Source organism: Grammomys surdaster, unplaced genomic scaffold (genome assembly GCF_004785775.1).
Source record: "Grammomys surdaster isolate TR1022 unplaced genomic scaffold, NIH_TR_1.0 126066, whole genome shotgun sequence".
NCBI lineage: Eukaryota > Metazoa > Chordata > Mammalia > Rodentia > Muridae > Grammomys > Grammomys surdaster.
Genome location: NW_021620876.1, coordinates 4,558,208 through 4,630,296, shown reverse-complemented (window position 1 = coordinate 4,630,296; position 72,089 = coordinate 4,558,208). Strand labels below are relative to the sequence as shown.

The window sequence follows — 72,089 nt, the reverse complement described above, 5'->3', positions numbered from 1 at the left end:
AGCCTGTGTGTTCCAGGTGCTTGCAATTATCACAATCACTGGCAAAGCTTTGACCTACAGGGAGCAGTAGAAATGGTTAATTCAACATAGATGTCTACATAACAGACTGGCAGATAACAAGCCTGCTGTTTAAAACTGCAGCCAGAAGACAAGAACGGATGAGAGGGTGCTGAGAGTGACTGCCTAACGCAGCCACCATCGACTGCTCAGTCCTTAGACCATGACACGTTGTTTTCACATCTGTAACCCACTGGCTAAACAAAGAGATGAGGCCTAGAGAGAAAAACTACAGTGTCTCTAAAAGCATTCATTCCAATTTAGACAATTAACAGGTGGAGTGATCCCGTCACCATGTTCTGAGATGGTGGAGAGCTCTCACATTGGGGAGAGCAAAATAGAACCTCAGAAAGAGCTCTAAAATTCTAAACTAAAAATACTACATTGTCTCGTGGAGGGATGTGGCAAAAAAATTAATAAAAGGTGTATCTGCACTACATCGCTGGGGGATACAAGCGGTGCTTCCTACGGTGGTTCCTGTCATTTAATATGCTACCCCAGTCTCCTCACAAACAAGACTGCTCTGGAAAGTTATAAACTATCACAAATGTAGCCAAGAAGTATCACAGATTGTAGCTTCTGTGCTATGGGGATGGTATGGTTGATAGAATAAATTGATGTGGCTTCAGACACACAATAGGCAGCTGTGCATCTGGGGGATGCATCCTATCCAATCTAAACCAAGAAAGTCAAAAAGAAAGAAAAAAATCAGTTAAGAGCTTACATTCACGCGGATCGACAACAATCTTCACTTAAAATATTTCCTCTGCGTATTTTAAAGTATCCAAGCCATACAGACAGAGAGAGCACAAAGGATTCTAAACCCCAGGACATACTAGAGAATGTCTAGTTGATCTATCACATCCATGACATAATGCTGATGGAAAGGGAGCAAGAGGTTGTCACTAGACTGGATATGGTGCTAAGATGCATGCACATGGGAGGGAGAGAGACTGAACTATGAAACTGCATACTAGTCACATCGGTAGAGTGTTAAGGATCCAGTGATTAGAAACATGTTTATACAACCTCTTCTCCAACTAAGAGGTTAGTTTATTTATTTTTCATGTATATGTATGCATGTGTGCATATGGATACTAGCATGTGTGTATGTGCATGTGCGTGAATGTAGAGATCGGTGGTTAGTATGATGTGTTTGCCTCCATTGCTCTTTGCCTTGTTTACTGAAGCAGGGTCTCTCTCTCCCACTCACTCACTCTCTATGGGTACATGTGCGTGCATGTGCGTGCGTGCATGTGTGTGTGTGTGTGTGTGTGTGTGTGTGTCTGAACTTGGGGCACATGAGTCCTATTCAAGCAAGCCAGCTTGCCCCAAGGATGTCCTGCCTCTGGCTCCCATTGCTGGGATTACAGAGAAGCTACCAAGACCACCCGCCTCGCTTCTGTGTGCATACTAGGGATTAGAGCTCCTGTTCTCATGCTAGTAAGGAGCACAGTTTTCCACTGAGCCATCTCCCCAACCTCTGCAAAATATAAATTTCTGTATCTTACATCTCCTACACAAAGAAAGAAGATGTTTGGAAAACCTCTTTTGCTTCTGGATGTCTCCAGAATGTAGGTATATTAATTTGGTGGGCATTCCAGATGACATGTAAGGCTTCCAGCTCTAAATGAGGTCATTAACCCACCTGGCACCATAGAGTCTGTTCTCTCCAAACTTCCTTCTTTTTATTCTTCTCTTGGCATTTGTGTTGTACCAGGGTCTGACTGCTGTCCTAGTCTTTGCCAACTTCTTTCCCCATTTCCTATCTCAGGCATACAGCCTAATAAAATTCGTATGTGTCTAATCCCATTTTTGGCCTCTGCTTCTTGGAGGACCCAAGCTAGCATAAATAGTTTAGTGAAAAGTCACCACAGAAATAAAGAATTCACTGCTCATTTAAAAAAAAAAAGACTCAGCAGAGAAAAACAAACGGAGGACCAGGAGTCAGAGAAGGAAGAATGGATGTTTATTTGGAGGAAGAGAGATAATGACAAAATAATTCTAGCAACTCCAGCCATTAAATCCTTTCCAGCTTCAAGTGGGGAAAAACTAGACCCTTCGGTGTGAGAAAATTACCAGAGACCCAGTCAGCATGATATTAGTTTTGTCAACTACATAGCCAGAAAATATTATAAGAGATATTAAATCCAATCAACCACCATTAAAGTTTTACCAAGAATGTGGCTTATCACAATAGGAAACTGGTTAGAACCCAGAGAGCAGAGGGTTAGCAAGGAAGTTAGTAGCTACCAGAGTTGTACCTTATGTAGTGACCTTATGTGGTAGAGGCATAATTAACTTAATTTTATTCAAACAATCTGAGGGTCAAACCTATTTGAAATCACTGTAGTCAGAAAATGATGGACCCAATATCTCCTCTCTCGAGGTAACGTAAGAAAGATTCAGTACATTTCTTTCATTTTAGGGAGAAATTCCCTGGCCGAGCTCAGCAATGACAAGGCTTGATTTTAGTCAGCAGTAACTGGGCTATCAGGAAGTTCAGCTTGTCAGTTATTCTAGCTTACATTAGCCCTTCATTCTGCTCATTATTTATTGATCCCGTAACCTCAGCTCATTTGAGACAATTAAGAGATTCCCTTAATAGAGAAGATACACCAGGAGACTGGTGGACTTAATGCCTTAGGGAGGCTCATCCTTAGAAAAACGGCCTTTTCTAAAGCCCAGAAGCTGAATTTAGAATTCAAAATTTTGTATTTCCTCTTATGATTCCTACCCTGAGCTGTATGAGCTTTGGGCCTCACAAAGCCTGAATTTGTCCCGGGAGGCTTATATAACAAGCTAAGAAATTTGGCCGCTGTCCTGAATAGAGGGACCATGAAATGAGAGTAGCAAGTCCATATTTGCATTTGCAGGAAGATTACCTTGGGAACAATGTAGACAAAAGCCTAAAAGAGGATCAGATCTGGAGGGGGAAGAATGAGGAAATCGTCATTGTGTTTCAAGTAAGAATAAAGACCTTTATGCTTTTTATTTGACAAAAATCGCCGATGTTTCCTTTGAACCAGCCTACACCTCTGGGGGATTTCTAATGTGACTTGGGAATCACTCCTCCCTCAATCATATTTAGGAAGTGTTATACTTTCTCAAAGAACCTGAGCAGTGTAAAGACTCCGACAGTCAGCCTTTGCCTTCCAAACACAAAGTGTGAGGTTTTCCTACTCAACATTGCTACCTTAAAGGAAATAGTCAGTGTCTGTCTTAAAATGGACTGTCAGATTAAAATTTAAAATTAGGAAACAGGCAATTTTTCAGTGGCTATTCACTTCAAAGGAGAGACAGACAGTTTAAGTTATGCGTTCTGGGTGGTAAATTCAATTTCTTTAAACGTATATTTACAACATATGTGTTATCACTCAGAAATGTGGCTTCTTCAGAATGAATACATTATCAAGAAGACAGAGCCCCTGAAGAGGTGGATTTTCTACCAGACACTTAATCTTATTTTGAAGTCACAAAACATAATCAACATTCCACACACACCAAAAAAAAAAAAAAAAAGAAAAGAAAAAAAGAAAAGAAAAGAAAAAACAATTTTATAGACCTCAGCCAAGAAGTTCGCTGAAGTTAACTAGGAATTTGAACTCTGCAAAGGGACTAAATAAATGTAAACATTCCACATTAATTTCCAAAAAATGGATGAGCTGATAGATGCTTAGCTATTTTTCACCACTATGGCGTGAAGGAAAAGCCATCTGCCATTGCTCCATGGGTGAAAAAGCTCTCCCATCTTCCCGGGGGCTTAGATATCGACACAATCTACATACAACTAACTATAAACTCTTCTTGCCAAAGTATGTCTACCTGGGGTGACATAGAGAAGGGAAATCTGAGGCAGAGTTTATAAGTGTGTCCCTGAAGTTTACATTATAGTTCTTTTAAGTGTATGCTTGGCATACAGAGCATGAAAAAGTGAGTGAAAAGGACAAGTGTTGTTTTGAAGTTGCAAGAAGAGATGTTTATGCTTCTGATTTGGGGCTATTATGGAGAATTTTCTTTAGAATATGCTTAAACACACCTCCATTTGAATTCTCAGTGGCTAGATCAGAGATTCCTGTCGTTTCTAGGTTACAGAAATACCTGGCTGAATATGCTGCAGACTTTACTGAAGTTTACAGATACACACAAACAGAAGTCAGCTCATGGCCCTGCACACCTACGACAAGGGCTGGAGGGTATCACCTCCCACCTCACTGGGCACATAATGGTGGATCCAGGAACATGGCTCTGAAGTTTGATTCTGTGGATTCCCTCTAACTGTTCTTATTCTTTGCAAATAAGAAGGAATAGGTCTTCACAATAAAACATGACTATTGGGCACAGAGACCAGACAGATGAGTCTTTTTATGGTTCATCCCCAGTGCCTAACATGTTATCTGTATCCAAATGTTTGTTGTTGTAAAAGACAACAATGCTAAAAATGCACGCTCTGTCAATGTCAAAAAGCAACTGAGTGGCAGTATATGAATGAGTTTGGACTCTAACACCCACATCTTCCAAACAGGAGAACATTTTTCTATTTATAAACTGTTTAAGAATAGATTAAAGCTATATCCACTATTGAAAGAACAAAATTAAGAATTTAAATTCAACATTTTATTATAATGTGATAGTTTAAAAACAGACTCTAAAACCAAAGACAAGGTGTCAATAACTATTTGTAAAACGGGCAATCAGAAAGGCCTGCATACTGAGTGCTGAGGTTCAGGGTTGGACTCTGAAGGTGTGTAATTCCACGCAAGTCAGCATCTAGCAGACATTTTTATTAGGCTCTAGGGAGCCTCATTAAGAAAGGTTTCTACTATGGCATTTATTATTTACTCTTCAGTTTAAATTAAGTTTTCCCAGAGACAAACCACTGTCCCTGGCTATAAAGTAATTGGATCTTTTAAATCCGGCTCTTGAAAAATAAATGGGTTTCTATTTAACCTTCAATACTCTGACAAATCAGATCAATCCTTGTTAGAACCCAATATATATCAAATCAAAGTGTTACTATCATTTGTGGTGGATTAGAAGCTTCACTGGGGATTTAGGCTGAATATTTGAATATTTGGAGAGTTATTTGATGTGCTATTTCTGTCTGACCGTTTACATCTTATCATTTTTCTTTATACATATAAGAATATTTACTTTGATGGGTGTATATTCTTCCTCCCTCCCTCCTTCCCTCCCCCCCTCCCTCCCTATCTCCTCTCTCCCTCCTCCCTCCCTCTCTCCTTTCCTTCCTGATTTGAGCCAGATTCTCACTGTGTATCTCTGGCTGGCCTGGAATACAATATGTGGACCAAGCTGACCTTAAATTTTCAAGACATCCTCCTGCCTCTCCATTTTGAATAATAGGAATATGTTATCAACTATTGGGACTGGACAGTTGGCTCAGTAGTTAAGAATATGTTCTGTTCTTTCAGATGACTCAAGTTCAGTTCCCAGGACACATGGAATTGATTTTCATTATCCTGTATTCCCTCTCGTAAATCATTGCTATGCACTAAAACGCATAGTCATCTACCTTCCTGAGTGTGCAAATGAGTGGGTCTTTGATTCTTGTGCCTTTTCTTGGGCTCCTTTCCTTCTGTTTGTTTGTCAGATTCCAATGTTTTTGTTTAACTTATTATCCTTTAGAAAGCTGTTTGTTTTCTAATAGAGACAGAAAGAGAGTGGATCTGTGTGGGAGGAGAAGTGGGAGGAACTGGAAGGCGTTAGAAGGAGGGGATACTGAAATATGACTAAGGCATATATCATGTTTTAGTCAGTGTTATATTGCTGTGAAGAGAAAGCATGACCAGACTAGCTCTTATAAGGAAAAGTGTTTAATCGGTTCTGGATTACAGTTCAGAGTTTAGTCCATTGTCATCATGGCAGGAAGCATGGCAGTATGCAGGCAGATGTGGTTCTGGAGAGTAGCTGAGAATTCCACACCTTGATCTGCAGGCACCAAACAGGGCTGAGGAGAAGGGCTAGTTTGAACATTTGAAAGCCCAAAAGACAATCCTCAATGACACATTTGCTCCAACAAGGCCATATGTACTCTAAGAAGGGCACACCTCTTAATCTATGGCAAGCAGAGCCACTCCCTAGTAACCAAGCATTCAAATCTATGACCCTATGGTGGCCATTCTCATTCAAATCACCACACGTTATATAAGAAAAAATATATTTTCAATAGAAGGAAAAAATCTGAAAAAAGTCATCTACCTTAAGTTCCTTCTTTAACAGAAAGAGAGAGAGAGAGAGAGAGAGAGAGAGAGAGAGAGAGAGAGAGAGAAAGAGGGGGGGGGGGGGGGAGGGAGGGAGGGAGGGAGGGAGGGAGGGAGGGATTCCTATTTGAATTCCTTAAATAATTATTCCCATAACCTATACAGATATTACATACTCAGTGCTTCACGCGTATGGTTCATTTTCCCATAAGAAAGTTAAATCATTGAGCCCATCAAAGCGTTAAAGAACATAACACAACGGGGTGATATTTACCTACCTTGAGAGTTAAAATTAGTTGACACAGTTAAGTGTAATCTTAATGGGGTTAGAAGAATTCCATTAGTGGAAAACACCTGCCTACGGATTGAAGTAAGCCCAAGGGAACGGGTTATAAAATCATTTCCCTTCCTAAATCAGGGAAATAGAGCACGTTAGGGCTTGGTGCTTTGGGCAAGAATCTCTTCTACATTCAACCCAGGAATCTCAGCACACTGGATGGGAAACTCTAAGTTGAAGTTTAAGACAACAATTTGTTTTGAAGATTGACCATATTTCATTCATTGAAAGTTGTGACATTAAGTACAATAATGATAAAAAATCAAACACATAGTAGTAATGATTATGCTAAAAATTACTTGTGCATACTTATTAATATCAAAATATCTAATGGATAGGGTTAGGGAATATTGGGAAAACAAACTAACTTGTGGTTTAAGTTTATTGTATGTATTAACTTAATCCGGTCTTTACTACTGTTACATAATCCTGAGAGTAGATAATTAAAATAAATCTTTCAGTTCTATAGCCTGGGAAATCCAAGACTGGGGCACCCACATCTGGAAAGGTCACTCAGATGAATCAGCCTATAGTGGAAGATGGAAGAGTAAGTACATTATAGTTGAAAAGACAGAATAAACCCTCTTCTTTACTAGACATTAATTCATTTGTGAGACTGGACTCATCTAAACACCTCCCATGTGACTCTACCTCCCATGTGACTCATCTAAACACCTCCCATGTGACTCTACCACCCAATAATGCTGCACTAAGGACCAAGTCTGAAACATGATTTTGTGGGTACATATTCAAACCATAGTTATATTTCACTTTATTTAAAAATTAGCTTTACATCCATCTCTGTGTTTGAATATTTAATAGAACTTATCTCCTCTCTCTTCCTTTACATTCAGACTGAGAAGAGTCATCAGTATCTGAGTCAATTTGCCAAACACCGTTAAAACAAGTTCAGCAAATTTGTGAATGGTTTAAAATCTATATATAAATTGTAATTGCCCCTTATGTTTGGCGGTAACAAATCTACATTTGTAAACTGAATAAGATTTGAACAACATATTAAAAACTTCAGAATAACACTGTTCAAATTTGAACTTTAATACATTACTAAATCAAGTCTCTTTAATAGTAAGACTAATATGCCCCAGACATACCTTCAGTGCATAAAGGTCGTCCTTAAGCACTGAGAACTCACACAAATGTATAATGTTCAAATCATTACAAAATCAATGCTTGTGGCAAAACAAATTCTTGCATAACAAAAATGGCCTGTCTTTGAGAAGGTGAATTTTCTATTTCCAATATTCTGTGCATTTAAGGCATTCACGTAACCTTTGGTTATCAGCCCTTTAAAAGCCATTTGCGATGGCAAACCTTCTGCAATGTCAAAATGCATTTTGGACAGTGGCTCTCAACCAGAAGTGACCCTCCCCCCAATCTCTCTAAACACACACTATTGAAGGCCATTTGACAATACCTAAAGACATTTTTGGTCATCAAAATAAGTGTGGGAGTTACTACAGTCTAGTGGGTAGTATACAGATATATTTTCAAAAGTGTACAGAACAGAGCAGGTCCCACACAGATGCACAAAACAAGAAACTATCAGTCTAAAATGTTAATGGTATCAAGTCCAGGAAACACAAATCTAGTTGACTTACGGTCCCATAACATGGATTTGCAATGATCACTTTGTGTGCTTTAGAGACTAATCCATGGACATCTTTTTTTCTATATGGATTACAAACATTTTTCTTCTTTGGTTATCACCTATTCTTGTTTTCGTACCTTTGACACTAAATTATAATAAGCTTGCCTTTTCAATTTTTTTTTATTTTTATAAAATCCAACGTTAACAACTCTCCACCTCTCTTTAAATATAACAAATATACTTTATAATGGTGTCTTCAATACAAGGGAAATGTAAACAAAGGGATTTAGAAATAGAATATGATTGTCTGTATGTGGATGACCCATAGCTTCTTACTATTTTGTGACTAAGTTCATCTTTCCCCTCCTCGTCAGTCTACTGAATTTCCGTGGATAGCCTTGTCTATTTCTAGGTCATTCCTACTTACTCCTGTGATAAAAAGCTCCACTTTTATTAGGCAACTAATTTCTCCCTTGTATCTCTCTAAAGCATACTTTCATGTATAAAACACCGATTAGTATTCTTTGAGTAAACTAGAGTTCATAACCTTGGCAATGCCACTGAGTTTCCCATTCATAAACATTGTATTATGCACTTAGAGTTCAGTGAAGTTTAAGCATTTTTCCCCATAAAAATAATAGATTTATTTCCAGACTTACACATTTTTTGGAATTGACTTTTTTTGTTTGCTTTCTCTGCCTGCAGTGAATTTCTTTTAGTTTGTCTATGATAAGTGGGAAACTCTGAGCTCTCTCTGTAGCTTCTTTCTGAATTCTTTGGATTCCTTTACTCACGTTATCTGCCGGTCCAGTAGTAGAACACAGTGCAGTAGCTATATGCTTTCATCCTGCTTAGGGGAGTCATTCTAACATTCCCATTTGAATATGACCTTTTTCCTTTCCAGAATTTTCGAAGCACTTACCAGACTGAAGGAATTTCAAACTTTGTGCCCACATACTGATGTTGAATATTGATTGATTTTAGTGGGTGGCAGTTGCAAAATATCAGACACACATACTCTCTCTGACCTCGGTTACTACTTAAAAGCAAATCTAAAGTTTCCCGTGAGACAGATTCTTCCCTATACTAAGAGGAGAATCATGCTTTTATTACTGGACATTAGAAGCTGCTGCTGATATGAATGTGTATAGAAAAACATATTAAAACAGCATTTATCTTTCATCAGTTTTAAACACACATTTTCTTATTCTACAATTTATCGCCCTTAGAAGCTTGAATTAATTTTCCTTTCTCTTACCACTTCGCTACAAATGTATCATCACATTTATATTAATAAAAAATCAGAGAGTGTATATGCTTTTGATCTTAACTGCTGCTTTCTAAGCAGGATTCCATGTTCATAGAATGCTGTTAAATAAAATGTGTGTGCTTTTCTTCGTTAAGCTATCAGTGTGTAATTTAATTCTCCAGCCTAGGCCTAGCCAGATAACCTAAGAGGGACAAAAAATAAATAAATAAATAAATAAATAAATAAATAAATAAATAAATTTTTCAGCCTTATAGTTTCAATTGCAAAGACATTTCATTTAATTAGTGATTTTTCTGACATTTTAGCATTTCCTATGAGTGGTACTGAGCACTTGCTGGAGGAAAAAAGGTATTTTAGTTTAGTTGGTCACTGTTGCTATAACAGAGCATCTGAGATTCAGAAACTTAGAAAGATTGATTGTGGAGTATGGGACGTCCAAGAGGATGGTATACCTGTTTAAGCAGCTTCTTGTTATGGTCTCTGGTTTTGCCAACTCATGGCAGAAGGCAGAAGTCAAGCAAAGAATGTGCAAGCAGAGAGAATGGAACAAATTCCCACTATAGCTAATCTACACCTCTGTTAAAACCATCACTACAGTCAGGAGAGCTCTCTCTTCAGGACCCAAAACCCTCCCACTAGGCAGGCTTAACAAAAAAAGAGTTTGTTTTTTAAGCCTGCCCAATCTTGCAGGACTTATTCCCTGTATTGGGAGGCTCCCTCCATCTTTCAACGTCTCTCTTTTGCTATCAGCTTTGCTAAGCACCTTTCAGGGAAATCCATTTAGCTTAAACCAGCTTTGGCTAGGATTCTGTTGAGTTTTCCGAGATTAGCTTGCATACGGACATAGAAAGGCTTTTTCAAAGTCTTACAAACTACTTCCAATCATTTCGTAGATGGTGTGTAAGAAATGAAATGATCTGAAGCCTGACCACAAACCGTGGTCAAGAGGACTGTGAGGATAAGTCTTTACAGGACGTATGTACTTACTGCCACACTTCCAATCTGTTTCAGCTCTATCTAACGCCTTAGTCAAAGGGTTAGTCTTGCAGAAAAAAAGCTATTAAAAATACAGTATGGAGTTTCCATGAGGCTGCAATAACTCAAAGAGGATATGAGTGGATATTCTCATGAAGGGAACTACTTCTATCAAGAAAAGGACTGTTGGTTGTTGGCAGCTCTTATAGATAAATAAGGACATGTGAAAACATCTGGGGTTATTAAAGTTGAATGATATTTCTGTGTTCTTTCCTATTTCCCCCCTGTGGACAACCATAATGTGGTGAAGAATTGAATTTTCTCTCTTTTTATTGTCTATGTTCCAGAATTAGTGGGAATAGTTTATACTTTAGTCCTTCCTTCCTCCCTCCATCCCTCCCTCCCTCCCTCCCTCCCTCCCTCCCTCCCTTCCTTCCTTCCTTCCTTCTATTCTTCCTTTAGTCCTTCCTTCCCTCCCTCCTTTTCTCTTTCCTATTCTCTTCTTTGTTTCTTTCTTTTTATTTTTATCTCTCTGCACATTTTCAATGGAAAACAAATTCTTTACTTGCTTGCAAACCAGGCCAAGTCAAGGAAGGAAATGGCTGTATTCTGGAAAAAGTATTAATTTTCCCCCAAGTCAAAATATATACATTATAGAAAGTCATCCAGAAAGCAGAATTTGACTATTTCCTACTATGCTGTGTAACCTTCCCAGAGTGTCAGAACACCTTAATGTAGGCAGCATGGTCAAAGTGAACACCCACCCCTACTATCCCAGAGCCTTTCAAGGATCATTTAAAAACCCAGGAAATGCTTGTTGTTTGTATGAATGTTTGTGGCTCTGATTCTATTTCTAAAAGGCTTCATCTTTATCTTGTAAAGCTCCAAACTTACATATGTATGTGGTCATTGGATATGGTCATGTCTGGAGTAATCACTGTTGTAGGATAGCAAAGAAAAATAAAAACTAATTTGAGGGGGGGGTAGAAGCAAACTCAGTTTCTCCATTTGTCTTTACTAATAGCCACTAGCTCATGACTTATAAGCCAATGTTATTTAAAAAGCAATTCCTAGGTTATGGATGCAACTCAGTGGGTAAACATCGTGCTATAGGTGTGTAGACGTAAGTTCAGTTCCCCAGAACCTATATAAAGATGAGGACTATAGTGTGGGTTTATAGTCCTACAGAAGTATAAAAGGCAGAGATGGGAGAGTCCCCTTAGATCAGTGTTTCTCACAATGCTACGAACCTTTAATACTTTTCCTCATGTTGTAGTGACCTCAACCATGTAATTGTTTTCATTGCTACTTCACATCTGTAATTCTGCTATTGGTATGAATCATAATGTAAGTATATATGCAAGGTATCTGATATGTGGCTCCCCACCCAAAAGGGGTCTCATGACCCACAGGGTTGAGAACTGCTGCTTTAGAAGTTTACAGAAAATCTGTCTGTCTCAAAGTAATAGTTGAGGGCTGACACAGAAGGTTGTCCTCTAACCTCCACGTGTGAACTATTGCATGTGCATACCCCCACTCACATATGAACATGCACACACATTCATGGCACACACATTTATTACACACACACTCACACACGGGGGGGGGGTGATTCAAAAGAAATGCAATTATCCAATTACCCTCGGACTTCTCCCCTTCAACTTATTTTCTACATAAATCAGTAGTTTTATGTGTGTCTTTTATTTGATGAATAGGACTGTTTTTCATTTGACTATCTTTATTAGAATTAGAAACAAGGCTGATTAGAAAGATACGCTCTTCATTTTATCACAAGTTTTACATGTGTTTCAGATTTTAGTTATGTAAAAATATGATTCTCCTACATTTTTAAGGGTGTGATACAAGATGTTGATGATCCCTTGACAGGCACAGAGTTAATCCAACAAATGTTAGACCCCTTGCTTCTGAGTTATCTTAAGCAGTAGCTGGGCAACTACTCTTCACTTCTTACTTTTGACTGATAAGAAGATTGCCTGATGCAGTACTTTTCTTGAACTGTAAGGATAAGCCACATCCCTGGTCAGTTATGTCTCCACGTGTTTTCTAAGTCAATATCTGCAGATGTAATAGCAGAAATGTTCTTATCTAATGTAAGTGCTGCAATGCAGAACTTCCTTTCCAGATATTATATTTTGTCGTATTTCATTAGTAACCAAGAATTTACATCTGCATAGGCTTGGAACAGATTGAGGCCGATATGTGTGTAGTCTAAATCCTTTCCCAAGCTGCCTTCATCCAAGCAACCAGTTTCCTAATATTGGAGTGAGATAGGATCCTTGTAAGACTTCAAGTATTATTTAGAATATAGTAGTAAGTCTAGCACTACCTAATAAGCAATTAAGTTAAGAAATAGACTATTAGTCTTGTGGGTGGAATTTCTGAGGTAACATGAACCTAAGGACAGCTAGTTTCACCACAATTAGGATAACTTCCCATTTTGAGAAAAAAAAAAAGAAGAAGAAGAAGAAGAAGAATCACTGGGCAAGCATAGCCTCCAACACTCTGTTCCGGCTTCGTTTCAGTCCTTTGAATTGCTACCTAGATGACCAGATGTCTGTTCATTCAGCAGCCTTGAGCAGAATACCAGATCCTGTGCTCCTCTTGGCTGTACCGAGCACGCAGGGCTCAATAGCTGGGGACCCTGCGCCTTTAAGGCGCGCGGGAGTCGCCAAAGGGGCGGGGGAAGAGACACCACTACCACAGGGCGGAGCTACCTCCTATGCCAGAGACCCGCAGGGCGTGGCGTCACGTCGGAATCCAGCTTTGGTTGGCGAGAATTTAGAGAGTTGAGAGCGAAGGAGGCGGGGTCTGGTTACCGTGGTGACCGGCTGCCCTGCGGTCGCCCGGTAACGGTGGCGAGTGTGTGGTCTGCCCGGTACCAACGGCGGAGGGAGGCTGCAGAGGTTCTGGCCGGAGCCCAGCCGGGCGCCGGGGGTCTGAGCAGCAATGACTGCCGCGGCTGCGGTGATCCCTCCGTCGGGCTTGGACGATGGGGTGTCTCGGGCTCGCGGGGAAGGCGCAGGGGAGGCTGTGGTGGAGCGCGGGCCGGGAGCGGCCTACCACATGTTCGTGGTGATGGAAGACTTAGTGGAGAAGCTGAAGCTGCTCCGCTACGAGGAGGAGCTACTCCGAAAGAGCAATCTGAAGCCCCCGTCCAGGTGCGTGCCTTGCCCCCAGTGCCGGGTGCTGGCTGGGCCCCAGGGGGACGCTCCCTCTAGGTGAGGCAAAGACCCCGCGCGCGGGGATCCGCACATCCATCCCTTCCTCTGTCTTCTTTGCTCAAGAAGGGAACTTCTGCACTGAGGAAGGTAGAATTTTCAGACTTGATCATTTTGTGAAGAAAGTAAACAAGTTTTGAAATGATAGGGAGAAGATAGCCTGTCCATCTTTAAAGCAGACACTCACCGTCTACCAAACCCAAATCTTGTTTTAAATGTAATAAAATACCCAACCTAGAAAGGGTAGAAAAACCGATCTCTAAAGACGAGTAACCTTATCGTTTAGATCTCTTTCTAGTTTCTGTTTTCCCTTGTTAGACTTTGTAACTAACAACTGTGAATCCTTAGGACCTTGCTAGGAGCACTTTTTATGTAGAAAATTAACTTGTTGGCTAATTACTATAGTTCAAACGACTTAATGCTTTTGCAGCAATAATCTTAGAAACTGGAAAGTGGAGTAGGCAAATGAAGTAAGCGTTGGAATGGCCCTCATTATAGGACCTAAAGTTTCGTGCTTGCCGTGGTGGGAAAAGTTTGGAATATCCCTTTAGTTGCCAAAAGTGATAGACGAAACTCCTTCTTGTAATCATGGTGGCTTAGTGATAACTGTTTTATTGCTTTTCCTTCAATTTAAAGCTTGTATTTATTCTGTAAGAAGAAATTAAAAAGAATTATCTATTGGACTTTTTTTTTTTTTTTTACCATCTATGGGTAGGTTCATATAATTTCTCTTGGCAGTTTTGAGCTCTTAACCCTCTTCTAGACAGGTCTGGAAGGATTCTTAGGCTTGTATAAAAACTATCCACAATGCCAAGTTAGTCTGTAAAATGAGAAAAATTAGAGAAGAAAGATCTTCTTGTTGATGAAAATGTCTTTCAAATGTATTTGTCAAACAAAGGGAAAATGACCTTATACTCCTATTAATACTTTGCTGTACTGAAACTTAAAGCTTGAGTAACATCCTTGTACCATGGATTTGTGTGGAGATATTCTAGCCAGTAGTTCAAGGTGTAACCATCAGACCAGCAAGTCAGCATCGCCTGGGAATATAGGAAGAAGTTTCTAAGACTCTTGTCCAGGTCTGCCTTTTCAGAAGTTCTGGTGGCAAACTGTCTCTTTTTTCAACCCCTGTGGGTGATTCTGATGTACTTTCATGCTTGACAGTCACCACCACAGGCCTACAGTATCTGTCAGAGTCCCTTCCTCTGTCCTTGAGGAGTGACAATTGATAAGGAATAAACAGTTATTGGTGGGTAATTCCTTGTAAGCCTATACCTGAACATATATACTTTCTGGATGGGAGAAGTTTAGAAAATAGAAGTATAGACCACTGATTCTTATGTCAGTTTTATATACATACATACATATATGTATATATATTTAAAAACATTTTATATTATATATATATATATATATATATATAATAGCCTCATAAAGAAAGCAAAGCAGATCTCTGAATTCAACTTTTTGAATAATACTAGAGACCTTTTATGTCCTCCATAGCTCTTTATAAATCATAACCCTTATGGGAATGTATTTAGCACAGTAATGGAACTAGAAAAATTCCTCAGTGGTGATGCAGGAGGACCTGACAGAGGTTCTTGGTCCTTTCTGCAACCCTGGACCATCTAAGTTGGGAACCTCTGAAATGTACCTGTATTGGGTTCCATTTCCAGAAGTTAAGGTTATGCAGGACTGAAGGAAGCTCCTGGCAGCACTTTAATGAGTTGATTTGAATATGAAGCTAAGATGAAAACACCTGCTTGACATAGCTTGATAGGCTACAAACAGTAAAAACATGATAAGTTCCTAGTCTCCTAAATTCCAAGATTCTCATGATCTACAATTGCCACTTGTAGGGGAACTTACTGGTAATCAGTTCATTGATTTTGACCAAAGCTTCATGTCATCATTCTCAAAAATTACTACCTTTCATTCCCTGGTTGTGGGTTTTTTTGATCAAATATTTTGTGTACTGTAGGAATTGCCCCTTGATGCTGGTTCAAAACTTTGTGAGTGCCATGAATCACTAGATAGTTCAAGAGTATTGATGAAGGCTGCTTGAGGGGAAAGTTAGCAACTTAGGACTTGTTTGTGTGACTTACTCACTGTTGACTTGCTGTATCTCACGCATCCAATCCTCCCTTGCTTTGAAACAGACACTACTTTGCTCTGCCTACCAACCCCGGTGAGCAGTTCTACATGTTTTGCACTCTTGCTGCGTGGCTGATCAACAAAACTGGCCGTGCCTTTGAGCAGCCTCAAGAATACGACGATCCCAATGCAACTATATCTAATATACTTTCTGAGCTTCGCTCTTTTGTAAGTGAGATACTCTCTTCTCCAAGTTCTCAAACTGCGGATTTCAATAGTAACAATTCAGTAACAGGTGCTAGCCTTTTAGATGACTGTTTTGGAAGAGTAGACAGACAGACAAATAACTGACGGGTATTAGTAATTTTTGGATTTAAAGTTAAGACCTCCCCAGAATGGTTGATATTGTATGTAACATGAATTCCACGTCTAAAAATGTTACTATAGACTCTCTTTAGGCCAGATTAATAATAATTTTCTTAAGTTTTGTAAGTCTCAAAAGTAAATTCCTAGGTAGTTAGTTAGCTCTTCCCCTCAAGGGATGATTCAGAGTATAAAGCAAACAACGTACTTTGAAAGGATTTTGGTTTTGTTAGGATTTCTCACTTGTACTTTTGTTTCTGACTTTTCCTGGGGAAAGGCAATAAGACATTTTTAACATAGGTTGCTAAGTTTTAATAAGTGAATCACTGTATCCTTTTTAAAAAATACATTTTACCATGCCAGTAGTTTTGCTCATTATTTTTCACTGATGATTTGTTTCCCTGCTATGATGAAACTGCCCTTATTTATTTATATTTTTGAAATTATAGAAAGTTAGGTCTTTGGTCCTGTATGTAGGCTATAGTACATTCTTTGAAGCAAGACAGTCAGTTAAGATATTAAAAAAATAACAAAGGAAAGATTTGCTGGTTTCTAGATTGAAGATGGTTACAGAGATCACCCTTCCAGTCTGCCTCTGGGTTTTCCTCAGGTATGATGGGGAACACAGAGCAGCAGTGTTGAGCTTACATGTCCCAGTCTCCACGGTCAGCAGCCTACTTAGTTGTGGGAATCCTAGTTCTTGACCAAGCTGGGCCTGAGGTGGTCACAAGGGTGGGCTGCGGGTTCGTGGACCTGAGAGGTCTGGGAAGCATGTGCATGGGGATGTAAGTGCCTTTTAATTTGGTACTGTGAACATAAAACATCTGTATTTTCCTTTGTGTAAATGTATCAGTGAACTGAAAAGACTTAAGAAATGAATGACTACAGGGATTACCTTTGTCTTGTCATTTAAAAGTGAGAAAAATTATACGCATGCTCAGTAGTTCTTTGCTGAAATAGTCTTGACCTCTAGAATGTAACCAACAAATAATGTCTTTATCTTTTTCAGGGGAGGACTGCAGATTTCCCCCCTTCAAAATTAAAATCTGGTTATGGAGAACATGTATGCTATGTTCTGGACTGTTTAGCTGAAGAAGCATTAAAATATATTGGTTTCACTTGGAAAAGGTAACTGTTACCTCACAGACAATATTGATATTATGGACTTAATGGGTTTTGTTGTTTGGTTGGTTTTGTTTGTTTCTGACGTGCAGAACTGTTTAATTAAACTGACAAGAGCTGACTGTTCTAAACTGACAGTGACACTAAAGAATAAGTAAAGACAAGATCAGAATATTTTCCAAATCTATTCGGAAATGATGTCATCCATTCCAGTGCCTCTTCTGTTTGTAATTATTGTAATCCTTGCCAGTTTGGAAAAAACTTTCTAAGTTCTCTCTATCCTTGTATTTATTTATACCTACAACCATTGTGTGTGCATGTCGAGGTAACTGAAGGCTTCATATTTAAGTGGAAAGAAATTAATATAGTACTGTGTGTGGGACTTTCTTTTCCCCTTGCTCAGTGGCAAGAAGACACTTGACATTCTCTTGGATGGTGTCCATAGCTTTTCTCTAATCTGAAAGCACATTTTTTTTTATCATATTAAAATAATTTATTTACAGGTATAGCTTCGTTGCTGCAAATCTTGCCAATCACTCATCATATGTATCCTTTGGTAGTTAGCATTGTATTTAGTTCATCATATACATTCAGTAAATATTGATGAATAAATAAAATCAAAAACTTGGTTTTATATGATAAAAATATATACATTTTATCTTTTGAAAGATGATAGGTGAGATTTTATTTATTATTAGATATTATTTATTTGTAGCTTAGAATGTAGAACATGATACAAATAAAATAAGACTTAGCATTGGTTTTTATATTTGAACAAACTTCTGGAGCTAGAAAGAGGTATATATTATTCCTTGTTAATATATTAATACATACATAATTACATTTATGTAAAAATATACTTCCTTTTAGGAACTACTTCTAAAACTTCTGAAAATGTGAGTGTGTGTGTGTGCAGGTGTGTATATACAAGAAACATACAGACTGAACAAGACACTTGTGTGTATTCAGAAATAGTTATACACATATGTATGTAACAACAATGAAAGAAAAGGAGGCACTGAATTTGAAAGAGAACAAATAGTGGGTATATGGGAGGATTTGGAGGGAAGAAAGAGAGCTGAGGAGTGGTATAATCTCAAAACATTATTAAAACTGACATGACTTAAGCATATTCAATAATTGATACCCATTTACTCTCAAGGTAAAACATGGCAGTTTCCTTTGTTTCAACCCAAACATTTCCATTCAGTTCATTGTAAAGAATGACTCTGCAGTCCCTAACAGTGCTGGTTAGATTTCAAGAGAAGCTCAATTACATGATGTGCTGCCCTAGTTTGTTACTAAATCCATAGCCAGTGTATCATTGTTGCATTGCAAGCCATTACTGTTTCAACCACTATTGAATTTGTACTTCCTTTGTTTCTAGTAAAATCTTTGTCTTGGCCTATGTGTTTTGACTTGGGTAATTTGTGGGAACCATATATACATGAAGAAGAAAGGAAAACATTTGAAAAGTAATAAATGTTGGACACTCTATCACCTGTGTGTGTGTGTGTATACATATACATATATATATTACACAGAACTTTCTTATTTATAGAAGGTTATTTTTATTCCTAATTATGTCAAATGATTTTTAGAAGAACTTTGTTTTTGAGATAATTATCTAATTCTAACTCATGAAAATTGAGGAATTTATCAAGATTGATTTGGTTCATAATAGTTTTTCCTTCCTATTACATGTTAATCTGTATATTTTGTTAAGCTGTTTGAGATATATGTTTTTAGAATTAGTTGTCACAATAAATGCAATTATGTCTAGATATTTTTAATGTGGAAATAAGTAGATCTTAAGGGGGAAATGGTCCAACATTTTAGTGTTAGAACCACTAATTGGACTTTATAAATAAAAATCAAGCTTGCTATCTCTATAAAAATACACTGCATATTTGAGCGATGTGAATTGAAAATTAAAACTGTAGACATACTAAAAGGTCCAAGAGATGTAGGAAGGTGTGGCTCAAGGGGATGCTTTAAATATGTAATACTAAGTCAAAGGTCTTGACTGGAAAATGTTGCCAAAATCTATCCAGTAAGAATTATAACCGTCTTCACTATTTATGATTCTAAGTAGTGAAACTAGGGAACATGTTGGATTAGGTAAACATTAATTTTCTTAATTTATAAAAGTTAGAGTGTTAATGAGTGTTTCACTAAAAAAGTTATCAATTAAAATATATAAAGTTGCTCAATCACTTTTATGCTTAAGAAATTCAAAGAAACACAATGCTATTTTTCACTTGTTTTACTAGCACACATTATTTTATGCATATTGGTAAGAATATTGAAACAGAGATGCCATTCCTTAATATTTTTGGGAGTATAAATTAGAATAGCATTTTGGAAGCCAATTTTGGTAAAACAATACATCACATGTACAAAGTTGTCAATGTAGCCATTTCACATGGACAAATTTATTTTGAAAGGTCCACCTGATAATAAAGTTACAAATATGATCTTTACAGTATTATATAGCAAACAATAGAAATGCCCCTAGTGTTTTAGTCATAGGCTGCGAGTTTAATTGTAGATCTGCTGTTCAGTGGAATGTAATGCATGTGATATTATGTGTTTTGTGTATGTGTGAGTGAACATGTCAGATAACTGTATATTCAGTATCAACTTGTTTTTTAGTAAACGTGCTTTTTACATTTAGTGGTAGATGTCAATGCTTTTTTCACATTGCAGCTTGGGGGAAGAAACAATAGATTCACTGGAGGTTAACAAAGGGAACAGCCCACATGAAAGCATCTTTTCTATTGCTCACAAGACACTTTTTGTCTTAGTAAAAATTTCTAAGCAGTCAATAAATCTTGTTATTTCAGGCCATCATACCCAGTGGAAGAGCTAGAAGAAGAAACTGTTCCGGAAGATGATGCAGAGTTAACATTAAGTAAAGTGGATGAAGAGTTTGTGGTAAGTGTGTACCGAGCTGTCCCTACAGCCTTGCCTTTGGCTTGCTGTCCCTTGGCTAACTCTCCTACATTATTTTCCTGGAATGTGTTTTCTTTCTAAGTTCAGTGCCATCATCAGTCCTCAGGCCTTTGTTCACATTGATATTTATGGTCTTGAGTCAACTCTGGAAGAGGTTCTAAGTGTGTGTGTGTGTGTGTGTGTGTGTGTGTGTGTGTGTATCACCAGTTATATGAATAACGTTTACTAACTAACATGCTTAATCTTAAAAAGCTATAACTTGCAAAAAACTTAGAACAGAAAAATAACACTCAGTTCATGTTTGACTGAATGTGATGGTGCATACCTGTGATCTGAGATTTGGGAGTCAGAGTTGAGCTGAGTACTTTAGAAAGTGTCCACATAATCTGAACTGGACATGTGATGGGACAAAGAACTTATGTAGTATATTTTTGTCACAAACCAACTGAAAATTTCATGTTTTTTAAAATAAATCAGTAGGTAATCCACTCTTATTTCAGAATAAATAAGCTAGTATAAGCTATAAATTTGCTAGTTGCTGAATTATCTTAATATTACAAGTTAATAAGTAGCGATTAAATAAATTGGAATAATAATAATAATAATTGGAATCTTATATAGCTGATACAACTTATTTACAGACATGAGAATGACAATTTCTGCTTTGTTTTACAAAATTAACTGTCATCATGACGTCACTATGTAAAGTAAGTAATAGTATGAGTGAGTATATTAATACTTGTTATCGATAGAATAATTATGCTAGGCTCTGTTTAATATTTCTTAGTTTTTTAAAGCATTTTAATGTATATTTTATTAGAAGTATAAAGGATACCTTTAAGCATATTAAAATACATGATTCTGCAAGACTTTGCTAATTTTTTTAGCCCCAAGGCTGATTCTCACTATAGCCAGGCTAGCCTAGGACACTCACTATATAGCTGTTGTCAAGTCTGGCCTCTGGTTCTCAACCTAGACCGTAATAAAACCAGTCAGTTTAAGACAAATACTTTTTAATATGATAAAATTTGAAAGTCAAGGCAAAAAATAAAATGCAGTCATCAGTTCTTAATGCAGCTATTGAAACCCTGTTGTGTAGGAGGCAGTAGATAGCTCACGTTCTGAAACCTGGAAGCAAGAAGGTGCTGTGTTTAACACAGGAACTTTGAGAAAATCAGAGCATCTGGGATGGAGTGAGGTGTAGCTTCAGATAAACTGGAAAGATAATTTGGGTATTTAAAGAGGTTTAGACTTTATTCAATAGACTTTCCACTCAGGACCAGAAAAAAAGTATCCTCATATATTCTCGTCTACTTATTCATTTCCCCATTTACTTAGTTATCTCCATTGTCTTTTTGATAACTCATAGTGTATCAGTCTATACTTAGTCCTGGTATATCAACATTGAACTTCAAAATTATCACTCAAAAGTACTAATCAAAGGAAAGGAAAAAGACTATTCATCAGAAGGGGGAGAGCTAAGAGGTTGCTGACTCGCCTTGCTTTGTCATGGCTCCAGCTTACTGGGCTTCTTTTGCTATGTGTCAAGTTTTCAGTATTTGACAGAATCTCTTAGGGATATTGCATAACTTATCTATTTTTTTCCTTTGAGTCTTTTAAAGTTCAAAGCAGAATTGTTGCATTTATAAAATTAAGGAAACAAACTAGACAGTAGCCTCTTTATACTGTTCTTACAAATCAGGAAGTAAAGACCAAACCACAGGCCTCCCTCAGATCAGGTGCCTCTGGAGCCTGTTTGCTTTTGTTAAGCTGCTTGGCATGTCCCCTTTTTTCCTCCACCTCCTCATCCCAGGCTGAGATCCCCTCTCTTCCTTCCCCTGGCATTGTTGCTAAGGAACGCTGGGTTGGTGCCTACAAAGCCTGCAAGGAACCCACCGATCCTGTTTCAGCTGCTTGTGTGGGTCAAGGATGGGAAACAGCAAAAGATCAAAGAACAAACTTCTGCTTTTATAGAAACTAGGGACCTTCAGCTAGAAAGTGCCAAATCAAAACAAGTCACATTGGCAATTAGCTTTTAAAATTGACAATGATGCAGAGTATTCATGCTTATATGATCATATATTTAGTAACAAGCAGGAAGGGAATTAGTGCCAATTAAGCAGGGAGATGGTAGGAAATTGTGCTTTCTGAATTACGGAGATAAATCATTGAGAATCCTAACTTGTTTTAAGGCATTTTCTTCTAAGCTTATGCTTGAATTCCCTTTGAGTGTTCTAGTCATATTACTTAGTAAGCAAAGTTCTTTTTCTACCTGTTAGATTCTCTAAGAAGAAGGACCAGTAGGAGACACACACACACACACACACACACACACACACACACACACACACACACATACCTTTAGAAAGAAAGTTTCTGGTTTTGGTTTTGTTTCTTCCCTGGAGTGCTGGGGATTGGATTGAAACCCAGGCCTGACACCTACCTACCATGTGAGTATTCTATCCTCCCCTGAGCTGAGCTACAGTGCCTTTGTGACATGGGCTCTTTCCAAGTTATCCAGAGTTAAGCTGACCTTGAATACATGTAGCCTAGGCAGGCCTTAAACTTTTGATATTCCGCCTCAGCTTCCTGGTCTAACTAGAGTCACAAGTCTGTACAACAAGCTTGACTGTGAGAAAGTTTTTACATGGAACTGAGTCATGTGACTATGGGGGCTGAGAAGTCCCAAGGTCTGCTCCTAACAAGCTAGACCCCAGGATAACTGGTGGTATAGTTCCTGTATGAATTGGAAGACCTCACGGAGAGCAAGCTTCAAGTTTCTGTCTGAATTTTATACCACAGGCAAGACAAGACTGATGTTCTGGTTTCAAGGAAGGTACAAGCAGTAATCTGTTGGTGTGCCATCCTGTTCAGGCCTTTCAGGTGGAATGAGACATAACCACCTTGGAAAATATACTTTACTTAACTCTATTAATTCAAATATTTATTTCATTTAGAAATACTCGCACAGACACATGAATAATATTTAATATATTATTTTAGCATCCCATACTCAATCAAATTGATACATAGAATTAGCCATCATACCTCCATCCCTTGTCAGCTTGGCATCCTTTAAATCACGTTTAATCTCCAAATAAAGGCAATAACAAGATCATAATTCTGAGTAATTATATGACAAAGTATCTTATATTTATGAAAAATGTGATAAAAAAGAAAACAATACATTTGCAAACAAATATAGAAGATATATGTATAACAATATAATTCTTATTGCTACAAGAAGTTATGTAGTTAGAAACTGTTGTGGTAATTATTTAAAATCGGCCTCTTGTCATGCCGACTATCTAAGCTGCAGCGGCTCTGCCTAGCCCAGCCACCATGTTTCTCGGCCTGAGGCCACAGCCTACCAGAAACACCAGCCCTGCCACCCACTAGATGCCAGCGTGAGAGATGGCTCTGCCAATCTTCCATGCTGTCTCCGCAAGGCAGGGCATTGCCCAGACCATTCCGCCATCCATGCAGGCCCAGTAAGAGAATGAGACTCTTAATTCTTATAGATTAATCAAAGACTTTATATGTTTGATAATGATTAATAACAAGATGCCTATACAAAGACAGTTGTATCCCAATTAGCTAACCTAATTATAAGTTTATAAGTTGTTCCTCATGAGTGCTCTCCATACCTGTGTGGTTCTCCATCCTTCTACATCTCTGCCCTCTCTAGCTCCTCGTCTTCCTTTTTTCTCTTCCTCTCCCAACTCCTCCTCTTCCTCTCCTTACTCCTCCCACCTTAGCTCCTCCTACAAGAAACTACTATTTATAACTACCTTCATTCACCACACATGAATTTCCTTTGCCTTCAGTACCTCAGCTGACAGTGGTTTATTACCTGGTGAGTTAGCCACCCTTCATTCCTAAAGGGTCTTGGTCATCAGAAGTCTCATCTGCATTAGGTAATTGTGGTTTTCCATTGAGTGTAATCACAGAGTGTGGCAGTACTAAAGGATACACTGAAGGGTTGCCTGTTTTCCAGACCTCAGTCATGCTTCTGTTGTAGTGGTAGTGTAATTTCCCCTTGAGTCGGGACCAGTCATTCCAGCCAGCACAGTGACTCTTCTCTTGCCTATTGATTCAGAAGTGTGTAGAGCCCAAAGTATCCCAATAGTGTACGAACATGTAGCTCAGTAGAGCCATCATTATGTCTCCTAGTGGAAGTGTTCTTCCATTTGGAATGATGGCCTGCAGGCTAACAGAATAATAAAGTCACAGGAACCAGAAGCAAAGATTTTGCTTATGGGTAATTAGAAGTAGTGGTGCCACTAACGTCTGCAGCCCTTAATTCCTGAACCGGCGAATTCAAGCTATGAAAGAAACATTACTGTATACTGATGATGGCTCATGCTAGGGTCTACTATTAAAGTTCCGTCCTGTTAGTGTTCAATAAAGTACAAGTATTGGCTGATCGCCTGTGTAAACAGTACTGGTGAGGTCATGGTAAGTTTACTGTAACCTTGTTTCTTCAAACAGCAATGAGTCATTGGCGTTTTAATGAATTACTCTGGTTGTTACATAGTACAAGCACAGAATACATTCAAGCCACTTTTCAGAAGTTTATTGACTTAGTATATAAACAAGTCAGTGGTGTCTATTCCTCTGTGCCCCCATTATTCCCACCTTAAGAAAGACAAATGTTACCCAAGTGTATAGAGTGTATCTATACTGTCTTGTGTATTGGTGAATTCTTTCCATTTCTTCAAGGCTTAGGAGCATATTCTCAAGTCTTACCTTAGTGTAATAGATCTCAGATAGTACCTTAGAGTTTTCATTCCAACAAGTTCCTAGGTGATACTAATGTAACTGGTCTCAGCATCACATTTCGAGACCACTGGCCTACATTTCTCAAATCTGAAGGTAAGGGTTATCTGTGCAATCTCCCACTGCAACTTTGAACAGTCCACTCGTAGAACTGTTTGCTATCTGATATTCACTTTTTGCCTGGTTTGTTTGGGTTTCTGTTTACAAGATCATAGGACTCGAGGACCAAGTTTTGTTGACATTATTATGATGTCCAGTGTCCATACAATTGAGATATTCTTGTTAGATTACATTTACCTACTATGTCACCACAATGGCATTTGCTTTATATGATAAACAGACTCCCCTGCTTATTTTCTGTGTATAGAGCAGATTGAATCTCAAAGGATCACTTCATACCCATACCCCTGCAACCAACTGCACTCAGGTCAGAAGCAGTTTGGAAACCCTGTGGGCGGTTCTTCGAAATGGATGTGACGGCTGAACACTACACATTACTATCATTCATTGCCTTAACAAGCTTGAGCACCCAGTGTGCTTTGCACACACGGTGTGAAAAATGCATTTTCAGTGATAGATAAATGGCTCAGTGGCTAAAATCTTGCTGCTCTTCCCAAAGACCTGACACCCAACTTTCTGCCTCCCTGAGCCCTGGAACACATGTAGCATGCACAGGCACACAAACAGATACAAACACATAAGTAAACATTGTTTTAGGTGTATCTACATGCACTTGTCTCTGGAACAAATGAAGTGGCTTATGTCTTCAGCCTTCATTTTTTTTCATTTCAGTCTTGTTGCTCAGAATTTCATAAACTTGCACTATTTCACACAGGCCACTTGGGCCTATTTGTCTATTTTTATGTTCATCAATGAACTGTAGCAATTACTCCTTCCCCTCCCTCTTTTTCCCTCCTTTTTTCAGTGTCTGCAAAAACAGGTTTTTTAAATGGCTCCATCAAAACTTCAAAGAACATATGAGCTGTTAATAATTGTGTGCCCTACTTTATGCATATTTATTAGACTTTTAAATATGCTTTACTGAGTCAGTCATATTACGTTCAGCATAGCTTAGGATATTATGTATTTAGAAATCTATATTTAAATGATAGTTTTTTTAATTTGTAATATTTTTATTTTTCAAAGGAAGAGGAGACAGATAATGAAGAAAACTTTATTGATCTCAATGTTTTAAAGGCCCAGACCTATCGCTTGGTAAGTGTCATTGGCTAACCAATCAGTATATGTGTTCTGCTGGAAATCTGGCCATTTGCCAGACATTATTTTGTGTGCCTCCTGCAAATTAGTTATGAAAATTGTTTTCCTATATATAAAATGCTACAATTATAACAAACATAAAATCTAGAAGGGTGAGTGAGGCTGCCTCCTGCCTAGGGAACCCACACAGTGCCTCTAGGGCAAACTGAAAATGTATTTGCTGGATGCCATTTTTAATTATGGAAAGCTATAAATTGTTCTGTTTCAAGTTATTACCCATTAAAGTAGACCAGGAAAGGATGACTTTTGTTTGTAGGAAAATATTTAAGCTGTATTTCTATGAAATAAAATAAATTCTGTCCCCTTGCCAGGCATTGCTTTATGAAAGTTTCTCTCTGCTGTGATTACAGAATAAATCTAGTCTATAATAGTATGCGTACTGTCAATGAACTATTTTAAATGAACATTGTGGTGCTTTGCATTTTTATATGTATATCATATTTCAACAATGTATATGCCTATGCACTTTTGAAAAAGTATACCTGCAATATATTCTTATTGGTTCTCTCCTTTCATGTCTGAATCCTCACATCCTTACAAACACATCATTAAACAGTGGACTTAGTTTGGGTCTAGTTTTTGTTTCATTTGAAAATTTCCTTGAGCACCCCAAGATGATCTCTCTATATTATTTACTGCCTTTGTGTTGTTGATTTTCCAGTACTTATAGTCCCTGTGTGTGTGCTTGTGTGTGCATGTGGGTGTACATGCATGAGTATGCACATGTGTGTGTCCCAACTTAAGATGGAATGTAATATTGTGCCAAGTGTATGACTTAAGCTCTGTACTTTACTAAGATTCTAAACTTGGGCAAATTTCCTAGCTTGGGGGAAATTTAACCTGCTCATAAGAGTTCTATGATTAAAAGTTAGATGTAAAGCAGTATAAAATAGCATCTCTCATGTAGAAAATGTTTACTATAGGCTGGCTAAAAGCATCCATCATCCCCATGTTTCCTTTGGATTTCTGATTTGTAAGTTCCCCCATGACAGGGATAATTGCCTTTTTTTTTTACATTTCTCATAATATAAAACACAAAGTATTGAATAAATACTTCTTTAATAAATGAATATACTATAAATTTTATTTTTAATTTTTTTAAGTTAAAATATAATTATATTATTTACCTCCATTTACTTTTCTTCCTCCAACTCCTCCTGTGACCCTCCTCCGTAGCTCCCTCTAAAGTCTTTGGCCTCTTCTTTCTCTGTTATTGTTTTATACAGACACACACACACACACACACATACACACACTCTGGCGCTTAACTATAAATAGAACCAAGTCCATTAAGTGTTGCTTGTATATAAAATACTTTAAGAATAGCCATTTACTATTGCATAGCCAATAAGCAAGTTTCTCCTTGGAGAAAGACTTCTACTCTCAGCACCCTTAGTTCCCTGTAACTCTTTGTGTAGAAATGGAGGCGGATGAGATTTCTTCATCCACTTTAGCATATCTATGGGTGCTGTCCTTGTTTGGGTCTCAATTGTAGCCATACTGAAGTGTTATGGGTGATGCCTCCCTGTCATTTCTAGAAAACATTTCACAACAGCCTCCTGGTCCTCTGACTCTTCCAGTTTCTGTGCCTCCTGTTCTGCAGTGTTCCCTCTCCTTAGGTGCAGGAGTTAGGTTGCAGATGTATCCACAAGGCTGGTACTCTGACCAGTTGTTCTCTGCCCTTTGGTTGTGATTTTCTCCAATGGTCACTGTTATAAAGAAAAGCTTCTTTAGTGAGGGTTAGGAACTACAGTTTATCTGTGGGTATAAGGATAAGTACTTAAAATGCAGGTAGGATTTATGCTAGTTTAGTACTAAGTTCTCCTAAAATCAATGACTTCACTAGCCCCAGATAGTTTGCTAGCTTTCCAGTATTAGGCATGATTTCTTTCCTGTTGTTCAGACCTTAAATCCAACTAGAGAGCTGTTGGTTACTGCCAAGATAGGAGTGCCACTCTTACACTTTTAGGGACATCTTGCCATGTTGGTTATGGCTGTGGTTCACAGTCTTCACAGGTGGTTAGAACTATTGGTTTCTTTCCTCTCTTGGCAGTAAACAAACACTCATTGTCTCATATTCCGTCCTTACTTTCTCACCTTCGGTTTTGGCTTCCCTCCTCCTCCCTAATTAAAACCCCCAATTTCCCCATTTCCCTCTCAATAAGGGTATTTTTATTGATCAATTAAAATTCTATAAGATAATGTTATGTCCAAATAAATAAATTCCAGGTACTTGTTTATACCTTACATTTTAGATCATTTTTAGTATTCTAATTATTTAAGATACTTTCTACTCTTTTGAGGTATTTATGTAGTTATCTTATTTTCATAGATGTAGCCATTAACATTTATAACCTCAAGGTACTTAAATTTTAAAAGTTACAAATTCTACTGCCTAAGTTTAAAATGTGTCTTCAAAGTCCAGGTCTTTGCCCCTTCCATCTCATAATGGACTCAACAACGTTTAACCACAGTGTGAGACTTACGTGAGCAAGTACATTGTGGTATTGTGTTCAGTTGGTGTATATATTGGAGATGATGGGACACTTGATTATAAAAGAAAGAAAACAAAATAGAGATGAGTGCACGGTTATTCTTAGAAACTGATCTGCATTGTTTATATCTGTGGATGGGTAAATAGTCTGTGAAGGTGGACTTTCCCTTTGAACAGTTAGCTTGGATATTAAGAACAAAAGTATCTTAAATTTGCCTCTTCCACTAATTTAATTTGTCACTGAAATTAGTATGTATAAAGAAGGATTTTCCTTCTCCTATATGTGAGCTTATCAATTATTTAAATATTAGCTCACTTGGCAAAGATTGCGTAATATATATCCTTTGGAATTAAAACTAAGTGACATTTTCATGGGAAGAAGAAGAAGACTAAACACCAGGTGTTTGTGGATGGTCAACCATGAAGTACTAATGAGACAGAAAAACCCTTTCATATTTTGAGAAACCTGGCAGGCTTATCATATTGCCCACTAAAGCCATCTGCCTGGGACAGCTGTGACTGACTCCAGCCTCTAATGGCTCAGACTGTTCTTTCCCCAAGACAGAATTGCTGTGTAGGTGAGTAATACAGATTTAAGATCTTATGTTTAATGCAGCAGGTGGGCTCACAACACAGTAGAAATACCCTTTAAGTAAACTTGATGGTCTGCATAGCATCAAGAAAACCAGTCCACCAAAGGTGTATATGACTGCAAACCTAGGAAAGTGTGGGTGACAGCTAGCTGTCTTTACTTGTGACTTTAAAACAGTGGATGCTTCCCACATTATTCTGTATCTTCTCACACTGCCTTTTTCATAACAGACCCAGTGTCCTAGTTTAGTAATTACTGACCTGTTTATTGTCCATCTCATCTCCAGAATGCACAATCCTCTATAGCAGGAGCTCATTACTGCCTTTTTGAAAACCTGTGCCTGGTGTGTGGAAGCTACTCAACAATCAATAATACTATCAATGAACACGTGCTGAGTATATAATATATATGGAATTTTGTAGGCAAGGTGTAATTTGGTCTTCATAAAGATCTTTTCTATAGTAGTTGTTGCTTCTGTGTACTATGTATGAAACACAGGTGTGTGTGTGTGTGTGCGTGTGTGTGTGTGTGTTCCTTTCACTAAATAAAATGAAGCCTAGACCCTAAAGGTGCACTAAGTAGCACAGTTCAGGATTTGGAAGCCCGTCAGTGTTTTCCTGGCTTTTGGTAAGATGAAGCAAGTAGAAAGGCCAATGAGAAGGCATGTCAGGGGTCATGTTCTCAAGAAGTAGTCAATGTGGAAAGCAGGGAGATGCTCATTTGATTAGAACGATGGTGATGAAAGGAAGGGGCAGAGAACAGAATCTAGTTGTGATACATGATAGCCATCCTGAGGAGGAGCCTTGGAACAAGACTTCCACCTGGCTCAGTCACAGGAGGCAGGCTGCCCTGGAAGGGCTGGCTCCAGGGTGAGACAGCCTGGGATCCAGACAGCAGCAGGCCATCTGCTGCTTACATTCCCTGCAGCTTGGTAAACCCTTCCCTGAGAGTACCTGGTGACCCATCTTCTTTAATATCACAATATATGGAAGGCTGCACCTGCTAACTAGAAGAATATATATGGAATTACTATCCTCCCGTGGGCTTAACTTGTAAAGGACTGCCTAAGCAAATCACAGCACAGCAGGTATCTCTCAAGTACTGAAGGAAGCAAGGCTCTTCCTGTGGGTGGTTAATGCTGACAGTTGATTTGTCTGGGAGGAAGTGTGCTGTTCAGAGTACTCCTTTGCTCTGAGACTTAACACAGTGTCTTTAAGGCCGTTCTTACTGTCTTAGTTTGCCACATATCTCCCTTATCCTTGAGTATGAACTTGCCAAGCATACTTTTCAGGAAACAGCCACAATTAATGAGGCATATCTGGCTTTCCAAAATTTCATCTGTACATTAATTATCTGAATTTTGGGATACTTTTTCTTAGAAGGAGAACCTTATGAATGATATTTGACCTTAAGGCTGGACCACAGATTTTCATATTCTCTGATTTCAGAGTGTTTTTGAGACTGAGATTTAGCTAAACTCACCTAATGGTCCTCCAGTGTTCGATTGAAGTTTCGAGGACTAGGCAGGACCTGTAGAAGGTGGAAGGTGAAGGATCTGCAGAGACGAGAGCAGGCATATGTAAGGAGGACAGGTTCCTGTGACAAGGTATCAGTGAGGTTTGCTGGTCGTTCTGTTTCCACGTCACATTGTCATTGGGGAAAGCTGCCAGTGCATTCATGGTGGCCTTGCTGGCACTCCCCTTCATTGTGAAGCCTCAGAATCTCAGCCACAGTGTCCTGTGTGCATAACGCAGATGCGTGCTCTCCAACCCAGTGGAAAGGACGTAAGCGGGAGCTGCACGCTCTGCTCAATTCTATTTTTAACTGCCCATCACTTCATTTCAAAACATTTTTTTTCAAACATGCCATAGATACTATTCTTCCTTGAGTTGCTAAATTTGAGGTTTTAGAAACCCAATCCTGAGTTATGCAGCATAAAACCAAGTCTCTCAAAAGCCTTAAACACAATTGGTTTTTAATTACTTAGCAAAAAAAAAGAAAGAAAGAAAGAAAGAAAAAAAGAAAGAAAGAAAGAAAGACCCTCATTATACCAAGAATAGCAACTTTAAACCAAGAATAAGCAACTTTTTAGCTTACAAGGCAAAAGCTGAATGGAGGTGAAACTGAGGCCTTACAATTCAGACTTCACTTTGGGTTTGTAGACAGTCATCCAGGCATGTCTGCTGTGTGATAATCAAAGCAGGGATAGGGATGGTTTGGCTGCTAAACACCATAAGTAATTTGAATTTTCTTTATTTTACTTCACCTTATACCTTCCTTCTCAACAAAATGTCCTTTCTGAGTAGCATGGGTGGAGCCCTGCTTTACAGCACAGCTTGCCTCCTAGCCTGCCTTCGATTCTGATTCCAGCTTAAATGAACCATTTCTTCCCTTTCCCAAACCATTGGCTTGCATGGTAAGCCTGTCTGTGTTGTAAGTGAAGTCTGTGCTTGGTATTTTGCCAGAGCAGGGATTAAAATGCCTCACATTTAACTGCAATGGGACATTATGACTAAGTAAATACTTTTATTTCTCTGGCAGGTAACCTGTACCACCCCGTCAGTTTTACATCCACGGGAGAATAGGGAATGTAGGCTAGAGAAGAAAGATGAGCCTCCCTCTCTCAGAGAAGGCTCAGAAGGCAGATCTTGCTGGGTGTGAAAGACTGTTTGCTTGATCTTTAGTTAGCTTTTGAATCCACACTCGAATAGACATCCTTATTTCCATCTTGGCTCTAGCAAACTAGCAAGGAGATGGAACAAGGACTTTCCAAGGTCTCTGCTCAGCTCCAAGCCCAGACCTTAAAGGTAGATGCAATTCCCGAAATAGCCTTTGATGAAAGTCCTGACTGTGTATGTCTAGCCACAGGACCCTAGCAAGTTAATTAACCTCTCCTTGACGATGCTTTCTTATCTCTAATGTGGGGACACAATCCTTCCCAGGCTTCTTTTAAGATTAATATAACCTAACTTGTGGACAGTCTGCACCTGGCATGGTGCTGGCATAGACCATGTGCTGGCTGTATTTCTTATTTTGTGGAAATGTTCACCTTTTTTAAAGGTGCATTTGTATTCTCCCCAGGAAAACTGAAATGGGTAGATACAAACAGCTCTTTAGGTTGCTGTCATCTTGATAAGAAGTGCATACAGTAAGCTTGCATTTCAGGGTAAACTAGGAAACCCCAGCTACACCATAGCTTTGCTTTCATAATCTGATCTTGTCTACAGAATTGACACACGAGAATTTAATGAAGAACAATGTGTTTGTTTTTCAGATATCATTTTCAAACTGTCCGTATATAAATGATCAGCTTAGGTTTCCTGAATCAACACTAGGAGTAAATATTTATTGTATGATTGAGTGTATTAAATGGGCACCCATAAAATGAGTGTGTTTGTAGTCTTCTGCCCACTGCCTCCAGCCCCACTTCATGACTCACTCCTAGAATACTTGTGGATTGAATATCTGACTGACTCATTTTCCCCCAAGACAGCTGTGTGGTCACTGTGACATGTGGATGTTACATTTCCCCCTTTCAGCTACATTGCAAGGGCATGTTCTCTATAACCTGTCTGAACCTTAAAGTTGACTTTAATGGTCTTCTGTACTTATCTTCAGCCCCACTCCTGCTCTTTTCCAAAATATTGCCACTTGGCCCCTATATTTGAATACCAATGCATGACTTTTATAGGATTATTCTAGTTTCAGTAACTATGCAGACTTTTTTCTGCCTATAAGTTTATGTAGATGGATTGTGAAGCACTCAGGTTTTGATGAGGCTTCAGTCTGCAGTCCAGTAACTGCAGGTCATGCACCTAACCTTGTGCTTTTTTCAAACTGTTGGGATTCAAGGACTTTCCAGTTTCTCTCTCTCTCTCTCTCTCTCTCTCTCTCTCTCTCTCTCTCTCTCTCTCTCTCTCCCTCCCTCCCTCCCTCCCTCCCTCCCTCCCTCCCTCCCTCTCTCTCTCTCTCTCCCTCTCTCTCTCTCTCTCTCTCTCTCTGTGTGTGTGTGTGTGTGTGTGTTTGCCCATGTCTTCAGAGGATAACCTAGGCTGTTATTCTTCACATGTTATCTTAGTTTTTACAGTAAGATCTGCTATTGTTGACTCACAGGCAAGCTAGGTGGGCTGTGTACTGACTGACTCCATCCACCTCTCCCTCCTTGATGCTGAGACCAAATCACATGCTACCATGCCTGACCTTTGTTACCCTGCATCTGGGGAGTTAAACATAGGTTCTGAGCTTGCAAGGGAAGCACTTTACAGACTAAACCACCATCCCTTTCCTTTATGGGACCCTTTTGATAGTCTTGTTTAAAGTCATTATCTCTACCTGATGAGGTTCAGCTCATCCCTCCTCGGTGACTCTTCTCATTGAGCTCCACCCTGTTCAACCCTGTGCCCACAAACCTACAACACATAGGTCTTTTCCAAGCAGAACTAGAGTCCTTGTGCAGGGAGGTTTCTGTTTGATCCATTGTTCCCAGGACTAGCACAGTATGTAGCAATAGTAAGCACGAAATAAATATTTATCTGCTAAGTGAATGAAGTCAGCAGACCTTATTTGTACTTCTGCCTCGTCCCTGGCCCAAAGGACAAAAGTCACATTTCATGACCTAGATTTTCAGTCAGCATCCTCCTCTCTGAGTCCCTGCTCACCTTCTCATTGTGATTTTTACAAGCTGTGTTCATTCCTATTTCAGTATTCTGGCTCTTGCTATTTTCGTCATTGTAAACACCTGACTTTGTCTCTGCTCTGCTGTTCTGCATCCCATACACCTTCATAAGGATACATTTAGATCTCACTGTTGCCAAAACACGTCCTCCTTTCTCGTTTAAACAGGAAAGCTGCCCCACCTAAATTTCATCTTATGTTTAAAAGTTAGCTTATATTTTACCCCTGCCCCAACACAGACAGGTATACTCTCTGGCACATGTGCGCAGGAACACACACACACAGAAAAAAGGGGGGGAGGGGGGGGAGGGGGAGGGAGGGAAGGAGGGAGGGGGAGGGAGGAGAGGAGGAGATATTTATGTAGTCACCTCATTTGAAAGCTGAGGAGGGAATTGCCATACCTTGAATTAAAAGGAGTGGGAGTAGGGGTAAGAACGAGGTTAGTTATGTACATGATCAGTTGCCAAAATTGCAAATTGAAACCTAATCAAAACTTTATTGTTGCCACAATCTATGTATATATAGACAGAAAAAAAAACCCTTTCTTTATTATTTTAAAAGTAAAGGTTTCCTGTAAATTAAAACACAAGAGTAGAGCAGGGGAAATGTGAAAATATCACATCTAGATAGTATCAGCATCTAGATATAGACATTACACTCGTTATTTTCCCAGTGCCCTTAGTTTATGTAAGAGCCTATTTCTGGATCTGGGTGAAGGATGTATAGAATTGTTTGTGTATGTAAGTTGGGATGAGTATGGCTAGCTTAGAAACAGAACAATAGACTAGTTTAGGATTCATGAAATTATGTAAATAGGTGGCAGTATTAACATATGACAGGATGCCGGTTAGTGATAACCGTTAGTTACTTTTCTGGTTAAATGCTAGTGATTAATGAGCTACTAATGTGGAGGAAAAAGATGGCGTCTTCCATCCTTTCTTATGGCTCTGTAAACCCCACATGGATCAACAGGGGGAAGGAAAAGAGCAAAAGTAACAAATAGGAACATGATTGACAAGTGTTAGCCCCGTAGGTAGAGTGATACATGATGATACATAATATGAAAAATATCAAAGCATAAAATAAAATACTAAGAAATTTAAAGCTAAATTACAACTTGATATTTAAGGAGCAATGGAAGAGAGGTCAGCAGAAAGTAAAAACTCGAGTAATAGGAGGTGGGATTTGAGCTCTGCCACTTTATTATGTACAATGTACTTTTATGACTCTCAAGATGGCTTTGTTCCCTCTATGGAGTCTCGGAACTATTTAATTTCTCTTTTTTTATTTTGGACAACGAATCATATAGGCCAGGCTGGTCTGGAACTTGCTCTGTAGCACAGGCTGGTCTCAGACTCATAATTCCATTTCATTAGCCAGCCTGAGTGTTGGAATTACAGACATGTGTACCACACTTGGCTAGGACTATTTAATCTTGGCAGTTAACTCTACTTGAAGTTTATCTTGGTATGTTTATGAATTGAACTCTTCAGATAAATTAAAGTTTATCCATAAGGTGGTTATGTATTTATATGTATGTGTTTATATTATATATACATTTATATTTGGAGAACACACACACATACACAAACACTACAGTTTCTCTTTAGATGTTTAACAGTCTTGTCTTTTTCATATTACCTGAGAGAAAGAGACTACTTACAGGCACAAAGCTCTGTGAAGGCTATTAACACTGCACGTTTGATCTTTGAACTGACTTTGATCTTGCCCCTCACTATTTGAGCCTGTGGTTACTTTGTGGGATGGGTTGGACTATTATCCTGAATTCTTCCTCTCACAGCGAGGATCACTTCTCACTTCATCCATCAGTCCTTTTACCTGAGACCAAATTTCACTCCCATTAACTGACCTCAGATGCTTCCTAAGACTCTGTAACCCCTTGCAGGCAGGAATTAAAGTCTTTTATCTTTCCAAACCATGTATATACAGTACCTGGATCCTTGCCTTGAATGTTCTAAGAATTTAACAAGTGAAGCATTGGTGAACTAATTAATTATAAGGAAAAATACTAGATAGGCTGTGTCTCCCAAGCTTTTAATCGCCTGTTCCACTGGAGTAACTAGAGAATGCAGTTTCCTGGGAGCCAGGATCTTAGATAATATTGCTTCAGAGAGGGATGCAACATTTTGATCATATCAAAACAACAACTTTGTCTTTTACTAATAGCCACACATAAAATTCCATTTGTTAAATGAAAGGAAATGGTTTTCTCCAAGTGTTGTAACTAAGGCACAGTACAGAACTTTTGCACGACTTATCTTTGATAGTGTGTCCAGTTGCCAAATGTTAGGAGATGTTGAGTGAGGAACTAGGTTATGAAACAAATGTACAGATGTTCAAGTAGAAGCTTAGTGGTACTCGCCCAAGCCTACAGTGCTCTGGCTGCCTTTCCTTAGCCTCCAGGCTGTTTCTGCAGGGATAAATATGGCCTGAATAAATGGAAATGATTGTACTTCGAATTAAATTTCCTCAGGACATTGAGAGTTAGCAATTTAGTCCAAAAGAGAACTAACTAAGCCAGTAATGGTAAACACACCTTTTAAAAAGGGCCAATGTTAAAGTGCATGTGTACTTGACTATCCAAAGCAGTGTTTGCTCTTCATCCTACATATGCAGAATCTGGGTCATAGTCATACAAGGCCAGTGCTTGAGGAAAAAAGAGAAATAGAAAGGATGGAAGGAAGGGAGTAAGGAAAGGAGGAAGAAAGGAAGGAAGGAAGGAAGGAAGGAAGGAAGGAAGGAAGGAAGGAAGGAAGGAAGTTGCTGAATATATTATTCACACTTGGAAATCCTGTATCCCAGCCTAAAGAAAGTGCAGCAGGAGGGATGTCCTTTCTTACCAGACTAGGTCATTCTAGAATTTATCCTTTTGTAAAACTGGCAAGGAGAAGAGGCAAAAATGAGGGGATGAGCTTGGACAGCACATGCTCTGGATTTAACCTACCATGTGTGGCTTCAGTTAAACTAAATGGTGGCTCCATAATTCAAGTATCTTTGCATCAGTGACCACAACATCTACATTCTATTGAGAACCATGCCAACATGCTACTGAGAAGACAGGCCCTCTTTTCTCTGTCTGACTTTGTAGAATTGTGATGTAGGACCCTTTACCTTGGCACGAGCAGCCTGTGTATCCCACAAAGTTTCACATTGTTGCCACATTTGTTCCACAGTGCAAGCAGCCACAGGTCAACCACCCCTGCTATTCCAATCTGCTTGGTGCAAGGGAACCAGTCAGAGTTTGGGCCTGTGAGAGCCAGTCCTAGTAGCCAGATATGTGAGTGAGTGTGCACATGCTTTGCTTCCAAGAGCATGTGTATCATGAGTGCCAGTACAAATCAAATGACAGAGAATCTTTTCCAGCCTTTCAGTGGGAAAACCACTCTCTTTCCCTGCCCTGCATCTCCCATAGACTTCACATGTATCTGCTTAGTGAGCACTGCAACCCCTTCTCCTAGCCAGCGTTGATGCTTGGTGCTTCTGTGCTGCCCTGTGTTTAGTTTATACACCATACAGCATTCTCTTACGTGCTCAAAACAAAGGTTCCAATATGTAAATGGGCACTGTGGTGTCTGAGATTCAGTCCTGGGCTATTTTCATTTAGATGTCCACATTTTGCTTTGATGAATACTTACAGTTTTTTAAAAGATACTTTGAGCCCTTCTAAATGGAATGCAACTGAATAAATGCTGAATGTATATAATAAAGTATATGTCCCCAGATAATGGAGAAAGAAGTATAAAAGCAATATCCACTCCGCTTAAGGTTCTGAGTCTATGTGGACATGCTAATAGGTGGGAGACACATAGTTCTGTCAGACATTCTGGTCTCATGAATGAGCTCAATAACTAGAGACTCGGGGCTTCCACGAAAATGCAAAACACTACAAGGCAATCCTCTTAGAAGTAGACATTTAAGGAATGCCTTTCAGTGCATAAAATTCACATTGAGAGTGTAATTTTGCTATGATGTTTACATAGGTTTTAAAGTTTTATGTTTCCATTGTGTTTATTGTTGAATTTTATATTACAGAGCATTTCAAATGTAACAAAATTAGATAACGCACCTTATGCACCCTTCCTGTTTTAAGTTATTAATACTTCTTCAGTCATGTTTTGGCTAAGGTTACTTTTTTTGTCCCAAAATATTCTAAGGTAGATTTCAGACATTATTTAACTCATCTGTGTAAACACTCAACATATATTTCTAGGTTATGAGGGTTTTTAATATTAATGCACTACTAAGTCATAACTCTAGAATTAATGACATCCTAATTAATATCCAGCAATTTCTGATGCCTTGACTGTCTCAACCCTATCACTTAATGGGGATGGCGCCATGGCTCAATCATTAAAGTACTTTCCATGTACACATGAAGAGCTGTTGAGATTCCCAGCCCCTAACATAAAGCCAGGTGCTCCGGTTCACATTTGTAACCCCAGGAGTGAGGAGTAGAGATGCACTGATCTCTGGAACTTGCCCACCAGCCACTCTAGCCCAGTTGGTAAGCTCCAGGAAGTGAGAGACTATCTCAAAGGTAGCATGCTGAATGACGCTAGAAGACATACACTGCACATGCACACATGCGTGAATTCTTGCAGGCACATAAGCACATGAACTCATGTATAGCACATAATACACACATATAACAACCACAAATAGCATTTTACAAGGGTATGGGAAGATGCCTCACAGGGTAAGGGCCTTGCTATTCAAAGATTAAGACCTAAGTTGAATCTTCAACATCCATGTAAAAATTAGGCATGGTGAGAAACAACTATAACTGTAGTATTGGAGGGTAGAAACAGAATTCCTAGAAGCTACCTGGCCAGTTAACGTAGCCAAAATGATGAGCTCCAGCTCATCAAAAGACATATGTCAACAAACAGACAATAAGTAGAAAGCAATAGAATAAGACCCTCATGAAAACCCCTGGCCTCTACACACACACACACACACACACACACACACACACACATGTGCACATGCGCACACACATACACGCATTGCATGTGCACATATATGATCATTTGAGTGCAATAAGCATATTTTTAAATTAAAATTTAAAAACATATTACAGATTATTTTTAATTAGAATTCATATACAGTTCATGTATTTAGCTGTTTATGCTTCTTGAATCTCTTTTATTGTATATAAATATTTATATTTTTCTTTAGAATCACTTATAATTGATCAGGGAAATTTAAAGAGAAAAATTGCTTCTAAAATTAGTGCTTTAAGCTTTATTTTTAAATCATTATGTTACATATTTTCTACATTTTTAGATTTGTGATATTTAATGCTAAAATATGAGAAAAGCAGAGATAGGGAAGATTTTCCTTCTGTAATAACCATGAATTAATTTTGTTCCTCAAAGGTCCTTATCCTTTGGAGATCAAGCATGCCTGTATTATATCAAATTTTAAAGTGCTCAATACTTTGGCCTAGCCAAAATATCATTTTAATTATGAATACATAGTTTGTCAATAAACACTTTATGTCTGCAGATGCATCTATTTTTTCTTTCACATTTTGGGTTTATGTTCCTGTATCATACATTCAAATGTAAGTGTTTGTTTTCTCCACTGATAATAATTAGAATTACTAAATGGTGTGTCTATTGTATACAGTCATTGAGTTCAATCTGATATTTTCAAAGAACTGTCCTTTGTAAACTGGTCGGACCATATACTTATCTCATTTCTAATACTTATTTTGTTATTCTACCAAATTCTCCTGCAACCTAGGTAGGAGAACAGACAAGAATTTCTACTGCACTATAATTTAACACTACTATCCTCAATTTAAATTGTGCAGTACTGCTTAAATGCCTCAAGATTTTTCCAGTTCTTTTTATAAACTCCAAATCTTGTGAAATCTTTCCTTTCTTAGGACACAAACGAGTCTGCCAAGCAAGAAGATATTTTGGAATCTACGACAGATGCTGCGGAATGGAGTCTAGAAGTCGAACGTGTACTACCGCAGCTGAAAGTCACGATTAGGACTGACAATAAGGTACCACAGAGAGAGCATGTTTGCTCAGAGAAACTGCTTTATAAAGTGCTTCAGGGTTGAGAATCCCCAAGATTTAAATAATGGGAGATGGATGGTAGAGTTCGGTGTCCAGCAAGCTGGCCTTTGGTTTTCCTGCCTCAGCAACTTCAATATTGAAATTATAGGTGTAAGCCACCTTGGCTGATCTTTGCTTTATTTTAACAAAATTTAACAAATTATTAAATGAATACTGTAATACAATCTGAAGAGAAAAAAAATCTTCAAAAGGATTTGGAACATACATATGCTGTTCACTTGGGTTGAGGGATTTTTCTCAATAACTTTCATGTAATTTATTGAAAGTCATACTCTCTTGGGATGAACTGGAATTCTGTGATGATACCCAGATAATTGGAGTTAAAAGATGTTTTAGGACTTGCTGTTTTGCGCTACACATGACTAGAAGTTAAAGGCAGGGGTAAGGGCTTCTCCCTGGATCCCCGGCACTCAGGTGGCTGAGGTAAGGGGATCAGGGACTCCAGACAAATATGAAGAAAACAAGGAAATATAGAGTAAGACAAGGAAGGGTTGGGTGACTGAGAAAGTGAGCTGCTTCTGAATCAAGGTACTGCTGTTTCGTCTTCTGTTTTTTTGCCTATGGTGTTGTAGATAATTACTTTAGGGTAACCAAAAGAGCATAGGAAACTGATGATTCAGTTTTTACTGACATTACTAACAATCCCTGCGTAAAGGGCTAAAGAAACATTGAGGTAATGGTACTAAAGGAAGACTTTATCCTCAAGGAACTAAACATAAACTCAGAAATATGGCACAAAGTTCTACAGAAGATCATTACTGCAAACCATGGTTTTATGTCCATCCTCAAAGTAGGAACTCTTCAAAGATTGCTGTTTTCTGAGATTCTTGAAAGAATATTCATCCTTTAGCTATGTCCCACAACCCTTAAGAAGTAGCCTAGACTGTGGCACCTGAGAACAGGATGGGGCTAAAGGAGAGACAAGTCTATCAAAGTCAGAGGGAGAATCCTGCAGCTGGTCCACTGCCTACTGAGTGCTGTATGATAGACCATGTTAGAGGTGAATGCCTTCTTTGTTTATCATGTTTAAGTCATCTATTAGTAAGAATTTCTTCACTGATTAGATCCCTGCTAGAAATCAAATTTTCAAAAAGAAGTAGTTTGCTTCTTCATTTATTTTGCAAAAAAAGCCACTTCCAGTTCTTTGATTTTTGCCAAAACAAATTATCTTTATAAAATAAAAATCACTATTGTGATTCTAGACATAATAGCATGTTAAAATGACTGCATAGTGGCAAACGGTTTAGTCCTAGAAGAAAGCAAATTTAAGTTGTTTACTTTCATGCTAAGTAAAGTCTCAGAAGTAGACATCTCCCTAAGAACCTAATGGGTTTTGTGTGTGTATCTTGGCTATTTCCACACACTAGAGTTAACCAAGAAGCAAAGTATAACCATGGGTGCTCACACAGGCTGCTTTGCTGAATGAACTGCAAGTTAGATTCTAGAGTGGACCAATTCAGAATTCTGGGCTGTGAAGAATCAGAACAATTAGAATTGTCCTTGTAACTGGGGAAATAAATGATTAACTAATTTAAAATTGGACACTCACTCCCAGCACATACTGCCAGCTTCGTCTCACGAGAACCCCTGTGCCAAATCATTTATACCATCCAGTATGTGCAGAACGTCCCCAAGAGCAGACGCTTTGATTTCTCAGTACTTCATTGGACATGGATATTGTTTTGAATTTTGATTCTTTTTTTTTTACATAAATTTCCCCAACTTTTTTTATTGGTTATTTTATTTATTTACATTTCAAATTTTATCCCTTTTCCTGGTTTCTCCTCCACAAACCCACATCCTTTCCGCCATCCCCCCTGCTTCTATGAGGGTGCTCCCCCACCCACCCACTCATTCCCTCCTCACCACCCCTAGCATTCTTCTACACTGGGGCATCAAGCCTCCACAGGACCAAGGGTCTCCTCTCCCATTGATGCCAGATAAGGCAATCCTCTGCTACATATGCAGTTGGAGTCCCTCCATGTGTATACTTTTGTTGGTGGTTTAGTCCCTGAGAGCTCTAGGGGGTCTGGTTGGTTGATATTATTGTTCTTCTTGATATTGTTACAAAACTTTTCAGCTCCTTCAGTCCTTCCCCTAACTATTCCATTGGGGTCCCTGTGCTCAGTCCAATGGTTGCCTATGAGCATCCTCATCTGTATTGGTCAGGCTCTGGCAGAGCCTCTCAGGGAACAGCTACACCAGGCTCCTGTCAGCAAGTGCTTCTTGGCATCAGCAATATCTTGGTTTGGTGACTGCATGTGGGATGGATCCCTAGGTGGGACAGTGTCTGGATGGCCTTTCCTTCAGTCTCTGCTCCACTCTTTGTCCCTGCATTTCCTTTAAACAGGAGAAATTTTGGATTAAGATTTTTGAGGTGGGTGGGTGGGTGGGTCAGCAGGAGGCCATGCCTAACCTCTGGATATGGTCTCTACAGGTTCTCTCTTCCCTTTGTTGGGTATTTCGGCTAATGTCATCCCCCTTGGGTCCTGGGAACCTCTTGCTTCCTTGGCATTTGGAACTTTCTAGTGGCCATCCCCAGTTCCCCATCCTCCACTGCTACACACCTCCATTCAATTTCTGACTCTCTGTACTTCTCTCCTTCTCCTTCCACACATGATCCTGCCCCTCCCTTTTCCCTCTTATGGTTAAAACATACTGATGGAAGCCATACATGATTGCTTTGTCAGAATTCTTCCCTGGGTCATCTGGTCTCTATGGTCAGTGTTTCACAGCATTGTTTTCCCCCTCTCAGCCTTTCAGATGTAGCAAAGTGGAAGAAACAGCATTAGAATCAATATCTACTTAGCTTAAGAAAAATAAAATTATACTGTGGTTTAAAAACATTAAGAATAAAAAATGGATTCTCATTTCTCAGAAATGAAAAAAGAAAAACAGTAAGCTAGCTGCAAGTGAGTTTTCTTCTCAGGTCCTATGTCATTGAGAGTTGCTGCAATTTCAGGGCACAGCCTCCTTTGCCTTGATTCTTGACCCTATCCAATTACAGCCTTTATTTGGCCAACACAGTGACCTATCACTCAATACACGTTACTTGGGGCACTTAGAGATCCTTCTTATTTCATTTCATGTTTGAGGGAGAAAAAAGAAATTAAATATTTGGAGAGTCAGCATGTTTTACTAGTTATCATATATTAATATTTGAGTACCTTAGAGATTCTGGGAGACACATAATAAAGGGTCTCATTGTTTAAACTCATTATAAGTTTATTTTCAATGACTTTTATTAGTAAATAAGTTTCATACTTGTCTACCACAGGTTAAGTTTGCTTTTTTTTTCTCATTTTTCCTTTCAAGTTAAGTTTATTACTTCTTTGATTTCTTGCAGATAATTTAAAAAAAACCAAGGGAATCCTTTAGTTTGGGAGTATGTTCTTTACATGTTCCATTTGTGTCCACCAGATTTCACAATATGCCAGTTTTCCTTTGCAATCCTTTCCATAATGGTGCACCAGGTTCTTTTTGCTAAAGTAACTTTTATCTATTATATTTCACTACTTGCTACTGTTGCCTCTTTCCAAAGAAAAGAAACTAATTTTAATATTAGCATAAACAAAATAGAATTAGGAAACAGAATAATGTGCCAAAAAATACAAATAATGTGCTTCTCAACTAAAGACAAATGTCTCATTAGTTGCTAACTGAATAAAATTAAAAAGCTCACACTGCAACGGAAATAAGCAATTGAAGAAACAACCTATAGAATTGGGGAAAAAATCTCTGTTAGTTATACATCTAACACAGAATTATTACTATCTAGCATCCATAAAGAACTCAAAAACCTGCCGAAGAAAACTCCATATCAACAAACGGACTAATGAGAGCAGACCGTTCCCCAGAGGTGAAGTACAAATGACCAGTGAGCATGAAAAAAGAATCAGTATTCAGCTATCAGAGAAATGAAAATTAAAACTACATTAACATTCTCTGTCATGGTAGTAAGACTAGCTATCATCAAGAAACAATAACACAAGCTAGCAAGGCTGGGGCCTGGTAGGGACCGTTACTTACTGCTGATAGAAATCTAAACAGATGCAACATTATGGAACTCTGCGTGAAGGTTCCGCTAAATAAATAAATTAATTAATTAATTAATAAAAATAAAAACCTATGATGAGTAGTATTATATGGCCCAGCTATGCAGCTCCTGGGCATAATGCTGGAGAATGCTAAGTCAACATACCACAGAGACACTTGTACATTTGTGTGCATTGTGGGGCTTTTCACTTACTCAGGTTATAGAAGCACCTTAGATGTTCCTCAACAAATGAGTATATATACTTGGTATATATGCATAATAGAGTTTTATTCAGTCATTAATAAAATATGTCATTGGCAGGAAAATGGATATACTGGAGATCATCAAATTATGGAAAATAGAAAATAACTCTGACAGATATTGCATGGTGTGACATAGATACTAAAATCGTATTGTGCTGGCTGGTTGTACGTCAACTTGACACAAGCCAGAGTCATCGGAGAGGAGAGAACCTAAACTGACAAATTGCTTCCGTAGCATCAGGCTGCAGGCAAGACTGGAGGGCATTTTCTTCATTAGTGATTGAGTAAGGCCACCCCTGCGCTCGTGGACCTGAGTTCTATAAGAAAGCAGGTTGAGCTTGCAGTGAGGAACAAGCCAGTATGCAGTATCCCTCTGTGGTCTCTGCATCATCTCCTGTCTCCAGTTCTCTGCCGTATGTGAGGTCATGTCCTGACTTCCTTTGATGATGAATAGTGATATGAAAGCATAAGCAAAATAAATCCTTTCCTCCCTATGTTTGGCATGATAAAATGACATGGTATTTTATCACAGCAATAGAAACCTAACTAAGACACACACACACACACACACACACACACACACACACACATACACGCTCGCTCGCGGGAGTTGCAGAGAGATTGTCTGAGAGAAATAAGGAAATTAGCAGAGAAGGGGGGGGTAAGACAGATGAGGATATGAAGGAGGAGTTGAGATGGTCAGAAGAGAACATGATGTACTCTGATAAAAATGTCTGTATGAAGAGCATCATTGTGTATAATGAATATACAACAGTAGTTTAAATTCAATTTTGTTTTTAATTATGAGAGAAATATGCAAGTAGTGTTTCAAAGAAGAACAAGCCAGAAGTGTTCTGTGAATTAGATCCAACGCCTATTCATTTTCTAGTTGATTTTTGCCCACCTGACACACCCTGGACATGTCTTGGAAGAGGGACTCTTAATTGGGAAAATGATTTCCTAAGATTGGCCTGGCTCATCTGTAGGGCGTTTTCTTAGTTAATGATTGATGTGGAGGTGGAGCTCGTTAGGAGCAGTTCTACTCCTAGACTGGTCGTTATGTAAGTTGGTCATGGTACCTTAACAGAGCAATAAAATGTAACTAAGAAGTTGTTACCAGGGAAGGGGCTACTGTGACAAGCCTGACCATGCTACTTTATAGAGAAATGGGGAGAACTTGGAGACTTTGGACTAGGGTAGCATTGGAGGCTGTATTCAGAGCTTGTGGGCATCCTAGTAGGAACTTGGAAGACAGTAGTGCTGAGAGTGATGTGGACTGCAGAGGCCCAGCTAGAGTTAGTAGAGGGGACGGGACGATAGTAGTATGTGGGCCAGGGACCATTCTTTTATAGTTTGCCAAAGAATGTGGCTGGGTTTTGCCCTTGTCTTGAGTGTCTGCCTGAAACTACACTGAGAAGTACTGGGCTAATTGCACTGGCAGAAGAAATTTTAAGACAGCTTCTATTGACTCCGTTATGTGGTTATTAGCAATCACTCTTATTCAGATCTACAATAAACAGGAGCAAGTCGGGCAAAAAGAAATTAAAAATTTACATTTTGAGAAGAACAAGAACTGTAAGAAATTTAATGTTGGACCCATGGCTTGTGCTGAAAGACATAGGGAGAGATGGAACAGAGTGGCACCATTGGAGTGAGACCCTGCCTGGCTAATTATGTAACTTGTCAAAAGAAAAGGTCCAGTGACTGTTCATAGTAGAGCAACCACAAATCAAAGTTTATGCAAATGTAATTCAAAAAGAGTCCAGATCCATCCCCAGCAGGCAGCCAAACTTGGCAGCATTGATACCGTGGTTCTACTTTTCGAGTCCTGAAAGATACAGGAGTAAAGGAGTTGTAGACTCCCTCTCCATGGTTAAAGGAAAGCTGCAGAGTCCAGGCTTGTGGCAGTGGAGGCCCAGTAAAGGCCATGTGCAACCCTGTTAAACTGAAGCCTGGACTGTGTTACAGACCCCAAGGCACGGGGTATCTGTCAAAGAGAGATCCGACAGGGAGTGAGGACAGACAGAGAGACAGACAGAAGAGAGAGAAGTATGTTGCAGTCAACAAAGTTTGAATGGCAGAGGCATCTAAGCCTTTTGATATTGGAAATGGAGCTACAGGATTTTGGGTTTGCCCTGCTGGACTTCGGTCTTGCTTTGGTCCAGTATGTTCTCACTGTGCCCCAATTCTTTCCTTTTAGAATAGTAATGTATATTCTGTGCTACTGTATGTTAGAAGTGTGTAATTTACTGTTTGATTTTACAGGGATTTCAATTAAGAAATTACCTTGAATCTCAGAGGGACATTGAACTTTTGACTTTTAAACTTTATTGAGACTGTAAAAGACAATGGAGGACTTTTGAAATTGGATTAAGTTCATTTTGCATTTCGATGTGGCCCCAAGCCTATGGAGACCAGAGAGTAAAATGTGGTAGTTTAGATGAGAATGGCCCCTGCTCACATAGTAGAAAGCTTGGTCCCCAGTTGGTGGAACTCTTTCAGAAGGATTAGGAGTTGTGGTCTTGTTCAAGCAGATGTGTCTCTGGCGGGTAGCTTTTGAGGTTTCAAAAGCCCGTACCATTCCCTATTAGCTCTCTCTTTCTCTCAGCCTTATGTTTGTGGATCAGATATAAGCTATCAGCTGGTACTCAGGCACCATGGCTACCTGCCTTCTTCCAATTATTCTTGCCATAATAGTCATGGACACCCTTTGAAACTGTGAGGCCCAAATTAAATGATTTCTTTTATAAGTTGTGTTGGACATGGTGTTTTGTCACAGAAATATTTTTAAAAGTAAAAAAAAAATACAGAATATGTAGTCAGTATATTATTATCATTACTACTATTACTACTACTGTTGTATTCTTTTACTGTGGGTGCCAAATCAGTATTTAGGAAGATTTACACAGTATATGCAGTGATGCTTCAGTCATTTAAGGAATATATAAAAGCATCCACATTATATTTTTGCATGAGTTTAACCATGTTTGTGTTGTTATCCTTTGCTAAATCTTTCCAATCACCCCCTAGTAACTGTACACATTATAAAGCATCGTGGTAATAATTGGATTTTCTATTTACAGTGTGCTAGGAACTGATCCTGGCACTGAGTGTGCATTATCTTACTTGACTCTTTCCCACCACTCAGAAAGCAAGTACCTTTTACCTCAAATGAGGAACTGTAAACTTTGAAAAGTAGTTTGCTTATGGAAGTGATGACAATAGTATCTGAATGACATGACAGGCATTTGGCTATTCAGCAAAAGACATTGTGACATGTGATTAAAAGCAGAAGTTTTAAACCTAGGTCACCCAACATCAAATCATAGTGGCAAGTACAACCACCCTGTACTTTAGTTTTCTCATCTGGAAAAATGGGATTTGTTATAATACTTCCCTTAAATTACTAAAAGACTAAGTGAACAAGCATATCTGAAGTACATAGGATGGCATCAGAGGAACCATTCCATGCTGACCATTATTCTGTACACTTTCATTTATACAACTGAAACTATACTGCTTTCCAAAAATATAACATTGCAGCCAAGCATGGTGGCGCAGACCTTTAATCCAGCACTTGGTAGGCAGAGGCTAGTTGATCTATGTGAGTTTGAAGCCACCCCGGCCTACAAAGAGAGTTCCAGGAAAGCCAGAGCTATTACACAAAGAAACCCTGTCTCAAAAAAAATTGTACACACACACACTGTCATTGCATTGTATTATATATATTCCCACACATTGTTTTAAAATAGGAATGAATGGTATCAATGGCCGTTGGCAGTCCTTGCACTTACCATCAATAGCCAACTGATTTCCAGGTGGAAGAGCTAGCGTGTCCAAGCTCAGTAGGTTGGGATCAGATGGGGAAAGTGAAAGTAGCATTGTGCAGGAGTTAGGGGGTTGGTTTTATGTGTGTCTTGGTATTGTCATTGTCCGTTTGTATATACGTTGACCTAAGGTAAATGACTTCTTAAAATCATCAATCTTATTAGCCTCTATTAGAGGAATTCTTTTTCATTTCAACTTAATGGTGTTTTGTTTGTTTTATAACAATAGGAACCAAGTAAATACTACTAATATTCTTATTCCTCAAAAATAAGGAAAAATAGGAAGTGTGAAATCAGTTTTCAACTAAATTCTACCATAGACTGTTTTCTTTAGTAATGCAGTGCTTATTTCTAAAAGATTGTACATGACAATGATTTAATATTAGGTATTTAATAGAATGAACAAGTGTTCTAATATGCTTCAATGCCCTATGGATATAGTAATTAAAATTTTGATTAATTTCTTAAATAGATTTTTTCCAAATTATAATTAAATGTTTCCTGCTTTGTTCTTCAAAGAGATAGTTGGGTAGGTACCTCCTTCATTTTGCCAAATGTCTCTGCTAATTACGTAAATCTTCAGATTTGTTATAAGGAATTTAGATAAAGTGATTATTTTAAAGGCTTTGGAAATATTACAACATATATCTCTAATTATCTCAAACCTTTGAGTCATTGTACTGCTTTCTACATCCCTCCCTGTTCTACAGTATCTCAGACTGCTACTGTAAAAAAGAACCTGAAACTTGAAACTTCAACTCAGAGCAATTGAATTTTGTGTTAAAGTAAATAAAGCACTCAGGTGTTGCCTTGGGTGATTTAGAGCGGGAGACCTTTTGGGAAGAGTCATTGTGCTTAGGATAAAATCACTGCAATAGTTTTGAGCCTTTGGGCTTCTCAGTCAACAGGAGAGCTAAAACCTAAGAGGGAAAAGAGGAGCCTTCATTAATCAGCAGGTAGAATTCCATTTAAATGAACCTGGGGGGACCACAGAATTACTATATTGGATCTCAGTCTCTTCAAATTGGAAGCCAAGTCCTGCAGAAAGTTACAGGGGTAGGCTTTCTCTTTTTATTATTGCAGACAAATTTGTACCTGGGAGCAATGGAAAGCACTTCACCCATTCCAAAGCAATAGAGGCTAGCTTGCTTTGCCCTGTCCCTGTCACTGCATTTGGATACAGCATGAGAAGATGTTAGCAAAAGTTAACATTTCTAAATATTTATGTATTATTATAGTTTGGAAATAAGATCATTTCTTAAGACATTCTCTAGTTTTGGGATAGGAAATAATAATATTCTTACATTCACAAGCCAAGAGATATAATGTATTCTGTGTGCTGGAATACAGGAATGAATTTTATGTACATGATCATTATTAAAATGGAATTCTGTCTGGTATTTGCATAATGGAGAAACTACGTTTATAATTCTTAGAGATTTTCTGGTAGACCTTCTATTAAAAATATTCATGTAATTTAAAGAAAAATAAGACACCCAATTCTAAAAGTCAGCTTTTACAATTATAGCAACAAATGTAAATACAGGTGGCAATAAGTTGATCTCCATGAGGCTCCATGCAGGAGTAATAGCTCCAATTACTGTCACAAATGTTTGTAATTGTATCTATTGCTGCAAGACAATAAATGCTTTTTAATATAACAGGGCCATAAATGTACATGCTGCTGTTGTTTAAACAAAATACAATTTTCAGTAAATTTATCCTTGAAACACCTGCTATAATCAAAAAGAGGTGAATGCTATCAAAATAAACTGCCTGAATTAAGTAGACACACATACATTTTTAGAACAGCCTGCATGATTACTCAACTGCCACATTATCTCAGAATGAGGGAAAATACTCGCTGATGGACTTTTATAGCTAGCATTCTTCAAAAGAGATTGCACAAAGCAGCTATTCTTTGAGACTGTTGTATTATTTCAAACAAGATGTTATTTTGTGGACTGGAAGTTGTATTTGCAAGGTCAGCTGTTTGCTTTTGGTTTTGTATTTGCTTTGTTGCATGTGGATCGTGAATAGATACCAGATGGTGGGAAAGGTTATTGTGCTTAAAATTATACTGAGTAACACAGCAAATGAGTGGAGACAAAGTCAGTCTCCCTAATCAACGACAAGATCGTCAGTTACTTCTGTCATCGTCCTGCAGAAGGCTCTGACTATTGTTTAAGCATAGCTGATGATGCCTTCCTCTCCGTTTACCCTGAGTGTGATAAATGTTTAAACTAGAACTAGTAAAGGGCCCATATATCACAAATTAAAATAGATGAAAGAATTTTTTGACTTAGTGATTACCATTAGCTGTAACTAAAGAGCATCAGCTGTGGTGGCTGATTACAAGGAAATAACCAGTGGAAACTGCATACTTTGTTAATACTGCAAAGGCAAGAAACCAATGCCTCACTGCCCGCAGACCTCAAACAGACACCTGTGATTGAGAGTGGTGAATTAATATATATTGATTATAATTAAAATGTCTAGACTGCCTAAATATTTCATTATTGTAAAGTATGATTTAATGTTTCCCTTGAATTGCTTAATATAAAATATGAATTGGAGCAGAAACCATTTGTCACATGGACCTTCGTGCAAAATGTAGTTTTTATTGGCTTGACTCATTTTTTCCAATCCAATGTTAGAGTCATTCTCACTATTCCTGTGTTTTATTTAAAATTTCTTAGAATTTCGACAAAATTTTATCCCCATGGCTTCCGTTCCATTATTCTTGACTGTTTTTTATACCAGAGAGAGGGGGGGGGTTCTTGGTTCTTTAAAAAGGTAAACGATAACCATTTTTTGTTTGTTTGCTGGAAGAATGTTGAATGTCAGTCTGAGATCTAAGCTTTGATCATCAGATTCTTAAACTTAGGTGCAACTGTTGTTGGAACCTTGACACAAAAACAAGAGTCACCTGGGAAGAGAGAGTCTCAATGGATTCCCCAAATGTGGCCATGTCTATGGAGAATTGTCTTGACTGTTGGTTGATGAGGGTGAGCCCAGGCCACTATGGCCAGTGGGACACTGGGGAAGGTGGTTATGGGTTGTGGGAGAAAGCTGTCTGAATTCAAGCCTTCCTCCGTGCTTTCTGCTTCAGTTCTTGCCTGAGTCCCTGCCCTGACTTCTGTCTGTGATGAACTGTGACCTAGAAGTGTAGGACGAAATGAACCCTCTCCTTCCCTTAAGGTGGCTTTGGTTATGACGTTTATCATAGCAGGCAAACATACCAGAACAAGTGTCAAGTGTGTTCATCAGTTCTCCACAGTAGTTTCTCAGTAGCACATGAAATAAATACTCATTTCTAACTTGACCTGCGAGTGCTTGCCTTGTGGGATCTCTTCTGTGGGTTTGTCTTTCTGAAGCCTATGAGCCTTCAACAGTGTCTGTGTAGTCATATAACAGGACCGTGTAGTGGGGCAGCCATAATAACAGGTCTTAGTTATCATGGGAAAGCTTCTTAGTAGCACATCATAGTTAGTAGTAATAACCTCTGTTCACAGTTAGAGTGGGATTGTTTAACAAGCTATCTTTAGACACTCTGGATCTCTAGTTTGAATTCAATTATAGGCAGGAGCGAGGTTGTGTACATGGTTGGATGTTTCTCTAAAATGAAAAGAATATCTACAAAAGAGGAATTTCTCAAAGAAACATAACTTCATTAATGATGATTATTCCCACACACCCCTGAAGCAAATTGACTACAATATGCATTCCACTTACGTATAACAATTGCCTCCTTGCCCACAGAGTATGTGTTCAAAGGTTGCTAGTAGACTCTTGTGCCTTGCCATGGGTCTGAAATCAGTGAAAACATCCAACCATGGATTAAAACCAGGAGTCAAAAGAAAGCTTTCTTTTTCTCTCTCTTTTTTAAATTTAATTTTATTTGTTTTTTACTTAATCACTTTATATCCTGCCTACCTCCCTGGGTAACCCCTCCTACAATCCTTCCCTCCCACCCCCCACCCCCCATCTCGTTCTCTTCTAAGTGGGGGGAGCCCCCTTGGGTATCCTCCCACCCTGGCACTTAGAAAACTTTCTGTTAAGTTGATTTTTCTTTAAGTCATTTGCCAAATTGATGAGAAGCTGACTAATGCAATAGCTTATTCCACTTAACATAATGTCCTCTGCTCCATCAATATTACTGCAGATGCTAAATCCCTGTTCTTGCTAGTGCTACAAAACAGACTGTGATGATTATGCACATTGTCTTTATGCGTTGCTCCCATTTCTGAATTCCCCCACCACATGCCCCTTTCAAGTTCATACTCTCTTTGTTTTTTATTAAGAATTCACTAAGTCCAACTAATACTGGATTATATGTACATGGTTTGGATGACATTCACTGAACCATAGTCAACCTGCCATGGAGCTCACCCCTAAAGAAAACTGACTCTTCTTCCCCTGGAAGCCATCAGCTGTCAATACTTACTGTGCTAGGGGTAGAGACTTCCTTGCCCTCCACATCCATGCCAGGATGCTATCAATGCCAGGATGCTGCCTGACTTGATTGTGTGCAGATATTGTTTAGGCAACCACTACTGCCGTGTGTGTCCACAGTACGCATCCCATAATGTGCACTGGGAGGTGAAAGGTCAACTTCAGTTGGTTTTCTCCATCCACCATTACACAGATCAACCACAGGTCATCAGGCTTCCTTGCACGGCAGGAACCTCTACCTACTGAGCCGTGGTGCTGGTTTGATAGATTTTATTTGATCATGGTGAGGTGTGTGTGTGTGTGTGTGTGTGTGTGTGTGTGTGTGTGTGGTGTGTGCGTGTGTATGCACACACACACATAAATGCATACATGCAAATATACCCACTTTGAGACCAAGACCTACTCTGAACCTGGAGCTCTGGAGCTCACTGTTTCCACTGGGCTGGCTGGCCAGTGTGCCTTTGATCTACCTGTCTCCACCAACACACCCCCAAGCCCCACACTGGAGTTACAGATCAGTGCCTATATGCTCAGCATTTGCAGAGGCTCCTAGCTTAGATCCTTATGCTTGATTAGCAAGCACTTTCCCACTGAGTCATCTCCCTGGCCTATTACACTTTGTATTTTACTGTGATCTGTTTATATTTGATAAACTTCTTGTTCACATTATTGTTCTTTTCCTTATTTTAGTGAACTGTCCAATTTTCTTTTATTTCATTAAGCCTTCTTTAAAGACATCATTTGGAATCGTTTTTTCAAACAAGTCATCTGGATGTTTTTACTGCTAAGACCTACGGCAAAGCACAAGCGTTTTTAGGGTTCATTGCTAGAAAGTTATTGTGTTCTATTGGAGGCATAATTTATTCTTCTTTATTATGTTGTATATGTGTTATTTGTGCATCAGATCTGTTGACCCAGTCAACTCATTTGAAGGCTGTTGTAGCAAAAGGCTTTTTCTCTCTCAGCAGCATGTTCCATGATATCAGTTGTGTGTGGTACATTGACTTATGTTTAACGTGGGCATGGTAGTACACTCACTGAATATGTTTTTCAGGTGTAACCTGTTTTGGCAACACCTGTATGTATCTAAGTGGCCTCTACTGCAGGAGTATGTGGTATTGCCTGTCCAGCTAAGATGCTTCTGCCTTGGATAGGTAGGTCACCAGTGGTACCTCAGAATAATAAGCAGAATTGAAGCCAGGATCTCCATCACTTTCTGAAGGCTGCACAGAGGAAGGGTGACACAGACAAGTTAAGGTAGGCATGATATACGAGGTTCAATACCGAGCATGAGTGGAAGATCAGGCCATTCTGGTGGTCCTTGGCAGGTAGAGTTCCTGACAGCAGGAACAAGATGTTTGTTGGTGTTTGGTGGCCCCTTGGTCTTGACCACACTAGTGGCTTAAGAGGAGGAAGACATACTGCTTATCAAAGGCTGCAGTTGTCTTGGTAGAGTTATACTTGCTTCCCAGTACCTCACTGACTCTAGCTCTCTAGTTGCTTTCTAGTGCCAAGGGTGCTGACGTCAGCATGGGTCTGTGAGGAAGGGGCTTGAGAAGACATAACATGGGCTGAACGCTTTCTCCAGGCTGTTGGAGGAGCTTGTGTCTCCCAGCACTCCCTAAACTGTACTCCGACTTCTAAGGGATGAGTGCAAGGTTCTCATATAGCAAATGTTTCAAGAATTCACAGTATTCATAGGAAATTATATTGACCTCCTGTTAACCCAGTTGCTGCCATATGAAGTCCCTCGGGATTCAGGATTTAAATCAAACTAGAGAAATAAGATGGCCGATGTGTACTTTGCTCCTTCCTCTCTAAAGCCATATCTCTGCCACATCCCTACTGGACCTCAATGATGTTCCTCAAACATTCTTGCAGAATAGCACTTTTTTTTTTTTTGGTCCTTTTGTGTTGAGAAAAGTATGCCAAGCTCCCCTCATTAGCTAACTTGCTGATGTCACATTTCTTTTAAGTATTAATTTTTTAGTGTGAAACCAACCTTCCATTTTGAAATAAATTCAAAGTAAACATAATTTATTGTATTTTCATCTTTTTCATCACTAAATTTGACTTGCTAATATTTTTAGTATAGTTTTAATTCTTTTTAAAAGTTATAAAAGATATTAATCTATGATTTGTTGTTTAGTTGATGTTGACTTTAGAAATCTTTGTCAAGTTTTTGTGTCATGCTGCATGGTCCTCATGCTGCCTCCCTTCCTCCGCCTCTCCTTACCCCCTTCCCTCTTTCCACCTCTCCCCTCTTTCTACTTGGCAGTAGACTTGTACAAGATTGTTCATTCCTATTTAATTAAATGTTTGAGAAAATTCACTGATCAAGCCATCTGAGTCTGGATGTTTCCTAATGAGAATGTTTTCAATTGTATTTACTGATCCTGTAAACATTTTAAATTCATTTTATGGCATTTAGTATATAGATAAGCGCTTGAAAATTTTCAAATATTAAGACCTATGCTAACTTTGTCTTATAATAATAGAAATATGATAGCCGGCTTAGATAGAGAAAGGCTTGTTTGGGTAATAGCCCAGGAGTTTTCCATTGGCCCTGTTGCTGTTAGGAGGCAGCATATTGTTTTATTTTTATTCTAGAAGTGTGGTAAACAGCTCGCCTCATGGCAGGAGCATGGGAAACAGAACAAGCTGGGATACAACTACCCTTCTCAAGAGCCTGCACACAGCAGTCCAAATATCTCTCACTAGGCCCCACTGAAAGTTTCTTTCCCTTCCTAATGCCTCCTAGAAATCAAGCCCTATGACTTGAAACTTTTAGACTCTAAAGTTTAGAAGTTATGAAAATCCAAATTTTACTACAATTCAGATTAAAATCATCCTTACTTCCTGTCCTCCTGTCCTTATTAGGAATTCTGTAATTTGATACTCCTGTGTAGGTTTGTGCTTGACAGTGGACCTGTGTGAGTCTAGGCTTCTACTTAAAACAACTAATTCTTAATTTCTGCATCTTAGTAGACTCTCTAAGCAAAATATATATAATGATATTCCAATAGCTGTTAGCATAATGGTTACATATAATAAATGTTATGCTTGTTAGCATTGTAGTTGTATTGATTACATTTAAAGAAACCATAGAATTCGTGTGACTATTGAGATCCTATTCTACCCTAAAGAAAAGAAGCAGAAAGGCTTCTGACTAGCCAATATGTATATATCTGTGTATACCTATGTATTATGTTTGTATATATGTGTCTTAGTTCTGGTTTTATTGCTATGAAGAGACATCATGCCCATAGCAATTCTTAGAAAAGAAAACATTTAATTTTGGCTGGCTTATACTTTAGGGGTTTAGTCCATTACTATGGCAGACAGCATGGCAGCATACAGGCAGACATGGTGCTGGAGAAGTAGCTGAGATTTCTGGATCCTCAGGTAGTAAGAAGTGACAGTAACACACTAGCCAGGCTTGAGCTTCTGTGACCTCCCCCTAGTGACACACCTCCTCCAAAAAGACCACACTTCCTAATAGTGCTACTCCTTAGGGATCTGTGGGGATGGACCATTTTCATTAAAACCACCACAGTAAGTATGTGTGTATGTATGTGTATATATGTGTGTATACATGTATTATGCATGTATCAGTATTTTATATTATATATGCATGTATCATGCACATATTTATATGAGTGTATTGTATATGTATATATAAAGTATATATGCATGTGTACACATGTTTTAGGTATATATATATGTATGTAACTGTGTATTATATGTATGTATGTATTTATGTATGCATATGTATAGACACACATATCTACTGAAGCTCATTTTTTATAGAAAAGTCCCATAAACCGTCTGGGTAAATTGTACTTTTGTTTTAGAGCTAGTCCTTGCAGGGTTGTTCATCTGGAGCAGATTAGAAGCAACAAGATTCCCCTATGTCTATAATTTAGCAAAACAACAGGAAAATCATTTCCTTCAGTGTGCATGTTCAAATAGGGAGTCCTAGGGATCTCTGTTTTTCTTATTGAAACTGGGAGACAGGGTAAGAAAATAAAAGCAACTGCTGGATGTGAAGGGAATCTGTCTGTGATAGAAAAGGACATTTGGTTTCCTTTTCAATTAACAATAAACTGTGAAAATCAAACAACCTCAGCTTGTTTCCCAGCCTGTGAGTTGGAGGACAGGATTTCTTCCCTTACACCCTACAGTAATCGTGAAAACGTCCAGAGAAATTCTGAATTGAAACCAAGCCTTAATAGGGAAAATGAGATTAACTGTCTAAAATAGGAGCTCTAAAACAGACTTTTATATTTATTAAAATGCAACTGCAAATCAGCATTGCATTGAGATTTCACTAGTAATTATCCATAGTGGAACTGGGACAGAGACTGAGAGGACAGAAGAGAAAGGAAGGCAGATGGCAGAACAGAAGAACCATTGTTGTCCTTGGGAAGTAGTGATTCTAGATACCGCAGCGCCTTGGGCCTTATTCCTGCTTTGAAGAAGCAAGTGCTTCAGTAGATCCTGTGAGCATGGTGGCTCTTCTGTGTGGTGCCATGGATTTCTCATATACCTAGAAGAATACATCCCAGTGCACACAAAGATCCTGCTTTGGCTTTTATGTAATAAGTTTTGTTTTGTTTTCTATTGGTTTGGTTTGGTTTGGATTTTGGTTTAGTTTTTGGTTTGGTGTTTGGTTTGGTGTTTGGTTTGGTTTGGTTTGGTTTGGTTGTTTGGTTTGGTTTGGTTTGGTTTTTAGCACTGTGTTTGTCTATAAGCAAGGAAGCCCAAACTGGATTTAAGATGGAAGGGAGAGTCTGACATTTTATAAGTTATATGTTAATGAAACTTACATATGGATATATAGCCAACCCTAACTCATAGTCTAATATTTACCTCCTTTCCCCGATAGTTTCAGAGAAAAGCTTTTAGTCATTGAGTTGGAAAACTCCCCCAACTCCCACAAAAAGAAAAAGAAATTAAACTAAATCTCCATATGCAGAAGAGGCCGGTCAGGTGGTGTTCTGAAGTGCAGCTTAGAGAATGTGGAGCCCTCACAATTGCCTGACAGCTACAGCCAGATCACATCCATTTTGATTGTGTACACCAGCATAGATACTTCTCACAACTCCCCACATTCTGAAAGGGACCGATGCAGAAGATGATTTTGTGCAAGAGAATTTAGAGTGAGGAAAGAGATCATGATTACAATACCTTTGTTATTTACCCCTCACAAATGATAGAATTATGAGATTTTGTATGAGAGGATTTCGAAAAATAACAAGCCTGAAGACCTGGGAATAAAAACAAATGCTCAAGTCCCCAGCATGCTAGAGGCCTATGGTTCAGTCATGAACAGAGTGAGCCTAAGGAAGTGGTATGCTGGATCATTGATGTCTCTATTCCATTGAGAGAGAGCGTTTGTAAAAATAGGTGAAACAAGATCTTCAACAGACTGGATAAATGCTTAAAGAACCCAAGAACATGCTTCAGAGCACTTGGTGATAGGTGATCAGTGGACTTCAGGGGCACATAGTCCTCAGTGAATATGTAACAGAAAGAGGCCTTAGTTCTAACTTTACACAATCTTGGCTGTCTGTTTTGTCACATAGAAAATCATTATATGATGTACGAAAATCTTTATGTGTGGAAGTACATTTACCAGACAGAATGAACACTGGAAAGTCCCTATAGTCTAACTAACATAGTTTTCTTCACTATAAAAAATATATGTGTTGCCAGGTGGTTGGCAACACATGCCTTTAGTCCCAGCACTCAGGAGGCAAAGGCTGGCAGATCTTTGAGTTTGAGGCCAGTCTGGTATACAGAGGGAGTTCCAGGACAGCCAGAGCTACACAGAAAAACCTTGTCTCAAAACAAAAACAAAAACAAACAATGTATATATGTACTGGTCTGCTCTGCAACAAAACCTCCAAACCACAGTGGCTTACACTAATAGTAGGGCATCATCCTCAGGCCAGGTAACTGATGTGTGGTCAGCTGCACCCTAATTCCTATGAGGCCCCATACTTCTCAGTCCCAAGCTTGGGCTGAGAAATTTCTGAGTCCTTACTTTGGCTGATAGGACATGGACACCATTTTAGATGGATACCTCTCCCAAGTTCTATGCAGTCCACCATTCCACTGAAAAGAACTACACAGCCTCGCCCAGCATCAGTGGACAAGGGAAGTACAGTTCTCCAGTTACCAGCCAGCAAATCTCCTAAAGCTCCGTAGCAGTGGTTCTCAACCTGTGGATCCTGACCCTTTGGCAGGATGGTAGTGGAGGGGTTGAATGACCCTTTCACAGAGGTTGTATATCACATATCTTACATATCAAATATTTGCATTACAATTTGTAGCAATTACAGTAGCAATGAAATTATTTTATGGTTGGGGGGGCACCGCAATATAAGGAACTATATTAAAGCCATCTCAGCATTAGGAAGGTTGAGAACCACCTCTATAGGGAAGGGAGAAATCAATCAGAAGGGATGTCAGTGTGTACTTATCTCTCCAAACCTTTGCATTTTAAATATGTAAAATTACATTAAAGTGGCTGTAACTTAATGCATTCTCCACCAATGTTCGAATTGTTAGCACCGTTGAATAGCTCCTTTTAATGTTACTTATTACTAGAACGCAGGTAGGCTTCAAGTCCTTACATATCATTAAAACCCATCACTTCTCCATTCTTACCACAAAAACCCTTGTAAAGCTTTCAACCATCTCAGCTCTCGGTTCTCAAATGTATGCCTCCCCCCTTTTATATACATGTTTTCAAAATGTTAGTTATAGTCAAAGTCACATTCCACTAGAACTATGTTAAAACCTGTTCAGGACCTTCTTGGGCAACTATGAGATTTTTGTTTCCTCCCTTTTTCTTCTGATAATTAATGTATAAAATTTTCTAGGAATCTTAACAAATTTTAAAGGATAAAAATAAAACTTAAATTTTTCTATATTCAAATTCATGCTTTAATATAAGGCACAACATGTATAATATTAACTTTAATAAATATCTAGTGTTTTGAGACTGTATTCTCTATTGTTTGTATGCTGTTAAGCAAACATTTTTGCTAATCATTAAGAGTACAAAAACTTAACATTTAATGTATGTTAATGTTTATAATGCAAAGTACAGAGTTTTAAATCTCAAAGATAAAGCCAGCCTCTTTCCTGACTTGGGTGTTGAGCATTCTGATGTTACCTATGTGTGCCACTGTATATCTTCCCTCCCCTGTGCTGGTGCATACCATCCTCCAGTCTGTGGACTGTCCTTAGCTGCTTCCTGTGTTCCTGGGTATTCTTACCTGTGTCTATCTCTGAACTCTGTATTACTGAGTTCTTGGTTTTGAAGCCTATAAAAATACCTTCATGATGTATGCATTATTTTTAATTGTAGAATGAATGATATAATATTAGCAATATATTTTCTGGTGTTTTACTTTAACAGAAAATGTGTGCATAAATCTATGTGTTTCCAGTTTAGGTGGGAATATTTTCCAGAACTAAACTGTTGGATTAAAAGATAAGAATATTTTAAATGCTTGTTTGCTTCTTTTAAAAATCAGTTTTCATCAGGAAATATATCCATGAAGATTTTAATAAGATACATATTTGGATTTTTCTAGCAAATAATTCTAAGTCATGACTAGCTTTGTGTTTTAATTGCCTATTAAAAACTTAGAGAAATTTAACAAGTCTAACACCAAATTCCTTGGTAATTTTGGCTTCCCCAAAGTCTTTCCTGTTGTTACCTGTTACATGACTTGATATTCCATTCCTTTGTCAATCTAGGGCCCTCAATGACTGTCCCTCCACTTTCTACATCCACCAACCACATGCACTCACAAGTCACCTGCTGAGAACATCCTACCTGGCATGTCTCTGCAATGTCATTTGGATGTATCCCTCTCTTTCATTCAAATCTATATGAGCTGGACCACTGCACGGCCTTCTGACTGATGTGCCACCAGTCTTCAGAATCTTGATCCTTCCTAGTGGGTCCAGTAACCCACCACTTTTTCAAAACACAGACTTGCCTTGAAAATTCAACCCAAAACCTATGATAGCATACTCTTGTCCACATGGTGGAAGCTATACTCCTCAGAGGTTAGAAACAACACCCTGATACAATTTAATCTACCTCTTTCTTTGGTTTTATTTCACCATGATCAATCCTGTCTACCTACCACTCCATAATTTTGTGCTTTATACTTGGCCAACCTACACTGATATGTTCCCTGTGTTTTTCTTGTTTGTATTACCCTTTCAACCTCAGATGCTCAAAATGCTGAGCTACCTAATTGTTAATGGTGAAGAGACAATCTCGAAGGTCCTCTCCAGCCTTTATATCTTTAGATGTTATGTTCAGGATGCAGAAAGACCCAGGGATGGGTAGTGCTTGTTAGTTCTATATTTTGCCGTTCTTCCTAGTGTCAGGTGGCTAGCTGTGCTCTTCTTACCCCTGAACTGGCAATAGGCATCAGGCAGGAACTTAGACTGCTATGTACATGTCTTCAGCTGTGCCCTCTTCTGTACCCAGGTCTCTGCTTAAGGATAAGTGTGAGATTAGATGCTCTTGAGGCTCTCTACAGCTTAAATATATTATAACTTGATATTTGTCATGTTTGAAGCACTCAGGACATTTTTACATCCTGTTGTTATGGCTGTGTTTCAAAGTAAAAACATCAGTAGAGTGAATTGTTCACATTTTTTTCTTCAGAAGTTTGTATACCCACAGCAAGCAAGCCTGTCAGTTTACGCAAACAGACAGACAGACTGAGCCTAAGTCCCACCACTGTCCTCACTCTACCTCTGAAGACGGACATTGCTGAAGTCATTTAACACTCTGACTTATAATGATATAAACTGAAATAATTTGAAGGTATCTTCAGGGAATTACACAGTTCACATCAATTTAAAATGATTCCAGTAGCAGTAGGCTCTAGTAGACTTCCTTGATTAAAGACAAAATTCAGAAGTCTTGCTGAAGACTTCTGAATGAAAGCCCATTTTCATTTCCAAGAGACAAACTAATCTTTGATACATGATATTTGAGTAGAGTTGAGAGTTGCTTCTGGCAAACACAATCGTTACTGCTTAAGCAAGTATTTCTTTGCTAGTAATTAGATTTTTTTTTCATTTTGATGGGTAGTCATAAATATTAACCACCAGCAGAGCAAGAATAATTTGTATTCAAATTACCAGATATCACCCTGTGAACACATAAAATAATTTACATTTACTTAGGACTTTTATCCTAAAGTGCCCTGTGCTCTCTTTACATTCTGATTGCAAGCTATATATAGGACTCTGCCACCTAAATAGGACAGCTACCAAGTAACCAAGGTGAAAGACACACCTTCACAACAGACAGGCAAACAGTGAAAAGGTGGTATTTTCTTTGTGCTTCATTCCTATATGTGCTTATGCCAATAGGATTGGAGGATCCATGTTGACCAAATGCACCAGCATAAGAGTGGAATCGAATCTGCTCTAAAGGAGACCAAGGTATGTGAATGACCAACAACATGCATTTGCTCATCTAGGCCTATTGTGACAGAGCATGAAAGAAGAACAGATGTAATCCTTATCTTTCAGAATATGATTAATTGAATATACCACAGTACATCTTCACAGTCCCAGTGCTTACACTAAGTAAAGCAAGCTAGTTATATAAAAACTACTTATAGCCAGATGTGGTAGTATATGCCTATAATCCATTTGTATTTTCAATATGCACATGACTATCACATATTACACATATGCATCTAATAGTTGTTTTAGATACATATCAATGTTTGATTACAGATGTTGTGTGAACCCCAGGCTGATAATGGCTAGGACTTGCAGCTCCCCCAGCCTTGTTGCCATGGTAGAAGTGGTATTATTAGAGAATGCCATAAAGAAGCAAGCTTGAGTGAAAAGCTGTGGGTCCCAGGCTACACCAGCATCAGGTAGTCATATTATTCCTTGGCTGCTTTGATTTTAAAGTTTATATACAACTTATTGCAGTGTCATAAACCTTAGGCATTCAGATGTGTATGAGAACAAGAGGTCACTCACACTACCACGCTCCTCTTTTCTGAAGACAGGTTCCATGTGTAACCCAGGGGTAGTTCTCTTGCTTCAGTCTACAGGGTCCTTGGATTACAGGACTGAACCATCACATCTGGCTTCTTTTTTTAAAGGTTACAGTGTGACTAAAGTGTTTCTTGTCATAAAGTTTGGTTTATGTTGAAATTTCAAACTGTCTTCTTTTGCACACATTTGTGGATTGGGTTGAAGAATATTTAACTTATTTTTACCAGTCTTGAAAAACTTACTTATTCTTTAAACTTCTAAAATCCCATGGATTTCTAGGGGTTTTTGGACAAGCTCCATAATGAAATTAGCAGGACTCTGGAAAAGATTGGCAGCCGAGAAAAGTACATTAACAATCAACTTGAGCACTTGGTTCAAGAATATCGTGGGGCCCAAGCCCAGCTAAGTGAGGTAATTTAAGAATGCTTTCCAGGGATTTATTCCAACTCATGATCCTAATCCCTAAAATGCCATAACACATTTTGTTTATGAATTATAAAATGGAGAGATGGGAGGGCTTGAGGTAGATATTATAATCTAAATTCATCCCTGTGTGAAATGATCAAAGAAGATATAATGTTTAAAAATGTTCATCAACAGAAGTATATGCATTCTCTGCCCACTTGAAACCAAGAGAGGACAAGAGAACCTCCATTTCATATGAGATAGAAATGATTATCCCCCAGCAGTTCTTGAACACACTTCTTCATTTTATTTAGATAAATCCCGGTTTGTTGTTTGCAATCATGACTTAGAACAGGAGGAGAGTGTCAGGATGCTGTGTCTCATTTCCAACTCTGTCTTTAGTCACTGTTGAAGTAGAAGAAAGAATCATGTGTGTTTCTGTGTGGCAGGGGAAAGCACCACTTGCCACAGTGGCTTACGGCTTTATACTAAGGAAGTCAGAAAACAAGATGAATTCAGAGACAAACAATTTAAGTCAGTGAAAATAATTTTTCATTCTTTCAACATTTTAGAATTTTGATCAGAAAATAAAATCCCTGGCTTATGAAAACATCTATTGAAATCCCATAGCTTTCCTTGGGAATGTATAAGGAAAACCCCTTTTTTCCTGATGTTAAGGTAGAATACATGCAAATAAGGGGGTTCGGCAGGAGGGGACTGGGAGAAAGCAGTAAGGGTAAAAATGACCAGAATGCATTGTATACATCTACAAACCTGTCAGTGAGTCATAATCTTAACTAATACTTTCAGAAATAAAATGAAAATAAGTTTGAGATAACTCTGATTTTCAGAAGTTCTAAAAGACCAAGTTGAAAATAATTTTCACTTTTTATTATATTCACTTTGAATTCATTATTCCCTAATATATACGTGAATTCCTGAACATTTTTTACTTTAAAAGTGCCCTCTGGTTAAAGGCACTGTGTATCCACCATTAATATTGAATAATTGATTGCCAGATTAGTTTCCGAGAACATATTCTAGTTGGCTGCACTGTCATCCACTTTATTAATCCTTATTAATTGCTGAGCTTCAGACTCTACTCTGATTGATTTTTTTTTCATTTTAGAACTGATTTTCTCTTGCATAGCACACAAATTAGATTGACTGAGAGTCACCCTCCCAGAGTGTTTAGAGAGGGCGGAGGACAGTTTTTATTGTCAGCTGTGCCCAGGCGGGTTACAGAGCTGCCACGGGAAGGCTGCAGCAGTTCATCATCTTATAGTGCCTCACTTAAATGCATGGCGCCTATTAATAAGGACATGAAATAGCTACAGTTAAATGTCACTTTCATAGATATATTCACAAATAAGAGGGTGTCATAAAATGCTGTGCAGAAACTGCACACATACAGAAGTCATATTTAAATAATCTTCCTGGTTAGGATTTGCTCTTAAACACAGTGTTTTCTTCTTCAGGCGAGGGAGCGCTACCAGCAGGGCAATGGTGGAGTAACGGAACGGACTAGACTCCTGTCTGAGGTACATACCAGCACTCTATGCTGCTTACCAGTCAGCTGGGCCCCAGCCTGGCAGAGCCAGCCACTACCTGAATGCTGCTGATTTCAATCAGTGTGGCTCCAAATGTCCACACATCGACTTTAGAAGTTTACTAACGAGTGAACCAATTATCCTTCTTTTGTTTCTTTAAGACACCTGAGGTTGCTGGATTAAATTAATCATAAAACTTGCTGTTATTATCAGCACATTGATAACTTTCCTAATCTCTATCTAAAACAGCAATTAATAATAGAAGAGCAGGTAAAGCACCACCTGAGTAGTCTGTAGCCAAGTAATGTGAGTCTTCAAGAGATAAAGCTGTTGTCAGTGATTGCTGTGTGTGTGTGTGTGTGTGTGTGTGTGTGTGTGTGTGTGTGTGTGTGCTGTGTGTGTGAGTGTGTGTGATCCAGAGTGCGGCTCTGTCTACAGTTGAGATAAGTTGCAACCTCTTCATTCAGGAACTTCTAAAATATTTGAGTGTCACTGCATCTGTTTTCATGATCATACAGAAGATAGGCCTGATATTTGTTCTCATTTTTGGTTATGAGACTAAGATCTAAGACTATCTATAGCTAGAAGAGGCACAGTTTTCACAAGCTATACTGTTTGGCCAGTAAGAAATTACATTTCTCTTATAACGAGCATTTCAGAAATATTTATTTTATAATATAGCATTAGAAATATTTAGGCTCTAGTCCTATAGTGTTTCTAGGCAGATAAAGCATTCCGCGGAAGGAAAGTGCTCACTAATGTGGGGTAAATGAGCGTTTGAAGTGTGTCCGGGGACCACTTAGTCCTCTGGAGTCGGTGGTTGTCCCCAGTTGTGATGCTTCAGGTGCCTGCAAGAAATTAATTTGCTTCGCCTTGATGAGCACTTTATTCCCTGGGAAGGTTTTACTCACCAGCATGATAGAAATAAAGCCTACTAAGTTACAGTAATTACAGCGTAGCCCTAGATTATGTAAAAACAGTCTCAAATTTTAGAGATTCTATTTACTATATCATTTTAGAGAGTATACTGCAGGCGCAGAGTTCTCCCAGGAGAGGCAGCAGCAGCATAATCTTGAGGTCAAGTACAGATTCATCTGGAATCTTCATGTCGGCACGGATGCCTCTTAGAGTTCAGAGTTCCTGGGCTGGAGAGGGCAGGAATACATATTTTTGTATCTTGTCATACGGTGTAAACCTTTCCTTACTGGCCTTGGTAGGATAGGACGGTCTTCCAATAACTATACTATTAAGAAAGATTCTTAGAAAGCCAGAGCAGGGTTCTGGTAGCATTGTGCTGGCTAATAACTAATAGTTAGAGAGCGGCATGGTAAATGCTAGTGATAATTGCACAGTTTGAGGGCTTCGTACTGCAAACAACTTGATTTTCATTCTATAATATCGCAGCATGAGAAAGTTAATGTGAAAGTAATTTGCTGGTGTTTTATAAGCAGTTCTTAAAAACCAGAAAGCTTTGTGTATCCATATATGTTGTCTTTTATTTGAATTATGTCCACAATATTCTTAATGTTTTATTTCCTTGTTTCTGCATTGATTTTTCTCAATGCAGCATTCAAAAAATTTCAGGGTTCATTAAAATTCAGTATTCATAGTTTTTTTTTCAATGAAAGGTTACAGAAGAATTAGAAAAGGTAAAACAAGAAATGGAAGAGAAGGGCAGCAGCATGACGGACGGCAGTGAGTATTTCTTCACTTAGGGGCTAAGCTCTGCAGCTGCGGTCCCAGGCACTGTGGGCCAGAGCTTCGTGGGTCGGCAGTGTAGCTCAGAGGGTAGAGATGCTTGGTACTTCAGCCTGGCAACCTCAGTTCTGTCTCAGATCCCATGATAGAAGGAGAAAACCAACTCCTGAAATCTGTCCCCTGACGTCTACAGGCTCTCTCACACACAGAGATAATATATGAATAATCTATTTTTACTTGTTTAAAAACAGATAAGTGGTAAAAAAAAATATGTCTGATCATTAGAATATTGTATTCATTATGAATCAACTGATAAAAAATTATTTTTACTCTAATTTAGATTTTATTAATTCAAACTAATAACTCAAAGATAGAGTGAGAAATATTTATGTACTTTTCCTCTGACAGTTTAAAAATATATTATTTTGTTTTCACCATTTATATACAAAAATCTTAAGAATACCCCAAGTGACACCAGGCCAATGATGTAATGACACTTGAGGTTTTGCCCCTCCTTGCAGGAAGCCCTGTCTGAGCTGGGTTCAAACAGAGATTCGTCTCTCAGTAATTATCCTCCATTACAAACTGTTCCGTTTGACCAGGCCAGTGGTCATCACCTCTGGCTTGTATTTCAGAACGATTTTCTAGGGTTCTGATGCTCTGCACACAGACTGGGAATCTAGAGTGGGATGTGGGGATTTCCCTGCAGTGTTTTCAATGGACTCATTATTTGGATCTCAAAAGCATCTTTCTTTCCTCTCTAACTATTCTATTCTCTGTTCCTGCAGACAAACCTGTGTTGAACACATCCTTAAATACCCACTTAGCACTTCTTTTCCTAGAAAAGTTAGAAAATTCAGCCTGAGTACATCAAACATTGAACCAGTTCCCATCCTAAAACTCTCAGGTGTTTAAAATACCACCACAAAGCTGTGTGAATGTCAGCAAGTCATTGGCTGTGTTTTAACCCTATTTCTGGCTTAAGACAAACCAAGGAAAATGTCAGGCAATTCTCTGACAAACTGATACTCCAAAGGAACATTTTCATTTCATGCTGTTCTTCTTCTCCAGCGCCTTTGGTGAAGATTAAGCAGAGCCTAACCAAGCTGAAGCAAGAAACTGTTCAGATGGACATTAGGATCGGTGTTGTGGAGCACACGCTACTGCAGTCAAAGCTCAAGGAGAAGTGTAACATGACCAGAGACATGCATGCCGCTGTTACTCCGGAGTCAGCAATCGGCTTCTATTAAACGCATGGCCTTTCATGCTTCTCATATTTGGTTTTTATATCAAATGATTTTTTTAATGTAACATGGATTTCCAAACACAGTTTATACTTCTTCAGGCATATTCAGTGGGTATTTTTGCACATGTGTTATATCTTGGTGATTATGATGGCTAAAACTGTTACAATGAATATATTATTTAATAAAATCCTTCAAATGATCATGGTCAGAGAGGCTTTCACTGGAATTAGCAATGGCATACTGCTGCCTGGTGTCTGTTAGTATTCCTTGTGTAAATGACCCATGTATCATGTGTATCCTGTGACACTCTGGATACTGACAGAGGACTGGTACCTCTGATGGTGATCAGAGCTGGTGCCATTCTACAATGATCACTGGTATATATGTATTAGAGGAGCTGAGAATAGGTGTTAAAGTTCTCCATAGGAAGGCAAACTTCCCTTGCCTCCTCTCTACAGTTACGTGATATTGCTACCTTCTTAACTGTAAAAGTAAAAAGTTCAGTATCCATGTTAACATGTGAAATCTAGTATTTGAAATAATAGTTCAGCCATATTTAACTCAGCTGCTATAATGAGGAAAAGGATGCCTGTGCCTGTGTCTGCATCCCACCCATTCACATGGAGCATGGAGTCAGCTATGCTCAGCACAGTTCTGTAGAAGCCGCCATGATGAGTCCCATGGTCAGCCTCTGGTACTGACACTCTTTTCTTAGGCACTCTACTCAGGAATTTTTCTAGACTAGAATTTAAGTCAGCCAAGTAAGCATTATTGAAGAGTAGCTTTTCTGGGCTGGGGATCTTGCTCAGTTAACACAGTTCTTGTCTAACAGGCAGGTAGGCCTGGATTTGATCCTCAACTGTATAAGCCAGTTGGTGATACACACCCATAATGTATCACTCAGGCTGAAGCAGGAGAGTCAGAAGTTCAAACTCATGGACCTGCAAGATAGCTCAGTGAGTAAAAGCTTTTGTTACTAAGCCTGATATCTGGAATTTTATCCCCAGGTTCTGAAGTTTGTACATGTTTGTACACCTAGACACATATATGCACACATAGACACATATACGACACATAATAGATACATAGATAGATAGATAGATAGATAGATAGATAGACAGATAGATACCCTTCATTAGTTTTAAGAAGTAAAAAGCACTTCAAAGTAAATTTTGACTTAAAAATGCTTATGTTTATTTTTCTGTCTAGGAAAAACAAAATATAATTTTAAATGCTATTACCTTTCTTCCTTAGATTTTTCTCTTTTTTTTTTTAGCCTTTACTTTCTAGATATATAACACATTTATACACACACACACTTTTGTGTTCACTAAAATTCCCAATAAGTTAAGAGAAAAATTGATGTCTATCATAAACTACCACCCAAGACTGTGACAAGTCAATAGAATGGCAAATAAGGCAGTTTATTTAATTTTTAAAGGGGACTTAATCCACAGTGGGATGATAGGCAATATGGACCTCTTGCACTGTGCTCAGTGGAAGAGGCTAATAGAAAATGTGAAACATTTCTATTGTTCCCAGCTGTTGGCCTGGGAACTTGTTGCCTAGGTTCTGTTGTAGCTGTGGATACCAGAGGCCAACATCATGTGTCTTTTTTGAGGTAAGGTTTCTTACTGAACATAGATGTCACCAATAGCTTGATTGGCCAGTGAGCTCCAAGGATCTTCCTGTCTCTTCCTCTGTCTCCCAGTGCTGGGTTCACAAGTGCATTCGACCACAACAGGCTTCATGCTGGGTTCTGGGGAGCTTCCTACCTGCACAGCAAGCCATTTACATACAGAACCATCTCCCCTCCCCTGTGTCCTAATTATATCCTCTGCAAGCATCTAGAGCAGGGGTTCTCAACCTGTGGGTCATGACCCCATTGGAGGGTCACCTAGGGCCATTGGAAAACACAGATATTTACAATTCATAACAATAGCAAAATTAACAGTTACAAAGTAGCAATGACAATAATCTTATAGTTGGTGGCTCCTACAACATCAGGAACTATATTGAAAGGGTGCAGCATTAATAAGGTTGAGAACCACTGGTCTAGAGGCAGGGACTGCCCAATTACATGTCTGTGCAATGCCTAGAAGTCAAAACTTGATATCTAAATTATCTACTTAGAATTTTATTTAAAAAAATGAAACCAAAGCATTCCTTTTAGAAAACTGATTCCCAAACTGGGAAGGAAAGCATATATGTACCAAAAATATCTGACTCTGTCTGCCATAAAGAAAGTTCTCAAAGAATGTTGGGGAAATGTCCAATGGACACCAGATACAGAGAGAAGTTGAGCATCACAGTAATGAACTGTAACTGCAGAATAGCCACAGGCCCATACAGATAAAACTAGATGAGTCGATAGAAGAGGAGGATGACCTCTTTACAATAGGATGTCTGATGTGTGACTTGGATGCCGAGTTTAGAAAAATACTAGCTGGCGGCTACCGTGCAAGCTAATTGGAGTGAGCATCGTCAGTGAATGCTAAAACTACTAGGTAGAAGCCAGATCAGAAATGGGGTGACTGTGTGGTGTCATCATAGGAAAGGTAATCCACAAAGAGAAAATTGTCAATATACACTGGAAAATCTGGTACACGATACTTACGTTAAATTGATCAAAGTTAAAATTACCAGTCTTGGGGAACTACCATTTACCACCTGAAGAGGGCACACCATTGTTTGGGTCCTACTGGAGATGCATAGCCTGAATCTAATAACAAAGTAACAAGTCCAAGTTGAGAGGCTTGTACAAACAGCCTGTGTGCTTCAAAAGTGACAGAATGAGGCACAGCAACCAAGGAGCTGTCCCTGACTACAGGAACAGCAGAGGCATGACAACGGAACGCAACTCTGCTCTAGATTAGACCCTGGATCATTAAGAATTTGCTGACTGTTGCTACAAAGTACATTTTAGCATAAAAGGAAAAAGTTGAGTAAGGTCTGTAAATTAGAAAATTGCATCTTAATTTCTTAAGTTGGGTTTGAGCTGTGGTAATTGAATTTATGTAACATAGCACACATAATGATTTAGCCATAAAGGGTCATCGTGCCAGCAGTGTAAATGAATCAGGGATTGACAGTGTGTGTGTGTTTGTGTGTATATATGTGTGTGCGTGGGGGGGGGGTGTTAAGCTTGTATATAGAAAGATGAAAGTGATAAATCATGACTTAATAGTTTAGTCCTGATTACCTTGATTGGATTCTAGTGCACATACAATGTGTGCTCCATTAATATTACATATTAATAACTAACTAACTAAATATATAAGATATATTAAAGGGGGTTGTTGCTAGGAACTCAACAGATGGCCCTCTGTGTGGTAACCTTGCATTTTGGCCCTGAGCTACACTCATAGTCCCCTCAAGGACTTAAGAAATTAAGAAACTTAATTTAAGTTTTAAATTAAGAAACTTAAGAAATTAAGATGCAATTTAGTTAGTTAGTTAGTTAGTTAGTTGTACAAACTAACATGTTAATTTAAAAACCTAACAGTAAATATGCTTCTTTCCTGAATGGTTTTCGGTTGCTATTTCTCAAGTCTCTTCCCAGCAGGTGCCTAAGATTATACTAACTTTAAAAGAATTACCGTGACATAATATTGTTAACTAGTCATTAAAAGCTTTCATTAAAAAACAATGGAAATGATGATAAATTGTTAACATCTTGAGAATCTGGGAAAAGGATATGTAGAAATCTGTTGGACTGTTTCAGCTTTCCTGTAAATCTAAAGTAATAGTTTGTACAGGTGACATATACTTCAGGCATCTGGGCAGCCTCTCCCCCAATCAAATACACAATCCATTCATTAAAACAATATGACCTTCCATTGAGAGTGTGCAGTTCACTTATAAAACAAAGTTATAATCGTACTCACTAATCAAATTGAACAAATTCTTAATCACTCCAAACAAGTTTTTCCTATTTCCTTTTTCCTTAAAATTGCAAGCAGTGCTTAGGTTTTTACTATTGTTATTTGTGTTTTAATTAGAGTCAGAACCTCTTTTGTAAGGGTTCACAGAGAACATGCCTATGCAAATAGGTGTGATAACCATATGTAATCTGGTTCTATGTTCCATCCCTTCATGGATTCCACGGGCCTGTGTGAGAAGATGAGCTGCCTATGGATTTGGCTTAGAGCTCCCAGCATGGATGATAAGCAGCCATTCTGTGCTCCCTAAGCGCAATATAATGTAAAGATGTAGGAGATTCACTGGTCATCCTAAAATTACAAGGCTAGATGCTGTTCTTAAAACTTTGTGTATAGGTAAGAAAGGCCTTGAGGGGACTATGAGTGTAGCTCAGGGCCAAAATGCAAGGTTACCACACAGAGGGTCATCTGTTGAGTTCCTAGCAACAAC

General features: G+C 38.7%; 1 protein-coding gene across 1 annotated transcript; it reads left to right on the top strand.

The window, feature by feature from the left end:
• Positions 1 to 13,339: 13,339 nt before the first annotated feature.
• Ift57 (intraflagellar transport 57) lies at positions 13,340 to 67,923 on the top strand. Its single transcript, XM_028755600.1, has 11 exons — positions 13,340 to 13,648; positions 15,868 to 16,030; positions 17,175 to 17,293; positions 20,134 to 20,224; positions 26,168 to 26,236; positions 39,974 to 40,096; positions 62,174 to 62,245; positions 63,098 to 63,229; positions 64,702 to 64,764; positions 66,402 to 66,468; positions 67,543 to 67,923. Exons 1-11 carry the CDS (start codon positions 13,437 to 13,439, stop codon positions 67,719 to 67,721), a joined length of 1,290 nt encoding a protein of 429 aa, XP_028611433.1. The 5' UTR covers positions 13,340 to 13,436; the 3' UTR covers positions 67,722 to 67,923.
• The last annotated feature ends 4,166 nt before the right edge of the window (positions 67,924 to 72,089 follow it).

Coding starts and splice junctions, on each gene's coding strand:
- Ift57 (XM_028755600.1), top strand. CDS start 13,437: ATGACTGCCGCGGCTGCGGTGATCCCTCCGTCGGGCTTGGACGATGGG. Junction 13,649..15,867: donor AATCTGAAGCCCCCGTCCAG/GTGCGTGCCTTG, acceptor GCTTTGAAACAG/ACACTACTTTGCTCTGCCTA. Junction 63,230..64,701: donor CCCAAGCCCAGCTAAGTGAG/GTAATTTAAGAA, acceptor TTTCTTCTTCAG/GCGAGGGAGCGCTACCAGCA.